The sequence below is a fragment of the Scardinius erythrophthalmus genome, assembly GCF_964197995.2.
Source record: "Scardinius erythrophthalmus genome assembly, contig: HAP1_SCAFFOLD_43, whole genome shotgun sequence".
Classification (NCBI taxonomy): domain Eukaryota; kingdom Metazoa; phylum Chordata; class Actinopteri; order Cypriniformes; family Leuciscidae; genus Scardinius; species Scardinius erythrophthalmus.
This window is the reverse complement of record NW_028296545.1, coordinates 115,753-187,841: the sequence shown is the minus strand read 5'-3', so window position 1 is coordinate 187,841 and position 72,089 is coordinate 115,753. Positions and strand designations below refer to the sequence as shown.

The 72,089-nt window shown below is 41.1% G+C and overlaps 3 protein-coding genes across 5 annotated transcripts; 2 read left to right on the top strand and 1 right to left on the bottom strand.

Moving 5' to 3' along the window:
* Window positions 1-36,868: 36,868 nt before the first annotated feature.
* Window positions 36,869-40,509, top strand: LOC308686207 (uncharacterized protein). Its single transcript, XM_081394574.1, has 4 exons — window positions 36,869-36,985; window positions 37,846-38,040; window positions 38,128-38,207; window positions 39,176-40,509. The coding sequence occupies exons 3-4, from the start codon at window positions 38,155-38,157 to the stop codon at window positions 40,134-40,136; spliced, it is 1,014 nt and encodes a 337-aa protein (XP_081250700.1). The 5' UTR covers window positions 36,869-36,985; window positions 37,846-38,040; window positions 38,128-38,154; the 3' UTR covers window positions 40,137-40,509.
* LOC308686206 (uncharacterized protein) lies at window positions 39,207-42,517 on the bottom strand. Its single transcript, XM_081394573.1, has 2 exons — window positions 41,854-42,517; window positions 39,207-41,449 (listed from the first exon to the last, which is right to left on the bottom strand). Exons 1-2 carry the CDS (start codon window positions 42,459-42,461, stop codon window positions 40,570-40,572), a joined length of 1,488 nt encoding a protein of 495 aa, XP_081250699.1. The 5' UTR covers window positions 42,462-42,517; the 3' UTR covers window positions 39,207-40,569.
* A 12,145-nt stretch (window positions 42,518-54,662) lies between these two features.
* On the top strand, window positions 54,663-70,333 carry LOC308686209 (uncharacterized protein). 3 transcript variants are annotated; one of them, XM_081394575.1, is made up of 5 exons: window positions 54,663-54,821; window positions 56,301-56,466; window positions 58,213-58,340; window positions 66,470-66,552; window positions 70,183-70,329. In XM_081394575.1, exons 1-5 carry the CDS (start codon window positions 54,816-54,818, stop codon window positions 70,196-70,198), a joined length of 399 nt encoding a protein of 132 aa, XP_081250701.1. In that variant the 5' UTR covers window positions 54,663-54,815; the 3' UTR covers window positions 70,199-70,329. The 3 variants fall into 3 exon arrangements, with proteins under 3 accessions (XP_081250701.1, XP_081250703.1, XP_081250702.1); XM_081394577.1 differs by having other exon boundaries at window positions 54,694-54,821; window positions 56,329-56,466; window positions 70,183-70,333; XM_081394576.1 differs by having other exon boundaries at window positions 54,731-54,821; window positions 56,329-56,466; window positions 58,185-58,340; window positions 70,183-70,333.
* The last annotated feature ends 1,756 nt before the right edge of the window (window positions 70,334-72,089 follow it).

The following is a 72,089-nucleotide window of genomic DNA, read 5'->3' as shown; positions in this document are numbered from 1 at the left end:
TATCAGCCCCCAAAGTTTCAAGTCTCCACGACTTACGGTTTGGTCTGCCCGATCAGTTTTATGTCTGAATGTTGCATCATGGGAAAATTAACAATTACAATAGGTGTTCAGCACTGAAGTGCTTGAACCCCTAATAAGTGGCTAAAAAAGGGCCACAAAAAGGCCTCTAAAAAAAAAACTATAGGGTCTAGGCGCTTGCCGTCTGCGCTGCTGCGTTCCAAAAACTTTATCCAGCCTTCTAACATGTGCCTCGGAGAGGAAAAAGAACGTTTGTTGCCCTTTTAGCTCATTTATCATGGAAATGTGGTGCATTTTTTTTTTTACCTTTTAAACTGTGACACCCCCACTGATGGCCCGATCTCCATAAAAGTTTGCACGCTTCTTTAGAATAATATGGCGCATGTGCTCAGCTAATTTGGTGAAGCTCTGCTCTTTTCCCCCCATTTTTCAGTCATTTAAATGTCATTTTGCATAGGGTAATACAGAGGCCTTCTCACCTTTATGACAGTTAAAGCGCCACCAATGGCCCGACGTCCATGAAAGTTTTCAAGCTTCTTCAGGATCACGTGACGCATGCGCATGCCCGATTTTGTGAGCTTGTATGCAAATCAGACAGCAAGATGGCCGCTTTCAGCCATTTCATGTGTTTTTTCCATAGAAATACATCATTTTGACACCCTTTTAACAGTTATAGCGCCACCAAGTGGCCAGTCGCTGCGCCCTTTTTCACGTGACCACAGAATGAGCTCGTACATGCGTGTGCTGAGTTTGGTGCAAAAATCTCGTTCCGTTCACGAGTTATAGCCAATTAAGCAAAATGGGCTCCTCCCACTTCGAACATTTTGGCGGCCCTTAGGGACCGTGAAGCGAAATTTACACTTTTTTTTGATAATTATTGACAATCAGACTCCAGAGAATCTTGCCGCACTGGTTTGGTTCCGGTCGGGCCAAAAACCTAGGACTAGTTCGCGAAAGTAGGTTTTTGGAAAAACCCCAAATACCCTAAAATTTTCCCAGGGTGACGAGCAAATCCGAGGCATGCATCTGGTCCGCCTCGAGCCAAGGATTCCAGCGATATAAGACATTTGAGCCTACGCCTCACGGTTGATGAGTTATGAGCCGTTTCGTACTTTTGCCCGCTGTAGCGCCCCCGTCAGGCCGATCGGGGCGGGCCTTGGTGACGCTGTAGGCGGTGTGAGTACTATCAGCCCCCAAAGTTTCAAGTCTCCACGACTTACGGTTTGGTCTGCCCGATCAGTTTTATGTCTGAATGTTGCATCATGGGAAAATTAACAATTACAATAGGTGTTCAGCACTGAAGTGCTTGAACCCCTAATAAGTGGCTAAAAAAGGGCCACAAAAAGGCCTCTAAAAAAAAAACTATAGGGTCTAGGCGCTTGCCGTCTGCGCTGCTGCGTTCCAAAAACTTTATCCAGCCTTCTAACATGTGCCTCGGAGAGGAAAAAGAACGTTTGTTGCCCTTTTAGCTCATTTATCATGGAAATGTGGTGCATTTTTTTTTTTACCTTTTAAACTGTGACACCCCCACTGATGGCCCGATCTCCATAAAAGTTTGCACGCTTCTTTAGAATAATATGGCGCATGTGCTCAGCTAATTTGGTGAAGCTCTGCTCTTTTCCCCCCATTTTTCAGTCATTTAAATGTCATTTTGCATAGGGTAATACAGAGGCCTTCTCACCTTTATGACAGTTAAAGCGCCACCAATGGCCCGACGTCCATGAAAGTTTTCAAGCTTCTTCAGGATCACGTGACGCATGCGCATGCCCGATTTTGTGAGCTTGTATGCAAATCAGACAGCAAGATGGCCGCTTTCAGCCATTTCATGTGTTTTTTCCATAGAAATACATCATTTTGACACCCTTTTAACAGTTATAGCGCCACCAAGTGGCCAGTCGCTGCGCCCTTTTTCACGTGACCACAGAATGAGCTCGTACATGCGTGTGCTGAGTTTGGTGCAAAAATCTCGTTCCGTTCACGAGTTATAGCCAATTAAGCAAAATGGGCTCCTCCCACTTCGAACATTTTGGCGGCCCTTAGGGACCGTGAAGCGAAATTTACACTTTTTTTTGATAATTATTGACAATCAGACTCCAGAGAATCTTGCCGCACTGGTTTGGTTCCGGTCGGGCCAAAAACCTAGGACTAGTTCGCGAAAGTAGGTTTTTGGAAAAACCCCAAATACCCTAAAATTTTCCCGGGTGCCGAGCAAATCCGAGGCATGCATCTGGTCCGCCTCGAGCCAAGGATTCCAGCGATATAAGACACTTGAGCCTACGCCTCACGGTTGATGAGTTATGAGCCGTTTCGTACTTTTGCCCGCTGTAGCGCCCCCGTCAGGCCGATCGGGGCGGGCCTTGGTGACGCTGTAGGCGGTGTGAGTACTATCAGCCCCCAAAGTTTCAAGTCTCCACGACTTACGGTTTGGTCTGCCCGATCAGTTTTATGTCTGAATGTTGCATCATGGGAAAATTAACAATTACAATAGGTGTTCAGCACTGAAGTGCTTGAACCCCTAATAAGTGGCTAAAAAAGGGCCACAAAAAGGCCTCTAAAAAAAAAACTATAGGGTCTAGGCGCTTGCCGTCTGCGCTGCTGCGTTCCAAAAACTTTATCCAGCCTTCTAACATGTGCCTCGGAGAGGAAAAAGAACGTTTGTTGCCCTTTTAGCTCATTTATCATGGAAATGTGGTGCATTTTTTTTTTTACCTTTTAAACTGTGACACCCCCACTGATGGCCCGATCTCCATAAAAGTTTGCACGCTTCTTTAGAATAATATGGCGCATGTGCTCAGCTAATTTGGTGAAGCTCTGCTCTTTTCCCCCCATTTTTCAGTCATTTAAATGTCATTTTGCATAGGGTAATACAGAGGCCTTCTCACCTTTATGACAGTTAAAGCGCCACCAATGGCCCGACGTCCATGAAAGTTTTCAAGCTTCTTCAGGATCACGTGACGCATGCGCATGCCCGATTTTGTGAGCTTGTATGCAAATCAGACAGCAAGATGGCCGCTTTCAGCCATTTCATGTGTTTTTTCCATAGAAATACATCATTTTGACACCCTTTTAACAGTTATAGCGCCACCAAGTGGCCAGTCGCTGCGCCCTTTTTCACGTGACCACAGAATGAGCTCGTACATGCGTGTGCTGAGTTTGGTGCAAAAATCTCGTTCCGTTCACGAGTTATAGCCAATTAAGCAAAATGGGCTCCTCCCACTTCGAACATTTTGGCGGCCCTTAGGGACCGTGAAGCGAAATTTACACTTTTTTTTGATAATTATTGACAATCAGACTCCAGAGAATCTTGCCGCACTGGTTTGGTTCCGGTCGGGCCAAAAACCTAGGACTAGTTCGCGAAAGTAGGTTTTTGGAAAAACCCCAAATACCCTAAAATTTTCCCAGGGTGCCGAGCAAATCCGAGGCATGCATCTGGTCCGCCTCGAGCCAAGGATTCCAGCGATATAAGACACTTGAGCCTACGCCTCACGGTTGATGAGTTATGAGCCGTTTCGTACTTTTGCCCGCTGTAGCGCCCCCGTCAGGCCGATCGGGGCGGGCCTTGGTGACGCTGTAGGCGGTGTGAGTACTATCAGCCCCCAAAGTTTCAAGTCTCCACGACTTACGGTTTGGTCTGCCCGATCAGTTTTATGTCTGAATGTTGCATCATGGGAAAATTAACAATTACAATAGGTGTTCAGCACTGAAGTGCTTGAACCCCTAATAAGTGGCTAAAAAAGGGCCACAAAAAGGCCTCTAAAAAAAAAACTATAGGGTCTAGGCGCTTGCCGTCTGCGCTGCTGCGTTCCAAAAACTTTATCCAGCCTTCTAACATGTGCCTCGGAGAGGAAAAAGAACGTTTGTTGCCCTTTTAGCTCATTTATCATGGAAATGTGGTGCATTTTTTTTTTTACCTTTTAAACTGTGACACCCCCACTGATGGCCCGATCTCCATAAAAGTTTGCACGCTTCTTTAGAATAATATGGCGCATGTGCTCAGCTAATTTGGTGAAGCTCTGCTCTTTTCCCCCCATTTTTCAGTCATTTAAATGTCATTTTGCATAGGGTAATACAGAGGCCTTCTCACCTTTATGACAGTTAAAGCGCCACCAATGGCCCGACGTCCATGAAAGTTTTCAAGCTTCTTCAGGATCACGTGACGCATGCGCATGCCCGATTTTGTGAGCTTGTATGCAAATCAGACAGCAAGATGGCCGCTTTCAGCCATTTCATGTGTTTTTTCCATAGAAATACATCATTTTGACACCCTTTTAACAGTTATAGCGCCACCAAGTGGCCAGTCGCTGCGCCCTTTTTCACGTGACCACAGAATGAGCTCGTACATGCGTGTGCTGAGTTTGGTGCAAAAATCTCGTTCCGTTCACGAGTTATAGCCAATTAAGCAAAATGGGCTCCTCCCACTTCGAACATTTTGGCGGCCCTTAGGGACCGTGAAGCGAAATTTACACTTTTTTTTGATAATTATTGACAATCAGACTCCAGAGAATCTTGCCGCACTGGTTTGGTTCCGGTCGGGCCAAAAACCTAGGACTAGTTCGCGAAAGTAGGTTTTTGGAAAAACCCCAAATACCCTAAAATTTTCCCAGGGTGACGAGCAAATCCGAGGCATGCATCTGGTCCGCCTCGAGCCAAGGATTCCAGCGATATAAGACACTTGAGCCTACGCCTCACGGTTGATGAGTTATGAGCCGTTTCGTACTTTTGCCCGCTGTAGCGCCCCCGTCAGGCCGATCGGGGCGGGCCTTGGTGACGCTGTAGGCGGTGTGAGTACTATCAGCCCCCAAAGTTTCAAGTCTCCACGACTTACGGTTTGGTCTGCCCGATCAGTTTTATGTCTGAATGTTGCATCATGGGAAAATTAACAATTACAATAGGTGTTCAGCACTGAAGTGCTTGAACCCCTAATAAGTGGCTAAAAAAGGGCCACAAAAAGGCCTCTAAAAAAAAAACTATAGGGTCTAGGCGCTTGCCGTCTGCGCTGCTGCGTTCCAAAAACTTTATCCAGCCTTCTAACATGTGCCTCGGAGAGGAAAAAGAACGTTTGTTGCCCTTTTAGCTCATTTATCATGGAAATGTGGTGCATTTTTTTTTTTACCTTTTAAACTGTGACACCCCCACTGATGGCCCGATCTCCATAAAAGTTTGCACGCTTCTTTAGAATAATATGGCGCATGTGCTCAGCTAATTTGGTGAAGCTCTGCTCTTTTCCCCCCATTTTTCAGTCATTTAAATGTCATTTTGCATAGGGTAATACAGAGGCCTTCTCACCTTTATGACAGTTAAAGCGCCACCAATGGCCCGACGTCCATGAAAGTTTTCAAGCTTCTTCAGGATCACGTGACGCATGCGCATGCCCGATTTTGTGAGCTTGTATGCAAATCAGACAGCAAGATGGCCGCTTTCAGCCATTTCATGTGTTTTTTCCATAGAAATACATCATTTTGACACCCTTTTAACAGTTATAGCGCCACCAAGTGGCCAGTCGCTGCGCCCTTTTTCACGTGACCACAGAATGAGCTCGTACATGCGTGTGCTGAGTTTGGTGCAAAAATCTCGTTCCGTTCACGAGTTATAGCCAATTAAGCAAAATGGGCTCCTCCCACTTCGAACATTTTGGCGGCCCTTAGGGACCGTGAAGCGAAATTTACACTTTTTTTTGATAATTATTGACAATCAGACTCCAGAGAATCTTGCCGCACTGGTTTGGTTCCGGTCGGGCCAAAAACCTAGGACTAGTTCGCGAAAGTAGGTTTTTGGAAAAACCCCAAATACCCTAAAATTTTCCCAGGGTGACGAGCAAATCCGAGGCATGCATCTGGTCCGCCTCGAGCCAAGGATTCCAGCGATATAAGACACTTGAGCCTACGCCTCACGGTTGATGAGTTATGAGCCGTTTCGTACTTTTGCCCGCTGTAGCGCCCCCGTCAGGCCGATCGGGGCGGGCCTTGGTGACGCTGTAGGCGGTGTGAGTACTATCAGCCCCCAAAGTTTCAAGTCTCCACGACTTACGGTTTGGTCTGCCCGATCAGTTTTATGTCTGAATGTTGCATCATGGGAAAATTAACAATTACAATAGGTGTTCAGCACTGAAGTGCTTGAACCCCTAATAAGTGGCTAAAAAAGGGCCACAAAAAGGCCTCTAAAAAAAAAACTATAGGGTCTAGGCGCTTGCCGTCTGCGCTGCTGCGTTCCAAAAACTTTATCCAGCCTTCTAACATGTGCCTCGGAGAGGAAAAAGAACGTTTGTTGCCCTTTTAGCTCATTTATCATGGAAATGTGGTGCATTTTTTTTTTTACCTTTTAAACTGTGACACCCCCACTGATGGCCCGATCTCCATAAAAGTTTGCACGCTTCTTTAGAATAATATGGCGCATGTGCTCAGCTAATTTGGTGAAGCTCTGCTCTTTTCCCCCCATTTTTCAGTCATTTAAATGTCATTTTGCATAGGGTAATACAGAGGCCTTCTCACCTTTATGACAGTTAAAGCGCCACCAATGGCCCGACGTCCATGAAAGTTTTCAAGCTTCTTCAGGATCACGTGACGCATGCGCATGCCCGATTTTGTGAGCTTGTATGCAAATCAGACAGCAAGATGGCCGCTTTCAGCCATTTCATGTGTTTTTTCCATAGAAATACATCATTTTGACACCCTTTTAACAGTTATAGCGCCACCAAGTGGCCAGTCGCTGCGCCCTTTTTCACGTGACCACAGAATGAGCTCGTACATGCGTGTGCTGAGTTTGGTGCAAAAATCTCGTTCCGTTCACGAGTTATAGCCAATTAAGCAAAATGGGCTCCTCCCACTTCGAACATTTTGGCGGCCCTTAGGGACCGTGAAGCGAAATTTACACTTTTTTTTGATAATTATTGACAATCAGACTCCAGAGAATCTTGCCGCACTGGTTTGGTTCCGGTCGGGCCAAAAACCTAGGACTAGTTCGCGAAAGTAGGTTTTTGGAAAAACCCCAAATACCCTAAAATTTTCCCAGGGTGCCGAGCAAATCCGAGGCATGCATCTGGTCCGCCTCGAGCCAAGGATTCCAGCGATATAAGACACTTGAGCCTACGCCTCACGGTTGATGAGTTATGAGCCGTTTCGTACTTTTGCCCGCTGTAGCGCCCCCGTCAGGCCGATCGGGGCGGGCCTTGGTGACGCTGTAGGCGGTGTGAGTACTATCAGCCCCCAAAGTTTCAAGTCTCCACGACTTACGGTTTGGTCTGCCCGATCAGTTTTATGTCTGAATGTTGCATCATGGGAAAATTAACAATTACAATAGGTGTTCAGCACTGAAGTGCTTGAACCCCTAATAAGTGGCTAAAAAAGGGCCACAAAAAGGCCTCTAAAAAAAAAACTATAGGGTCTAGGCGCTTGCCGTCTGCGCTGCTGCGTTCCAAAAACTTTATCCAGCCTTCTAACATGTGCCTCGGAGAGGAAAAAGAACGTTTGTTGCCCTTTTAGCTCATTTATCATGGAAATGTGGTGCATTTTTTTTTTTACCTTTTAAACTGTGACACCCCCACTGATGGCCCGATCTCCATAAAAGTTTGCACGCTTCTTTAGAATAATATGGCGCATGTGCTCAGCTAATTTGGTGAAGCTCTGCTCTTTTCCCCCCATTTTTCAGTCATTTAAATGTCATTTTGCATAGGGTAATACAGAGGCCTTCTCACCTTTATGACAGTTAAAGCGCCACCAATGGCCCGACGTCCATGAAAGTTTTCAAGCTTCTTCAGGATCACGTGACGCATGCGCATGCCCGATTTTGTGAGCTTGTATGCAAATCAGACAGCAAGATGGCCGCTTTCAGCCATTTCATGTGTTTTTTCCATAGAAATACATCATTTTGACACCCTTTTGACAGTTATAGCGCCACCAAGTGGCCAGTCGCTGCGCCCTTTTTCACGTGACCACAGAATGAGCTCGTACATGCGTGTGCTGAGTTTGGTGCAAAAATCTCGTTCCGTTCACGAGTTATAGCCAATTAAGCAAAATGGGCTCCTCCCACTTCGAACATTTTGGCGGCCCTTAGGGACCGTGAAGCGAAATTTACACTTTTTTTTGATAATTATTGACAATCAGACTCCAGAGAATCTTGCCGCACTGGTTTGGTTCCGGTCGGGCCAAAAACCTAGGACTAGTTCGCGGAAGTAGGTTTTTGGAAAAACCCCAAATACCCTAAAATTTTCCCAGGGTGACGAGCAAATCCGAGGCATGCATCTGGTCCGCCTCGAGCCAAGGATTCCAGCGATATAAGACACTTGAGCCTACGCCTCACGGTTGATGAGTTATGAGCCGTTTCGTACTTTTGCCCGCTGTAGCGCCCCCGTCAGGCCGATCGGGGCGGGCCTTGGTGACGCTGTAGGCGGTGTGAGTACTATCAGCCCCCAAAGTTTCAAGTCTCCACGACTTACGGTTTGGTCTGCCCGATCAGTTTTATGTCTGAATGTTGCATCATGGGAAAATTAACAATTACAATAGGTGTTCAGCACTGAAGTGCTTGAACCCCTAATAAGTGGCTAAAAAAGGGCCACAAAAAGGCCTCTAAAAAAAAAACTATAGGGTCTAGGCGCTTGCCGTCTGCGCTGCTGCGTTCCAAAAACTTTATCCAGCCTTCTAACATGTGCCTCGGAGAGGAAAAAGAACGTTTGTTGCCCTTTTAGCTCATTTATCATGGAAATGTGGTGCATTTTTTTTTTTACCTTTTAAACTGTGACACCCCCACTGATGGCCCGATCTCCATAAAAGTTTGCACGCTTCTTTAGAATAATATGGCGCATGTGCTCAGCTAATTTGGTGAAGCTCTGCTCTTTTCCCCCCATTTTTCAGTCATTTAAATGTCATTTTGCATAGGGTAATACAGAGGCCTTCTCACCTTTATGACAGTTAAAGCGCCACCAATGGCCCGACGTCCATGAAAGTTTTCAAGCTTCTTCAGGATCACGTGACGCATGCGCATGCCCGATTTTGTGAGCTTGTATGCAAATCAGACAGCAAGATGGCCGCTTTCAGCCATTTCATGTGTTTTTTCCATAGAAATACATCATTTTGACACCCTTTTGACAGTTATAGCGCCACCAAGTGGCCAGTCGCTGCGCCCTTTTTCACGTGACCACAGAATGAGCTCGTACATGCGTGTGCTGAGTTTGGTGCAAAAATCTCGTTCCGTTCACGAGTTATAGCCAATTAAGCAAAATGGGCTCCTCCCACTTCGAACATTTTGGCGGCCCTTAGGGACCGTGAAGCGAAATTTACACTTTTTTTTGATAATTATTGACAATCAGACTCCAGAGAATCTTGCCGCACTGGTTTGGTTCCGGTCGGGCCAAAAACCTAGGACTAGTTCGCGGAAGTAGGTTTTTGGAAAAACCCCAAATACCCTAAAATTTTCCCAGGGTGACGAGCAAATCCGAGGCATGCATCTGGTCCGCCTCGAGCCAAGGATTCCAGCGATATAAGACACTTGAGCCTACGCCTCACGGTTGATGAGTTATGAGCCGTTTCGTACTTTTGCCCGCTGTAGCGCCCCCGTCAGGCCGATCGGGGCGGGCCTTGGTGACGCTGTAGGCGGTGTGAGTACTATCAGCCCCCAAAGTTTCAAGTCTCCACGACTTACGGTTTGGTCTGCCCGATCAGTTTTATGTCTGAATGTTGCATCATGGGAAAATTAACAATTACAATAGGTGTTCAGCACTGAAGTGCTTGAACCCCTAATAAGTGGCTAAAAAAGGGCCACAAAAAGGCCTCTAAAAAAAAAACTATAGGGTCTAGGCGCTTGCCGTCTGCGCTGCTGCGTTCCAAAAACTTTATCCAGCCTTCTAACATGTGCCTCGGAGAGGAAAAAGAACGTTTGTTGCCCTTTTAGCTCATTTATCATGGAAATGTGGTGCATTTTTTTTTTTACCTTTTAAACTGTGACACCCCCACTGATGGCCCGATCTCCATAAAAGTTTGCACGCTTCTTTAGAATAATATGGCGCATGTGCTCAGCTAATTTGGTGAAGCTCTGCTCTTTTCCCCCCATTTTTCAGTCATTTAAATGTCATTTTGCATAGGGTAATACAGAGGCCTTCTCACCTTTATGACAGTTAAAGCGCCACCAATGGCCCGACGTCCATGAAAGTTTTCAAGCTTCTTCAGGATCACGTGACGCATGCGCATGCCCGATTTTGTGAGCTTGTATGCAAATCAGACAGCAAGATGGCCGCTTTCAGCCATTTCATGTGTTTTTTCCATAGAAATACATCATTTTGACACCCTTTTAGCAGTTATAGCGCCACCAAGTGGCCAGTCGCTGCGCCCTTTTTCACGTGACCACAGAATGAGCTCGTACATGCGTGTGCTGAGTTTGGTGCAAAAATCTCGTTCCGTTCACGAGTTATAGCCAATTAAGCAAAATGGGCTCCTCCCACTTCGAACATTTTGGCGGCCCTTAGGGACCGTGAAGCGAAATTTACACTTTTTTTTGATAATTATTGACAATCAGACTCCAGAGAATCTTGCCGCACTGGTTTGGTTCCGGTCGGGCCAAAAACCTAGGACTAGTTCGCGGAAGTAGGTTTTTGGAAAAACCCCAAATACCCTAAAATTTTCCCAGGGTGACGAGCAAATCCGAGGCATGCATCTGGTCCGCCTCGAGCCAAGGATTCCAGCGATATAAGACACTTGAGCCTACGCCTCACGGTTGATGAGTTATGAGCCGTTTCGTACTTTTGCCCGCTGTAGCGCCCCCGTCAGGCCGATCGGGGCGGGCCTTGGTGACGCTGTAGGCGGTGTGAGTACTATCAGCCCCCAAAGTTTCAAGTCTCCACGACTTACGGTTTGGTCTGCCCGATCAGTTTTATGTCTGAATGTTGCATCATGGGAAAATTAACAATTACAATAGGTGTTCAGCACTGAAGTGCTTGAACCCCTAATAAGTGGCTAAAAAAGGGCCACAAAAAGGCCTCTAAAAAAAAAACTATAGGGTCTAGGCGCTTGCCGTCTGCGCTGCTGCGTTCCAAAAACTTTATCCAGCCTTCTAACATGTGCCTCGGAGAGGAAAAAGAACGTTTGTTGCCCTTTTAGCTCATTTATCATGGAAATGTGGTGCATTTTTTTTTTTACCTTTTAAACTGTGACACCCCCACTGATGGCCCGATCTCCATAAAAGTTTGCACGCTTCTTTAGAATAATATGGCGCATGTGCTCAGCTAATTTGGTGAAGCTCTGCTCTTTTCCCCCCATTTTTCAGTCATTTAAATGTCATTTTGCATAGGGTAATACAGAGGCCTTCTCACCTTTATGACAGTTAAAGCGCCACCAATGGCCCGACGTCCATGAAAGTTTTCAAGCTTCTTCAGGATCACGTGACGCATGCGCATGCCCGATTTTGTGAGCTTGTATGCAAATCAGACAGCAAGATGGCCGCTTTCAGCCATTTCATGTGTTTTTTCCATAGAAATACATCATTTTGACACCCTTTTGACAGTTATAGCGCCACCAAGTGGCCAGTCGCTGCGCCCTTTTTCACGTGACCACAGAATGAGCTCGTACATGCGTGTGCTGAGTTTGGTGCAAAAATCTCGTTCCGTTCACGAGTTATAGCCAATTAAGCAAAATGGGCTCCTCCCACTTCGAACATTTTGGCGGCCCTTAGGGACCGTGAAGCGAAATTTACACTTTTTTTTGATAATTATTGACAATCAGACTCCAGAGAATCTTGCCGCACTGGTTTGGTTCCGGTCGGGCCAAAAACCTAGGACTAGTTCGCGGAAGTAGGTTTTTGGAAAAACCCCAAATACCCTAAAATTTTCCCAGGGTGACGAGCAAATCCGAGGCATGCATCTGGTCCGCCTCGAGCCAAGGATTCCAGCGATATAAGACACTTGAGCCTACGCCTCACGGTTGATGAGTTATGAGCCGTTTCGTACTTTTGCCCGCTGTAGCGCCCCCGTCAGGCCGATCGGGGCGGGCCTTGGTGACGCTGTAGGCGGTGTGAGTACTATCAGCCCCCAAAGTTTCAAGTCTCCACGACTTACGGTTTGGTCTGCCCGATCAGTTTTATGTCTGAATGTTGCATCATGGGAAAATTAACAATTACAATAGGTGTTCAGCACTGAAGTGCTTGAACCCCTAATAAGTGGCTAAAAAAGGGCCACAAAAAGGCCTCTAAAAAAAAAACTATAGGGTCTAGGCGCTTGCCGTCTGCGCTGCTGCGTTCCAAAAACTTTATCCAGCCTTCTAACATGTGCCTCGGAGAGGAAAAAGAACGTTTGTTGCCCTTTTAGCTCATTTATCATGGAAATGTGGTGCATTTTTTTTTTTACCTTTTAAACTGTGACACCCCCACTGATGGCCCGATCTCCATAAAAGTTTGCACGCTTCTTTAGAATAATATGGCGCATGTGCTCAGCTAATTTGGTGAAGCTCTGCTCTTTTCCCCCCATTTTTCAGTCATTTAAATGTCATTTTGCATAGGGTAATACAGAGGCCTTCTCACCTTTATGACAGTTAAAGCGCCACCAATGGCCCGACGTCCATGAAAGTTTTCAAGCTTCTTCAGGATCACGTGACGCATGCGCATGCCCGATTTTGTGAGCTTGTATGCAAATCAGACAGCAAGATGGCCGCTTTCAGCCATTTCATGTGTTTTTTCCATAGAAATACATCATTTTGACACCCTTTTAGCAGTTATAGCGCCACCAAGTGGCCAGTCGCTGCGCCCTTTTTCACGTGACCACAGAATGAGCTCGTACATGCGTGTGCTGAGTTTGGTGCAAAAATCTCGTTCCGTTCACGAGTTATAGCCAATTAAGCAAAATGGGCTCCTCCCACTTCGAACATTTTGGCGGCCCTTAGGGACCGTGAAGCGAAATTTACACTTTTTTTTGATAATTATTGACAATCAGACTCCAGAGAATCTTGCCGCACTGGTTTGGTTCCGGTCGGGCCAAAAACCTAGGACTAGTTCGCGAAAGTAGGTTTTTGGAAAAACCCCAAATACCCTAAAATTTTCCCAGGGTGACGAGCAAATCCGAGGCATGCATCTGGTCCGCCTCGAGCCAAGGATTCCAGCGATATAAGGCACTTGAGCCTACGCCTCACGGTTGATGAGTTATGAGCCGTTTCGTACTTTTGCCCGCTGTAGCGCCCCCGTCAGGCCGATCGGGGCGGGCCTTGGTGACGCTGTAGGCGGTGTGAGTACTATCAGCCCCCAAAGTTTCAAGTCTCCACGACTTACGGTTTGGTCTGCCCGATCAGTTTTATGTCTGAATGTTGCATCATGGGAAAATTAACAATTACAATAGGTGTTCAGCACTGAAGTGCTTGAACCCCTAATAAGTGGCTAAAAAAGGGCCACAAAAAGGCCTCTAAAAAAAAAACTATAGGGTCTAGGCGCTTGCCGTCTGCGCTGCTGCGTTCCAAAAACTTTATCCAGCCTTCTAACATGTGCCTCGGAGAGGAAAAAGAACGTTTGTTGCCCTTTTAGCTCATTTATCATGGAAATGTGGTGCATTTTTTTTTTTACCTTTTAAACTGTGACACCCCCACTGATGGCCCGATCTCCATAAAAGTTTGCACGCTTCTTTAGAATAATATGGCGCATGTGCTCAGCTAATTTGGTGAAGCTCTGCTCTTTTCCCCCCATTTTTCAGTCATTTAAATGTCATTTTGCATAGGGTAATACAGAGGCCTTCTCACCTTTATGACAGTTAAAGCGCCACCAATGGCCCGACGTCCATGAAAGTTTTCAAGCTTCTTCAGGATCACGTGACGCATGCGCATGCCCGATTTTGTGAGCTTGTATGCAAATCAGACAGCAAGATGGCCGCTTTCAGCCATTTCATGTGTTTTTTCCATAGAAATACATCATTTTGACACCCTTTTAGCAGTTATAGCGCCACCAAGTGGCCAGTCGCTGCGCCCTTTTTCACGTGACCACAGAATGAGCTCGTACATGCGTGTGCTGAGTTTGGTGCAAAAATCTCGTTCCGTTCACGAGTTATAGCCAATTAAGCAAAATGGGCTCCTCCCACTTCGAACATTTTGGCGGCCCTTAGGGACCGTGAAGCGAAATTTACACTTTTTTTTGATAATTATTGACAATCAGACTCCAGAGAATCTTGCCGCACTGGTTTGGTTCCGGTCGGGCCAAAAACCTAGGACTAGTTCGCGAAAGTAGGTTTTTGGAAAAACCCCAAATACCCTAAAATTTTCCCAGGGTGACGAGCAAATCCGAGGCATGCATCTGGTCCGCCTCGAGCCAAGGATTCCAGCGATATAAGGCACTTGAGCCTACGCCTCACGGTTGATGAGTTATGAGCCGTTTCGTACTTTTGCCCGCTGTAGCGCCCCCGTCAGGCCGATCGGGGCGGGCCTTGGTGACGCTGTAGGCGGTGTGAGTACTATCAGCCCCCAAAGTTTCAAGTCTCCACGACTTACGGTTTGGTCTGCCCGATCAGTTTTATGTCTGAATGTTGCATCATGGGAAAATTAACAATTACAATAGGTGTTCAGCACTGAAGTGCTTGAACCCCTAATAAGTGGCTAAAAAAGGGCCACAAAAAGGCCTCTAAAAAAAAAACTATAGGGTCTAGGCGCTTGCCGTCTGCGCTGCTGCGTTCCAAAAACTTTATCCAGCCTTCTAACATGTGCCTCGGAGAGGAAAAAGAACGTTTGTTGCCCTTTTAGCTCATTTATCATGGAAATGTGGTGCATTTTTTTTTTTACCTTTTAAACTGTGACACCCCCACTGATGGCCCGATCTCCATAAAAGTTTGCACGCTTCTTTAGAATAATATGGCGCATGTGCTCAGCTAATTTGGTGAAGCTCTGCTCTTTTCCCCCCATTTTTCAGTCATTTAAATGTCATTTTGCATAGGGTAATACAGAGGCCTTCTCACCTTTATGACAGTTAAAGCGCCACCAATGGCCCGACGTCCATGAAAGTTTTCAAGCTTCTTCAGGATCACGTGACGCATGCGCATGCCCGATTTTGTGAGCTTGTATGCAAATCAGACAGCAAGATGGCCGCTTTCAGCCATTTCATGTGTTTTTTCCATAGAAATACATCATTTTGACACCCTTTTAACAGTTATAGCGCCACCAAGTGGCCAGTCGCTGCGCCCTTTTTCACGTGACCACAGAATGAGCTCGTACATGCGTGTGCTGAGTTTGGTGCAAAAATCTCGTTCCGTTCACGAGTTATAGCCAATTAAGCAAAATGGGCTCCTCCCACTTCGAACATTTTGGCGGCCCTTAGGGACCGTGAAGCGAAATTTACACTTTTTTTTGATAATTATTGACAATCAGACTCCAGAGAATCTTGCCGCACTGGTTTGGTTCCGGTCGGGCCAAAAACCTAGGACTAGTTCGCGAAAGTAGGTTTTTGGAAAAACCCCAAATACCCTAAAATTTTCCCAGGGTGACGAGCAAATCCGAGGCATGCATCTGGTCCGCCTCGAGCCAAGGATTCCAGCGATATAAGACACTTGAGCCTACGCCTCACGGTTGATGAGTTATGAGCCGTTTCGTACTTTTGCCCGCTGTAGCGCCCCCGTCAGGCCGATCGGGGCGGGCCTTGGTGACGCTGTAGGCGGTGTGAGTACTATCAGCCCCCAAAGTTTCAAGTCTCCACGACTTACGGTTTGGTCTGCCCGATCAGTTTTATGTCTGAATGTTGCATCATGGGAAAATTAACAATTACAATAGGTGTTCAGCACTGAAGTGCTTGAACCCCTAATAAGTGGCTAAAAAAGGGCCACAAAAAGGCCTCTAAAAAAAAAACTATAGGGTCTAGGCGCTTGCCGTCTGCGCTGCTGCGTTCCAAAAACTTTATCCAGCCTTCTAACATGTGCCTCGGAGAGGAAAAAGAACGTTTGTTGCCCTTTTAGCTCATTTATCATGGAAATGTGGTGCATTTTTTTTTTTACCTTTTAAACTGTGACACCCCCACTGATGGCCCGATCTCCATAAAAGTTTGCACGCTTCTTTAGAATAATATGGCGCATGTGCTCAGCTAATTTGGTGAAGCTCTGCTCTTTTCCCCCCATTTTTCAGTCATTTAAATGTCATTTTGCATAGGGTAATACAGAGGCCTTCTCACCTTTATGACAGTTAAAGCGCCACCAATGGCCCGACGTCCATGAAAGTTTTCAAGCTTCTTCAGGATCACGTGACGCATGCGCATGCCCGATTTTGTGAGCTTGTATGCAAATCAGACAGCAAGATGGCCGCTTTCAGCCATTTCATGTGTTTTTTCCATAGAAATACATCATTTTGACACCCTTTTAACAGTTATAGCGCCACCAAGTGGCCAGTCGCTGCGCCCTTTTTCACGTGACCACAGAATGAGCTCGTACATGCGTGTGCTGAGTTTGGTGCAAAAATCTCGTTCCGTTCACGAGTTATAGCCAATTAAGCAAAATGGGCTCCTCCCACTTCGAACATTTTGGCGGCCCTTAGGGACCGTGAAGCGAAATTTACACTTTTTTTTGATAATTATTGACAATCAGACTCCAGAGAATCTTGCCGCACTGGTTTGGTTCCGGTCGGGCCAAAAACCTAGGACTAGTTCGCGAAAGTAGGTTTTTGGAAAAACCCCAAATACCCTAAAATTTTCCCAGGGTGACGAGCAAATCCGAGGCATGCATCTGGTCCGCCTCGAGCCAAGGATTCCAGCGATATAAGACACTTGAGCCTACGCCTCACGGTTGATGAGTTATGAGCCGTTTCGTACTTTTGCCCGCTGTAGCGCCCCCGTCAGGCCGATCGGGGCGGGCCTTGGTGACGCTGTAGGCGGTGTGAGTACTATCAGCCCCCAAAGTTTCAAGTCTCCACGACTTACGGTTTGGTCTGCCCGATCAGTTTTATGTCTGAATGTTGCATCATGGGAAAATTAACAATTACAATAGGTGTTCAGCACTGAAGTGCTTGAACCCCTAATAAGTGGCTAAAAAAGGGCCACAAAAAGGCCTCTAAAAAAAAAACTATAGGGTCTAGGCGCTTGCCGTCTGCGCTGCTGCGTTCCAAAAACTTTATCCAGCCTTCTAACATGTGCCTCGGAGAGGAAAAAGAACGTTTGTTGCCCTTTTAGCTCATTTATCATGGAAATGTGGTGCATTTTTTTTTTTACCTTTTAAACTGTGACACCCCCACTGATGGCCCGATCTCCATAAAAGTTTGCACGCTTCTTTAGAATAATATGGCGCATGTGCTCAGCTAATTTGGTGAAGCTCTGCTCTTTTCCCCCCATTTTTCAGTCATTTAAATGTCATTTTGCATAGGGTAATACAGAGGCCTTCTCACCTTTATGACAGTTAAAGCGCCACCAATGGCCCGACGTCCATGAAAGTTTTCAAGCTTCTTCAGGATCACGTGACGCATGCGCATGCCCGATTTTGTGAGCTTGTATGCAAATCAGACAGCAAGATGGCCGCTTTCAGCCATTTCATGTGTTTTTTCCATAGAAATACATCATTTTGACACCCTTTTAACAGTTATAGCGCCACCAAGTGGCCAGTCGCTGCGCCCTTTTTCACGTGACCACAGAATGAGCTCGTACATGCGTGTGCTGAGTTTGGTGCAAAAATCTCGTTCCGTTCACGAGTTATAGCCAATTAAGCAAAATGGGCTCCTCCCACTTCGAACATTTTGGCGGCCCTTAGGGACCGTGAAGCGAAATTTACACTTTTTTTTGATAATTATTGACAATCAGACTCCAGAGAATCTTGCCGCACTGGTTTGGTTCCGGTCGGGCCAAAAACCTAGGACTAGTTCGCGAAAGTAGGTTTTTGGAAAAACCCCAAATACCCTAAAATTTTCCCAGGGTGACGAGCAAATCCGAGGCATGCATCTGGTCCGCCTCGAGCCAAGGATTCCAGCGATATAAGGCACTTGAGCCTACGCCTCACGGTTGATGAGTTATGAGCCGTTTCGTACTTTTGCCCGCTGTAGCGCCCCCGTCAGGCCGATCGGGGCGGGCCTTGGTGACGCTGTAGGCGGTGTGAGTACTATCAGCCCCCAAAGTTTCAAGTCTCCACGACTTACGGTTTGGTCTGCCCGATCAGTTTTATGTCTGAATGTTGCATCATGGGAAAATTAACAATTACAATAGGTGTTCAGCACTGAAGTGCTTGAACCCCTAATAAGTGGCTAAAAAAGGGCCACAAAAAGGCCTCTAAAAAAAAAACTATAGGGTCTAGGCGCTTGCCGTCTGCGCTGCTGCGTTCCAAAAACTTTATCCAGCCTTCTAACATGTGCCTCGGAGAGGAAAAAGAACGTTTGTTGCCCTTTTAGCTCATTTATCATGGAAATGTGGTGCATTTTTTTTTTTACCTTTTAAACTGTGACACCCCCACTGATGGCCCGATCTCCATAAAAGTTTGCACGCTTCTTTAGAATAATATGGCGCATGTGCTCAGCTAATTTGGTGAAGCTCTGCTCTTTTCCCCCCATTTTTCAGTCATTTAAATGTCATTTTGCATAGGGTAATACAGAGGCCTTCTCACCTTTATGACAGTTAAAGCGCCACCAATGGCCCGACGTCCATGAAAGTTTTCAAGCTTCTTCAGGATCACGTGACGCATGCGCATGCCCGATTTTGTGAGCTTGTATGCAAATCAGACAGCAAGATGGCCGCTTTCAGCCATTTCATGTGTTTTTTCCATAGAAATACATCATTTTGACACCCTTTTAGCAGTTATAGCGCCACCAAGTGGCCAGTCGCTGCGCCCTTTTTCACGTGACCACAGAATGAGCTCGTACATGCGTGTGCTGAGTTTGGTGCAAAAATCTCGTTCCGTTCACGAGTTATAGCCAATTAAGCAAAATGGGCTCCTCCCACTTCGAACATTTTGGCGGCCCTTAGGGACCGTGAAGCGAAATTTACACTTTTTTTTGATAATTATTGACAATCAGACTCCAGAGAATCTTGCCGCACTGGTTTGGTTCCGGTCGGGCCAAAAACCTAGGACTAGTTCGCGAAAGTAGGTTTTTGGAAAAACCCCAAATACCCTAAAATTTTCCCAGGGTGACGAGCAAATCCGAGGCATGCATCTGGTCCGCCTCGAGCCAAGGATTCCAGCGATATAAGGCACTTGAGCCTACGCCTCACGGTTGATGAGTTATGAGCCGTTTCGTACTTTTGCCCGCTGTAGCGCCCCCGTCAGGCCGATCGGGGCGGGCCTTGGTGACGCTGTAGGCGGTGTGAGTACTATCAGCCCCCAAAGTTTCAAGTCTCCACGACTTACGGTTTGGTCTGCCCGATCAGTTTTATGTCTGAATGTTGCATCATGGGAAAATTAACAATTACAATAGGTGTTCAGCACTGAAGTGCTTGAACCCCTAATAAGTGGCTAAAAAAGGGCCACAAAAAGGCCTCTAAAAAAAAAACTATAGGGTCTAGGCGCTTGCCGTCTGCGCTGCTGCGTTCCAAAAACTTTATCCAGCCTTCTAACATGTGCCTCGGAGAGGAAAAAGAACGTTTGTTGCCCTTTTAGCTCATTTATCATGGAAATGTGGTGCATTTTTTTTTTTACCTTTTAAACTGTGACACCCCCACTGATGGCCCGATCTCCATAAAAGTTTGCACGCTTCTTTAGAATAATATGGCGCATGTGCTCAGCTAATTTGGTGAAGCTCTGCTCTTTTCCCCCCATTTTTCAGTCATTTAAATGTCATTTTGCATAGGGTAATACAGAGGCCTTCTCACCTTTATGACAGTTAAAGCGCCACCAATGGCCCGACGTCCATGAAAGTTTTCAAGCTTCTTCAGGATCACGTGACGCATGCGCATGCCCGATTTTGTGAGCTTGTATGCAAATCAGACAGCAAGATGGCCGCTTTCAGCCATTTCATGTGTTTTTTCCATAGAAATACATCATTTTGACACCCTTTTAACAGTTATAGCGCCACCAAGTGGCCAGTCGCTGCGCCCTTTTTCACGTGACCACAGAATGAGCTCGTACATGCGTGTGCTGAGTTTGGTGCAAAAATCTCGTTCCGTTCACGAGTTATAGCCAATTAAGCAAAATGGGCTCCTCCCACTTCGAACATTTTGGCGGCCCTTAGGGACCGTGAAGCGAAATTTACACTTTTTTTTGATAATTATTGACAATCAGACTCCAGAGAATCTTGCCGCACTGGTTTGGTTCCGGTCGGGCCAAAAACCTAGGACTAGTTCGCGAAAGTAGGTTTTTGGAAAAACCCCAAATACCCTAAAATTTTCCCAGGGTGACGAGCAAATCCGAGGCATGCATCTGGTCCGCCTCGAGCCAAGGATTCCAGCGATATAAGACACTTGAGCCTACGCCTCACGGTTGATGAGTTATGAGCCGTTTCGTACTTTTGCCCGCTGTAGCGCCCCCGTCAGGCCGATCGGGGCGGGCCTTGGTGACGCTGTAGGCGGTGTGAGTACTATCAGCCCCCAAAGTTTCAAGTCTCCACGACTTACGGTTTGGTCTGCCCGATCAGTTTTATGTCTGAATGTTGCATCATGGGAAAATTAACAATTACAATAGGTGTTCAGCACTGAAGTGCTTGAACCCCTAATAAGTGGCTAAAAAAGGGCCACAAAAAGGCCTCTAAAAAAAAAACTATAGGGTCTAGGCGCTTGCCGTCTGCGCTGCTGCGTTCCAAAAACTTTATCCAGCCTTCTAACATGTGCCTCGGAGAGGAAAAAGAACGTTTGTTGCCCTTTTAGCTCATTTATCATGGAAATGTGGTGCATTTTTTTTTTTACCTTTTAAACTGTGACACCCCCACTGATGGCCCGATCTCCATAAAAGTTTGCACGCTTCTTTAGAATAATATGGCGCATGTGCTCAGCTAATTTGGTGAAGCTCTGCTCTTTTCCCCCCATTTTTCAGTCATTTAAATGTCATTTTGCATAGGGTAATACAGAGGCCTTCTCACCTTTATGACAGTTAAAGCGCCACCAATGGCCCGACGTCCATGAAAGTTTTCAAGCTTCTTCAGGATCACGTGACGCATGCGCATGCCCGATTTTGTGAGCTTGTATGCAAATCAGACAGCAAGATGGCCGCTTTCAGCCATTTCATGTGTTTTTTCCATAGAAATACATCATTTTGACACCCTTTTAACAGTTATAGCGCCACCAAGTGGCCAGTCGCTGCGCCCTTTTTCACGTGACCACAGAATGAGCTCGTACATGCGTGTGCTGAGTTTGGTGCAAAAATCTCGTTCCGTTCACGAGTTATAGCCAATTAAGCAAAATGGGCTCCTCCCACTTCGAACATTTTGGCGGCCCTTAGGGACCGTGAAGCGAAATTTACACTTTTTTTTGATAATTATTGACAATCAGACTCCAGAGAATCTTGCCGCACTGGTTTGGTTCCGGTCGGGCCAAAAACCTAGGACTAGTTCGCGAAAGTAGGTTTTTGGAAAAACCCCAAATACCCTAAAATTTTCCCAGGGTGACGAGCAAATCCGAGGCATGCATCTGGTCCGCCTCGAGCCAAGGATTCCAGCGATATAAGACACTTGAGCCTACGCCTCACGGTTGATGAGTTATGAGCCGTTTCGTACTTTTGCCCGCTGTAGCGCCCCCGTCAGGCCGATCGGGGCGGGCCTTGGTGACGCTGTAGGCGGTGTGAGTACTATCAGCCCCCAAAGTTTCAAGTCTCCACGACTTACGGTTTGGTCTGCCCGATCAGTTTTATGTCTGAATGTTGCATCATGGGAAAATTAACAATTACAATAGGTGTTCAGCACTGAAGTGCTTGAACCCCTAATAAGTGGCTAAAAAAGGGCCACAAAAAGGCCTCTAAAAAAAAAACTATAGGGTCTAGGCGCTTGCCGTCTGCGCTGCTGCGTTCCAAAAACTTTATCCAGCCTTCTAACATGTGCCTCGGAGAGGAAAAAGAACGTTTGTTGCCCTTTTAGCTCATTTATCATGGAAATGTGGTGCATTTTTTTTTTTACCTTTTAAACTGTGACACCCCCACTGATGGCCCGATCTCCATAAAAGTTTGCACGCTTCTTTAGAATAATATGGCGCATGTGCTCAGCTAATTTGGTGAAGCTCTGCTCTTTTCCCCCCATTTTTCAGTCATTTAAATGTCATTTTGCATAGGGTAATACAGAGGCCTTCTCACCTTTATGACAGTTAAAGCGCCACCAATGGCCCGACGTCCATGAAAGTTTTCAAGCTTCTTCAGGATCACGTGACGCATGCGCATGCCCGATTTTGTGAGCTTGTATGCAAATCAGACAGCAAGATGGCCGCTTTCAGCCATTTCATGTGTTTTTTCCATAGAAATACATCATTTTGACACCCTTTTGACAGTTATAGCGCCACCAAGTGGCCAGTCGCTGCGCCCTTTTTCACGTGACCACAGAATGAGCTCGTACATGCGTGTGCTGAGTTTGGTGCAAAAATCTCGTTCCGTTCACGAGTTATAGCCAATTAAGCAAAATGGGCTCCTCCCACTTCGAACATTTTGGCGGCCCTTAGGGACCGTGAAGCGAAATTTACACTTTTTTTTGATAATTATTGACAATCAGACTCCAGAGAATCTTGCCGCACTGGTTTGGTTCCGGTCGGGCCAAAAACCTAGGACTAGTTCGCGAAAGTAGGTTTTTGGAAAAACCCCAAATACCCTAAAATTTTCCCAGGGTGACGAGCAAATCCGAGGCATGCATCTGGTCCGCCTCGAGCCAAGGATTCCAGCGATATAAGACACTTGAGCCTACGCCTCACGGTTGATGAGTTATGAGCCGTTTCGTACTTTTGCCCGCTGTAGCGCCCCCGTCAGGCCGATCGGGGCGGGCCTTGGTGACGCTGTAGGCGGTGTGAGTACTATCAGCCCCCAAAGTTTCAAGTCTCCACGACTTACGGTTTGGTCTGCCCGATCAGTTTTATGTCTGAATGTTGCATCATGGGAAAATTAACAATTACAATAGGTGTTCAGCACTGAAGTGCTTGAACCCCTAATAAGTGGCTAAAAAAGGGCCACAAAAAGGCCTCTAAAAAAAAAACTATAGGGTCTAGGCGCTTGCCGTCTGCGCTGCTGCGTTCCAAAAACTTTATCCAGCCTTCTAACATGTGCCTCGGAGAGGAAAAAGAACGTTTGTTGCCCTTTTAGCTCATTTATCATGGAAATGTGGTGCATTTTTTTTTTTACCTTTTAAACTGTGACACCCCCACTGATGGCCCGATCTCCATAAAAGTTTGCACGCTTCTTTAGAATAATATGGCGCATGTGCTCAGCTAATTTGGTGAAGCTCTGCTCTTTTCCCCCCATTTTTCAGTCATTTAAATGTCATTTTGCATAGGGTAATACAGAGGCCTTCTCACCTTTATGACAGTTAAAGCGCCACCAATGGCCCGACGTCCATGAAAGTTTTCAAGCTTCTTCAGGATCACGTGACGCATGCGCATGCCCGATTTTGTGAGCTTGTATGCAAATCAGACAGCAAGATGGCCGCTTTCAGCCATTTCATGTGTTTTTTCCATAGAAATACATCATTTTGACACCCTTTTAGCAGTTATAGCGCCACCAAGTGGCCAGTCGCTGCGCCCTTTTTCACGTGACCACAGAATGAGCTCGTACATGCGTGTGCTGAGTTTGGTGCAAAAATCTCGTTCCGTTCACGAGTTATAGCCAATTAAGCAAAATGGGCTCCTCCCACTTCGAACATTTTGGCGGCCCTTAGGGACCGTGAAGCGAAATTTACACTTTTTTTTGATAATTATTGACAATCAGACTCCAGAGAATCTTGCCGCACTGGTTTGGTTCCGGTCGGGCCAAAAACCTAGGACTAGTTCGCGAAAGTAGGTTTTTGGAAAAACCCCAAATACCCTAAAATTTTCCCAGGGTGACGAGCAAATCCGAGGCATGCATCTGGTCCGCCTCGAGCCAAGGATTCCAGCGATATAAGGCACTTGAGCCTACGCCTCACGGTTGATGAGTTATGAGCCGTTTCGTACTTTTGCCCGCTGTAGCGCCCCCGTCAGGCCGATCGGGGCGGGCCTTGGTGACGCTGTAGGCGGTGTGAGTACTATCAGCCCCCAAAGTTTCAAGTCTCCACGACTTACGGTTTGGTCTGCCCGATCAGTTTTATGTCTGAATGTTGCATCATGGGAAAATTAACAATTACAATAGGTGTTCAGCACTGAAGTGCTTGAACCCCTAATAAGTGGCTAAAAAAGGGCCACAAAAAGGCCTCTAAAAAAAAAACTATAGGGTCTAGGCGCTTGCCGTCTGCGCTGCTGCGTTCCAAAAACTTTATCCAGCCTTCTAACATGTGCCTCGGAGAGGAAAAAGAACGTTTGTTGCCCTTTTAGCTCATTTATCATGGAAATGTGGTGCATTTTTTTTTTTACCTTTTAAACTGTGACACCCCCACTGATGGCCCGATCTCCATAAAAGTTTGCACGCTTCTTTAGAATAATATGGCGCATGTGCTCAGCTAATTTGGTGAAGCTCTGCTCTTTTCCCCCCATTTTTCAGTCATTTAAATGTCATTTTGCATAGGGTAATACAGAGGCCTTCTCACCTTTATGACAGTTAAAGCGCCACCAATGGCCCGACGTCCATGAAAGTTTTCAAGCTTCTTCAGGATCACGTGACGCATGCGCATGCCCGATTTTGTGAGCTTGTATGCAAATCAGACAGCAAGATGGCCGCTTTCAGCCATTTCATGTGTTTTTTCCATAGAAATACATCATTTTGACACCCTTTTAACAGTTATAGCGCCACCAAGTGGCCAGTCGCTGCGCCCTTTTTCACGTGACCACAGAATGAGCTCGTACATGCGTGTGCTGAGTTTGGTGCAAAAATCTCGTTCCGTTCACGAGTTATAGCCAATTAAGCAAAATGGGCTCCTCCCACTTCGAACATTTTGGCGGCCCTTAGGGACCGTGAAGCGAAATTTACACTTTTTTTTGATAATTATTGACAATCAGACTCCAGAGAATCTTGCCGCACTGGTTTGGTTCCGGTCGGGCCAAAAACCTAGGACTAGTTCGCGAAAGTAGGTTTTTGGAAAAACCCCAAATACCCTAAAATTTTCCCAGGGTGACGAGCAAATCCGAGGCATGCATCTGGTCCGCCTCGAGCCAAGGATTCCAGCGATATAAGACATTTGAGCCTACGCCTCACGGTTGATGAGTTATGAGCCGTTTCGTACTTTTGCCCGCTGTAGCGCCCCCGTCAGGCCGATCGGGGCGGGCCTTGGTGACGCTGTAGGCGGTGTGAGTACTATCAGCCCCCAAAGTTTCAAGTCTCCACGACTTACGGTTTGGTCTGCCCGATCAGTTTTATGTCTGAATGTTGCATCATGGGAAAATTAACAATTACAATAGGTGTTCAGCACTGAAGTGCTTGAACCCCTAATAAGTGGCTAAAAAAGGGCCACAAAAAGGCCTCTAAAAAAAAAACTATAGGGTCTAGGCGCTTGCCGTCTGCGCTGCTGCGTTCCAAAAACTTTATCCAGCCTTCTAACATGTGCCTCGGAGAGGAAAAAGAACGTTTGTTGCCCTTTTAGCTCATTTATCATGGAAATGTGGTGCATTTTTTTTTTTACCTTTTAAACTGTGACACCCCCACTGATGGCCCGATCTCCATAAAAGTTTGCACGCTTCTTTAGAATAATATGGCGCATGTGCTCAGCTAATTTGGTGAAGCTCTGCTCTTTTCCCCCCATTTTTCAGTCATTTAAATGTCATTTTGCATAGGGTAATACAGAGGCCTTCTCACCTTTATGACAGTTAAAGCGCCACCAATGGCCCGACGTCCATGAAAGTTTTCAAGCTTCTTCAGGATCACGTGACGCATGCGCATGCCCGATTTTGTGAGCTTGTATGCAAATCAGACAGCAAGATGGCCGCTTTCAGCCATTTCATGTGTTTTTTCCATAGAAATACATCATTTTGACACCCTTTTAACAGTTATAGCGCCACCAAGTGGCCAGTCGCTGCGCCCTTTTTCACGTGACCACAGAATGAGCTCGTACATGCGTGTGCTGAGTTTGGTGCAAAAATCTCGTTCCGTTCACGAGTTATAGCCAATTAAGCAAAATGGGCTCCTCCCACTTCGAACATTTTGGCGGCCCTTAGGGACCGTGAAGCGAAATTTACACTTTTTTTTGATAATTATTGACAATCAGACTCCAGAGAATCTTGCCGCACTGGTTTGGTTCCGGTCGGGCCAAAAACCTAGGACTAGTTCGCGAAAGTAGGTTTTTGGAAAAACCCCAAATACCCTAAAATTTTCCCAGGGTGCCGAGCAAATCCGAGGCATGCATCTGGTCCGCCTCGAGCCAAGGATTCCAGCGATATAAGACACTTGAGCCTACGCCTCACGGTTGATGAGTTATGAGCCGTTTCGTACTTTTGCCCGCTGTAGCGCCCCCGTCAGGCCGATCGGGGCGGGCCTTGGTGACGCTGTAGGCGGTGTGAGTACTATCAGCCCCCAAAGTTTCAAGTCTCCACGACTTACGGTTTGGTCTGCCCGATCAGTTTTATGTCTGAATGTTGCATCATGGGAAAATTAACAATTACAATAGGTGTTCAGCACTGAAGTGCTTGAACCCCTAATAAGTGGCTAAAAAAGGGCCACAAAAAGGCCTCTAAAAAAAAAACTATAGGGTCTAGGCGCTTGCCGTCTGCGCTGCTGCGTTCCAAAAACTTTATCCAGCCTTCTAACATGTGCCTCGGAGAGGAAAAAGAACGTTTGTTGCCCTTTTAGCTCATTTATCATGGAAATGTGGTGCATTTTTTTTTTTACCTTTTAAACTGTGACACCCCCACTGATGGCCCGATCTCCATAAAAGTTTGCACGCTTCTTTAGAATAATATGGCGCATGTGCTCAGCTAATTTGGTGAAGCTCTGCTCTTTTCCCCCCATTTTTCAGTCATTTAAATGTCATTTTGCATAGGGTAATACAGAGGCCTTCTCACCTTTATGACAGTTAAAGCGCCACCAATGGCCCGACGTCCATGAAAGTTTTCAAGCTTCTTCAGGATCACGTGACGCATGCGCATGCCCGATTTTGTGAGCTTGTATGCAAATCAGACAGCAAGATGGCCGCTTTCAGCCATTTCATGTGTTTTTTCCATAGAAATACATCATTTTGACACCCTTTTAACAGTTATAGCGCCACCAAGTGGCCAGTCGCTGCGCCCTTTTTCACGTGACCACAGAATGAGCTCGTACATGCGTGTGCTGAGTTTGGTGCAAAAATCTCATTCCGTTCACGAGTTATAGCCAATTAAGCAAAATGGGCTCCTCCCACTTCGAACATTTTGGCGGCCCTTAGGGACCGTGAAGCGAAATTTACACTTTTTTTTGATAATTATTGACAATCAGACTCCAGAGAATCTTGCCGCACTGGTTTGGTTCCGGTCGGGCCAAAAACCTAGGACTAGTTCGCGAAAGTAGGTTTTTGGAAAAACCCCAAATACCCTAAAATTTTCCCAGGGTGACGAGCAAATCCGAGGCATGCATCTGGTCCGCCTCGAGCCAAGGATTCCAGCAATATAAGACACTTGAGCCTACGCCTCACGGTTGATGAGTTATGAGCCGTTTCGTACTTTTGCCCGCTGTAGCGCCCCCGTCAGGCCGATCGGGGCGGGCCTTGGTGACGCTGTAGGCGGTGTGAGTACTATCAGCCCCCAAAGTTTCAAGTCTCCACGACTTACGGTTTGGTCTGCCCGATCAGTTTTATGTCTGAATGTTGCATCATGGGAAAATTAACAATTACAATAGGTGTTCAGCACTGAAGTGCTTGAACCCCTAAAAATCAGCACAAATACAATAGGGTTTCAGCACTTCGTGCTTGAACCCCTAAAAATCAGTACAATTACAATAGGGTTTCAGCACTTCGTGCTTGAACCCCTAATAATAAAAATCAGTACAATTACAATAGGGTTTCAGCACTTCGTGCTTGAACCCCTAATAATAAAAATCAGCACAATTACAATAGGGTTTCAGCATTTCATGCTTGAACCCCTAATAAAAATCAGTACAATTACAATAGGGTTTCAGCACTTCGTGCTTGAACCCCTAATAATAATAAAAATCAGTACAATTACAATAGGGTTTCAGCACTTCGTGCTTGAACCCCTAATAATAATAATAAAAATCAGCACAATTACAATAGGGTTTCAGCACTTCGTGCTTGAACCCCTAAAAATCCTTACAATTACAATAGGGTTTCAGCACTTCGTGCTTGAACCCCTAATAAAAATCAGCACAATTTCAATAGGGTTTCAGCATTTCATGCTTGAACCCCTAATAATAATAATAAAAATCAGCACAATTACAATAGGGTTTCAGCACTTCGTGCTTGAACCCCTAATTAAAGCTGCAAGCAGCATTTATCGGGGTTCAAGCAGTTAAAGCCTTTTAGGCATTTAAGCACAAAAGCATCAAAAGTTATTAAGATTTATCATGATTTATCATAGTTTACCATGATTCACCCTGTTCTAGCATAGTTTACCATGATTTACCATGTTCTAGCATGATTTACCATGATATAGCACATTCTAACATGATTTACCATAGTTTATCATGATTTATCATGGCTTACCATGATTTACCCTGCTCTAGCATAGTTTACCATGATTTACCATGTTCTAGCATGATGTACCATGATATACCATGTTCTAGAATGATGTACCAGGATTCTAGTATGATTTACCTTGATACAACACATTCTAGTATTATTTATTATGATTTACCATGTTTTTAGCATGATTTACCATGATTTACCACATTGCTAGCAATTATGTGAAGTATCAGTACAAATGAAGTGATAAACTCTTACAAAATATGATTGTGCTACAACAGTAATTGTTATATAAGTTATTTTTTAGTGTCTTATTGTTATATAAGTTATTTTTAGCGTCTAATGAATGCAAAAGCATATGTGAGTAGACTTCATTAATAAGTAGAATGGACAGCAGAGGGCAGTAGAAGACCACATATTGGCTCACTTTCACTTTAAACTTCTTGATTTTCACCATATTTCTGCACTAAAGCAAACCAGTTTTTACATTTTAACTCCATAATGCATGTTTACACACACACACACACACACACACACACACACACACACACACACACACACACAAATGTTGTTGTTTTTTCAATGCTATTGGGATATGTCATTATGAAAATATATTTGAATGGTCTATAAACATTTCACAAAGTCTTTGTAAGCTATTAATCAGATGATTCAGAATTTATTCAGAAACCTAAGACTACATACACACACATTATGATGTAGATACAGACATTTGAAATATATGATGTGATCAAACTGTCAATACTAATACTTTAACAGATGGATTTTGACTAAATGTAATTGTAAATGTTAAAATAGTGATTTTATAAAGTCTAAATATAAATTATAGAACAATATGACAACATGACTATTTTAAACAGCAGGGGGCAGTAAAAAAACACTTATTGGCTTAATATGCCATTATATTCATATCATTTTCACCTTTTTAACTGTTATAGAGGCAAATTTTGTCCGATCTGTCTGAAAATTTTCATGCATGTTCAGAGTGATATTTCACATGTTCTGACTTGTTTTTAAGAAGGTTTGAACATTCATTAAAGAGATATAGGCTTCCGGGGACACTTGGTAAAGGCTACATTTTGAAGTGAACCTATTATAGCTATCCAAATGAAGTAGTTCAACTTTTTCTGACAATTATTGTTCTAGTGAGTCCAGAGAATTGTATTGCACTAGTTTTTAACATTATGATATGAAAATTATTTGATCAGAGATGGAAAAGACCATTTATAGCCAATACAGGCAGTTTACCATAGGAAATATATAGTTTTAAAGCCTTTTAACAGTTATAGCGCCAACTATTGTCCGATCTCCATAAACTTTTGCATGCTTGTTAATGATGGTATGTCACATATGCTCACCAATTTTTGTGAAGTTCTGAGTTTTTGTTTAGGATTTATAGGCTTTTGATTGCATTTTACCACACCCCTTTTCTAAATGACCCTGTTACAGCCACCCAAATGCAAAAGTTCAACTTTTTTTCGATAATTATTGATCTAGAGAGTCCAGAGAATTGTCCTAGAGTGGTTTGGTTCCGATCGGGCGAAAAACCAGGGACTAGTTCGCAAAAGTAGGTTTTAGACAAAATCCGACATAGCAGAAAATTTTTCGTGCCCACATCCAAATCGGAGATGGCCATTTTGTCCGCCTTGAGCCAAGGATTCCAACGATATAAGACACTTGATCCTGGGACAAACTGTCTAAGAGTTATGAGCGATTTTGAACTTTTGGTTGCTGTAGGGCCACCTATGGGCCAATCGGGGTCATCCTCTGATAGGTTGTCCCCAAATTGAGGCCTACCATCTGGCCAGGTTTCAAGTCTCTAGGCCTTACGGTTTGTCCTGCACGATGCGTTTTTACGAATCCTTACAATTACAATAGGGTTTCAGCATTTCATGCTTGAACCCCTAATAAGAATGAAGGCTTTTTGCCAGTTATAGCGCCACCTGTGGTCTGATCTCCATCAAACTCTGCATGCTTCCTCAGCATGTCCTGACACATATGCTCATCAATTTTGGTGAAGTTCTGAGTTTTCATTTGGGATTTATAGGCTTTTTAGTGTATTTTGCCACACCCCTTTTCTAAATGACCCTGTTACAGCCACCCAAATGCAAAAGTTCAACTTTTTTTCGATAATTATTGATCTAGAGAGTCCAGAGAATTGTCCTAGAGTGGTTTGGTTCCGATCGGGCGAAAAACCAGGGACTAGTTCGCAAAAGTAGGTTTTAGACAAAATCCGACATAGCAGAAAATTTTTCGTGCCCACATCCAAATCGGAGATGGCCATTTTGCCCGCCTTGAGCCAAGGATTCCAACGATATAAGACACTTGATCCTGGGACAAACTGTCTAAGAGTTATGAGCGATTTTGAACTTTTGGTTGCTGTAGGGCCACCTATGGGCCAATCGGGGTCATCCTCTGATAGGTTGTCCCCAAATTGAGGCCTACCATCTGGCCAGGTTTCAAGTCTCTAGGCCTTACGGTTTGTCCTGCACGATGCGTTTTTACGAATCCTTACAATTACAATAGGGTTTCAGCATTTCATGCTTGAACCCCTAATAAGAATGAAGGCTTTTTGCCAGTTATAGCGCCACCTGTGGTCTGATCTCCATCAAACTCTGCATGCTTCCTCAGCATGTCCTGACACATATGCTCATCAATTTTGGTGAAGTTCTGAGTTTTCATTTGGGATTTATAGGCTTTTTAGTGTATTTTGCCACACCCCTTTTCTAAATGACCCTGTTACAGCCACCCAAATGCAAAAGTTCAACTTTTTTTCGATAATTACTGATCTAGAGAGTCCAGAGAATTGTCCTAGACTGGTTTGGTTCCGATCGGGCGAAAAACCAGGGACTAGTTCGCAAAAGTAGGTTTTGGACAAAATCCGACATAGCAGAAAATTTTTCCTGCCCACATCCAAATCGGAGATGGCCATTTTGTCCGCCTTGAGCCAAGGATTTCAACGATATAAGCCTGGGACAAACGGTCTAAGAGTTATGAGCGATTTTGAACTTTTGTTTGCTGTAGCGCCACCTATGGGCCAATCGGGGTCATACTCTGATAGGTTGTCCCCAAATTGAGGCCTACCATCTGGCCAGGTTTCAAGTCTCTAGGCCTTACGGTTTGTCCTGCATGATGCGTTTTACGAATCCTTACAATTACAATAGGGTTTCAGCATTTCATGCTTGAACCCCTAATAAGAATGAAGGCTTTTTGCCAGTTATAGCGCCACCTGTGGTCTGATCTCCATCAAACTCTGCATGCTTCCTCAGCATGTCCTGACACATATGCTCATCAATTTTGGTGAAGTTCTGAGTTTTCATTTGGGATTTATAGGCTTTTTAGTGTATTTTGCCACACCCCTTTTCTAAATGACCCTGTTACAGCCACCCAAATGCAAAAGTTCAACTTTTTTTCGATAATTATTGATCTAGAGAGTCCAGAGAATTGTCCTAGACTGGTTTGGTTCCGATCGGGCGAAAAACCAGGGACTAGTTCGCAAAAGTAGGTTTTGGACAAAATCCGACTTAGCAGAAAATTTTTCCTGTCCACATCCGGAGATGGCCATTTTGTCCGCCTTGAGCCAAGGATTCCAACGATGTAAGACACTTGATCCTGGGACAAACGGTCTAAGAGTTATGAACGATTTTGAACTTTTGGTTGCTGTAGCGCCACCTATGGGCCAATCGGGGTCATACTCTGATAGGTTGTCCCCAAATTGAGGCCTACCATCTGGCCAGGTTTCAAGTCTCTAGGCCTTACGGTTTGTCCTGCACGATGCGTTTTACGAATCCTTACAATTACAATAGGGTTTCAGCATTTCATGCTTGAACCCCTAATAATAAAAATCAGTACAATTACAATAGGGTTTCAGCATTTCATGCTTGAACCCCTAAAAATCAGGACAATTACAATAGGGTTTCAGCACTTCGTGCTTGAACCCCTAATAATAAAAATCAGGACAATTACAATAGGGTTTCAGCACTTCGTGCTTGAACCCCTAATAAAAATCAGTACAATTACAATAGGGTTTCAGCACTTCGTGCTTGAACCCCTAATTAAAGCTGCAAGCAGCATTTATCGGGGTTCAAGCATTTAAGGCCTTTAAGCACATAAGCATTTAAGACATTAAGATTTATTTAGAAAACTTTTAACCACTGAAATAATAGATGAAAAAAGTCCATTTACAGCCAAGGCAATTTACCATAGGAAATGTATGATTTTCAAAGCTTTTTAACAGTTATAGCGCCACCTATGGTCCGATCTACATGAAATTTTGCATGCTTGTTTAGAATGTTATGGAACATATGCTCACCAATTTTTGTGAAGTTCTGAGATTTCGTTTAGGATTTATAGGCTTTTGAGTGCATTTTGCCACGCCCATTTTCTTTATGACCCAATATACTGCCCTGCAAAGCCAAAAGACCTTAACTCGCTAGAGTGTGAAACTGAGAAAAATGACTTTAAAGTTTCTGTTTTGTCCAGACAAAAGTATTATAGGTAGGACTCCCAAAATTTGACAACTAGTTGCTATAATGAAGAAATGTTTGTATGCAAAAAATCTTGAGCTCAATATTGACCTTTGACCCTTGTTTGGCAGTTACTGTATTCTGCCTTTGTATCATGTGCCAAAAATAAGGAGTCGTGCAAAGGCAAAAGGCAGTAACTGACATATAATCAATATTTGCTTGCTGTCCCCCATACTTACATCCATTATAAGAAGACTTAACCAAGGTCTAGTCATCATGGTATGTGTTTTAAATTATATAGAAGACCTCTGGTTGTTCCTATTTAGTGCTATAATGATCAGGATAGTGCGGCAACACTAAAAAAGTTAAACAGTATGACAGATAAGTTACTTTGCAGTACAGTATGAATACAAGAAATATTTTCACAATAAAAATAATTTAATTATAATTCAATAAAGATGTTTTTAAAATAAATTACAGAGGAGCAGTAATTTATCAATTTGCAACAAGAATATTTCATATTCATTAGGCATGTTTAGGCCTTTATTTTGAAATAGCAATAAACATGAAAAACCATGAAAGATTGTTAGAAAACTCAGTTTGTTTTCATACCAAGAGTTAAAAAAATAACACCAATTCAATTTTATTTAAAAAAAAAAGTCTGATTTTTTTTTTATATATAAACAAAAATATTATGGATGGGGGGTGGCAGTTAAAGGGTTAAGAGACACAAAACTGCTCAAGATGCACAGTCAACGAACTCGACTTGGATTACTGCTTTTTAATTCAGAGATAATATAGACAGAGTCAACCGAAAAAAAGTTGGAATTACTTTTACCATTTAGGTTAGTCTACTTTGTACGTTAGCGATAACTAGCTTAGTGCTATTTGAATTTGTGTAAGATCTGACATGAACACCTGCAAGAAGGAAATATGGCTCAAATGGATTGTTGTGGATACAGCAGATGACGTGCATTGCTATGGATTATGGATTATATCGGATTGCATGGAAAGGTAGGATGCCAGTGTATTTAATTGGTTTTCGGCGTCTGATGTGAGGCGAGTGTCAGCGTCAACATTAGCGCTAATTTACGTGACACAGATTAAATTTAGCTAGCTCCGGGTTGTCACTGACATTGACAGATCTGAACCATCGCCCTGAACGAAAATAACAACATTTATGACAACCTATTAGCTTGCATACCATCTATGTATGGCTTGTTCACCTTGCTTTGTTTCTGTAATAATACAAACAAGCACTCGGCAGTCCACACTTTATTTCAAAGATGTGTCGTCTGTATGTTACGTGGTTTGGTGACAGTTAAAGAGCGGCAAACTTTGAAAGTATGACAACGCCAGAGTACAGTAACATCACAGCGGCACCGTAACATCTCTCTTGATGCCGGGCTAAACAAAGTCAGAACACCTTAACTCAACTTCAGCGTGCTGGAACAAGGCAAAGAGCCGTAACAGCTGTTACGGCGTTCTGCTGTGGTTTCTCGTATGGTTTTGGAAGTTACGGTTGTCATAGCCCTTTATTTTCTCGCTAAAACAATCAAATTGACTCACGATATTTATTCACATGATAAAGGAGGTATCAAATACCACAAAAATGACACTAACTCATTTTTGACCAAACATGATGTTACGGTGTTTTGCCTTTGTAGGGCAGTATACCCATGCGAAAAATGCAAAAGTTCAACTTTTTTTTGATAATTATTGATCTCGAGAGTCCATAGAATTGTCCTAGACTCGTTTGGTTCCGATCGGGCAAAAAACCTAGGACTAGTTTGCAAAAGTAGGTTTTTATTATAATTACGAATATTTAATAAACGGTTTGATTGACAGCAATGCTTCTTGAGGCAAAGTTGTTCAGCATGAGCAGATCTATCAAATGATATGCATTTTGGTATGATAAGTGTAACACCACGTGATTACAGAGCCATAAAACTCGTTAGCGCCAACTAGTGGCCGATTTCTTTCAAAACTCTTACAGACCTCTAGGGCCATGAGTCGAACATGCCCATCGAGTTTCGTTCCGATCGGCCTCTGTTAACCTTGTCTAATAGGTGCTCAAAATTCATTGGTCGATGGCGGCCATGTTTTTCGAGATACGCCAATGTCCTCATAGACATACATGGCACCTTGGACCAAGACACTGCATACCAATTTTCAAGTAAATCGGACTAACGGTCACGTGGTCAGAGCCCTTTTTATGTTTTTTTTCATGTTATAGCGCCACCTAGTGTTCAATCGGCGCGATTTAAAAATGGGGGCTTAGTTTTACCTAGAATCACAAAACTTGGTACATATATTGTTCTCATCGAGCCGGACAACTTTCTAATTGACAGTTATTAGCTATGACCAACAGGGTGTCAGATATTTTTGTCTGAATATGGATTTTTTGCTAAATCAGCCTCTGGGTTTTTAGTTACTCCTCCTAAAAGGTTTATTTTATTCCCACCAAACTTTTTCAACATGATAAAAATATATTAATGATGCTAAATTGTAAACGGATATTGAATATCTCAAACGGTTTTGCTATGGCGAGGGATTAAATTAATGTCAAAAAGGAAGCAGGAAACATCTCATAACTTCTAAAAATGTAATTATACACCATTTATTTTTATGTAAAATTATACAAATATTAGAACTAAACCCATTTTATTCTGTTTTTGCAATTCAAGGAGTATGAAAAAGTTAAAAACAGGCTATTTAGTGCTATTTGGTTCAACAAAAAAGCAAACATAGGGCTATACTGCCCTCTTGTGTCCAAAGGGATATTAAAATAGTATATAAAACGTTTTACTAGGTAGGCCTATTGGCCCTCATTTATCAAAAGTGCTTACACCAAATTTCCAGCGTACACCTGGCGTACACCCAAAACCACGGTGACTTTGAGATTTTTCAATATGGACGTTGGCGTACGGCACGCTCAAATCCTATGCCAGCTCAGGAGGTGGTGTACGCACGTTTTGAGTGCGGGAATGCGCAGAAAAACAATTCCTAACACCACAAAACGCACTGACAAACTAAAAGATATAATATGACCCACTGTAAAAAAACAACAACATAGTAATTATAAACTTCAGTGTTTATTTTTGTGCAACATGGACTTCAATGTTTAATTTGTGTGAATTTACCAAAGCATTTGAATTGTAGACATATGTATTCCTTAAGTTGCGAGCCTGTGCGCTTTACCTGACGTTTTCGCCTGGCTCCGAAGCGCGAGTCTCCGCAGACTGCGCGCGCACCTCCCCAAACGGACGAGGCGTTTATACTCGACGCGCTCGCCGTTGTACTATTCTTTGAAACGATGGTTAGGCCAGGGTTAGGCCCGGCAGGTGTGCACGGACTGGGTTTAGTAATGAAAGGCTTTCAATGACCAAAAAAATTATTCAGACTGACAAAATAAAAATGCCATTCTTCTTATTTTAAATAATAATACAAATAATAACGAAATTATTCTTCTAAATAACAATAAGCGTCATTAATAATAAAAATCTAGAAATCAATTTTGTTTCTTTCCACTTTCCTGGTTTCGCTTTCTCTTTCTCAAAGAAGTTTCTCTTCTTTGCCGTCTTCCGTGTGTCCATGGCGTAAAATGAGGGCGTGGGGGAAGCGGAGACTTGAATATTTAGGGGCGTGTTATTCTAATGACGATCGATTTCAGCCGCGGCATTAATCAAGGGCAGGTATAGGCTACGTGCACGTAACCAAGGAGTTCTACTTCCGCCGCCTTGAGTGTGCGGTCGACCATTTCCGGTTCGCAGCGAGACGGCAGGTTTTGATTGCGAAAGATGGCATATTTCACTCGTTGTTTACAAGGCCTCCCGAAAATTGATGTGAACGATGTCCACAGGATTGTTGACCACTCTTCACCTGCACCCGGTTGCAAGCGTGTAAAAGGATTTCGATTGTACATATCAAGTTACATCCACAACTTTGAAGGTGAGTAGCGATAACAGTTACCTCAGCTGTTAGCGGCTAGATCAGCTGTTAGCGTTAGACATTGACTAGCTAGCAGCCAAGTATTTTAACTCGCATTAAATCATGTCAATATTACAACATACTTTATTAGTGTTATTAAATACCTTGTAATGTTAATATGATTATCAACTGGTTGTGTGTATTTTTCATTTGGTTTTGTATTTCCTCTCACTCAGTGTCCAAGAAAGATCCAGTGACAGGAGTAGTGTGTGTGAGGGCGTTATGTCATCCGTCAATGGACAGATCTAAACCACCTCACAGTTTAAGTGTAGGATAAGTGTAGTGTTAAGATGGTTACCCATGTTCCTGGGTTAATCGTGTTCTTTTGTTTCTTTTCTCTAGGTTAACCATGTTCATTTGGTTGACCATGTCCCCCATTCACGTCAAAAACGACCAGTGTACGCTTAGTTACTACTATGTTTTCACTAACAGCAATCAGTGTTGTAGTAGCAATGTAGTGGTGTAGGGGTAGTATAGTTTGTTTTTCCAGGTATGCTGAACATCCCATGTGAAAGGTGAAACACATAAGATAGGTATAGAAGTGTATGTAAATCTGCTAAGTCTAATGAGCTATACTGTAATCTTGGTACTTTTTAAGTGGGGATTCTGATTGTACCTGCAAATTAAACTGCTCCACTGACCACATTAAAAGAAAAAGATTAATCCCTTTACTAACAGTGTTTACAAGTAAAAAGTTAAGTTTTTACTAGCTAACAGTGTACAAAAATAAATAGTAGCTTACTTGAGTATTCCATATAAATATATGACAAATCAGTTATACTACTCCTGTTTAAATATATTTTTTAAACATCTTGTTACAGGTGGGGCTGAAGGACTCAATCCCTGTTGAGCTGGCCCATCACAGCTGTACATGTGTAGCTGGATCAGTGCTCTGTAACCATTGTGTGGCTCTACTTTTCCAGTCTGCACATTATTCTCAGCTAGACATTCCAGTTGTTCCACCAGTGCTGAGCTGTACGGAGAGTGAACAACAGTGGCACAAGCCAAGAACCCTGGCAAGTCTTGGAATAATGTAACAATAATTTCAATACTACATCTACACATCACATACGCTCATCGCTGCTTATGGCCTATATTCACAGGGTGTTAAACCAGGTCCCGTCGAGAAGATGGCTGTGCTGTCTGCCAAACCAAAGCAGAGGACCATGGCCGAGGGAGTAAGGTGAGAATTTGGCTAGTAGTTAGTAATCTATTAATTAATTTGTTAGGCCTACTTTTCTCAATCAAATCAAGAAAGCTGTAGTTTTGTTACTTGTCGTCATTAAAGGAGAAGTTCACTTTTAAAATGAAAATTCTGTCATCATATACTCACCATCATGTTGTTTCAAACATGTATGAATTTCTTTCTTCTGCTGAACAGAAAGGAAGATCTTTAGAAGATTATCAGTAACCAGACAGTTTTTGGTACCATTGACTTCCATAGTATTTATTTTTCCTACTATAGAAGTCAATGGGACCCAAAAACTGTCTGGTTACTGACATTCTTCTAAATATATTCCTTTGTGTTCAGCAGAAGAAAGAAATTCATACATGTTTGAAACAACATGAGGGTGAGTATATGATGACAGAATTTTCATTTTAAAAGTGATCTTCTCCTTTAAGTGATTAGTGGTGGAACGGTACACAGTAGTCATGGTTCGATTCATACCTCGGTTCAGACATCACGGTTTGGTACGAGTTCGGTACAATGGAGGAAAAGCAAAAAAAAAAAGAAGTTTTATTAATAAAGTAAAGGCATAGAACCAGTTTATCTGTAGTCCACTGACAAAAGTTTTATATAATGAGTTTATTAATTAAATTAATAAAAAGACAAAAAGACCTTGAGATATGTTTAATTGTACCTGAATGAATTGAAAATGAATTTGCTACATTTGACTAATATATTTGTTTTCCTAAAAATTTAAAATTACATTTTAATTAACAGTAACTTAAACATTTTGCATTTTGAATGATGTCAAAATGATGGAGTACATTTTTATTATTTATTTATTTTTATACCGTGTATTCTCTGTGTAATTTTAAGCACCGAAGCGTGACTTCTGTACCGTTTCAGTAAACTACGAATACATGTACCGTTCCACCCCTAGAAGTGATATATCTTACTGGTGTTTCTCAATTTGTTTCAAATAGGTCCACACTGTACAAAGCCATCAGTGGAGAGTTGCTGGACCTGTCCATTCTCAGAGTGTCAGAGATCTACAAAGAGTTCACCCCTGTTTCTGCACCAACCATTTGTACAATGGGTATCACCTGTGAGGTGCCACTAGTGGACTCTGCACTCGGTTTGGTACAAGCAGGCAGTCCCCTGTCATACCAACAACCCAAGGCAAGAAGTCGCCCTTTTCCTCACCATGACGCTCCACCACGCCCAGATTTGCCATTGGCTGGCTGCAGACTGGAGACATCATGCAGTATGTTCGTTTTCACTGAGCATCAACAGCTGCACTTCAAGTCACTTGAGGTTACCTGGGAGATGGCTAACAAAATAGAGGATGCAACTAGAAGTCAAAGTTCATCAGCAGACTGGCATAGACTGAGAAAACCTAGACTCACTTCCTCACATTTTGGGGAAATATGCCATGCTAAACCATGCACCTTAGATAAGATGGCAGACCGGCTGCTCAAAGGGGTCCGTCAGACAGCAGCAATGAAGAGGGGTCTCGAAATGGAAGCTGATGCCATCAAAGAGTACTGCAAGCTCAAGAGGGTGAACTACTACCCTTGTGGCTTCATAATACACCCTGACACTCCATGGCTAGGTACATCCCCAGATGGGGTTGTCTTTGACCCAACAGAAAGTACTGAATTCGGCCTTGTGGAAATAAAATGTCCAAACATTAAGAGCTATGTGGATTATCCACATCTGAAAATGAAAGACGGCAACTTGGAATTGAAGCAGGGTCATGGTTACTACTGGCAGGTGCAGGGTCAGCTACTCCTAACAGGGATGGAGTGGTGCGATTTTGTGGTGTTTGCGGAGGAAGACACCCTGATTCAAAGAATATACCGGGACAATGGTGTGATGCAAAAAATAAGAGAGAGAGCAGACTTCTTTTTTTTCTACACATACCTACATGCATATCTGCAGTAATAAAATGAATTATCAGTAAACAATAACTGTCTTTGTTCTTGTTGATATCTCATTATAGTGTGAGGCCTTCAAGTGGGTTGTTTTAAGTTAATTTAAATTTGTCAAGTTACTAATCAGAAAATATGTGCTAAACAGTGTTGTAACACAGGATTGACCACTTGCCTTAAAGTGTACACAGCAAAGGTGAACCCACACCAATGTATTGCTAGAAGTTAAACTAATATTCAATGAGTCAGGCCCACTTTGGGGGAAATTAAACAACACAAAGAGAGACCAAGTTAATATAGATTTCAAATAAATAATTTATTAATTAAAAAAAGTCAGTAAATGTAAGCTAAAACTAAATTGTGGTGTGAATCAGTATATTGTTTGTAAAAAAAAAAAAAAAAAAAGGAAAATGAGGAAGAGCAGCAGCCAGCCATGAAGCAAACATTCAGATTTCTACCTGGCTCTTATGTTCTCTCCAGTCTTTGACCAGAGGTCCATTTTGGTAGTTGCACAAGATACAAGCTACAGTGAAAAGTTGGTTAATGCTCCCTGAAATAGACAAAGGGATTACCGTGTCAAAAAGTTTGTTCTCCTTAACCCGCCTGATCAGCCTTTCAACATGAACTCGCAGCCGCGCGATTGACTGTGTCTCCAGGACGTCCTGTGCTGCCATTTGTTCCTTGTTGGAGCGGAAGGCAGGCCTGTGAAGTCTTCCTGGCACAAGGTTGTCCACCCTAAAGCCCTTGTCCACCATCACAGCCATGTCAGGGGACAGGAGAGGTATGATGCCAGACATTCTGAAGAGCTCACGGTCACTGATAGAGCCCCCATAGAGAGCAGAAACAAATGTCAGAGGACCATGTGGTGCCATGCCAATCATGGCCTTGAAGGTACAGTGTGATTTGTAGTGCGAGTACACCTCACTCTGTAGCACAAGTGAGGATGGAGTTTGACACCGCAGTTCTGTGCAGTCAACAATGACCTGAGTGTCTGCATATTCCTTGAACTCAGGAGGTAGGCTGGCTGTGATTTCTTCAGGTGTCATCCAGATACACACAGCTCCCAGTACACAGTAAAGAAAGTTGGCCCAGGTTGTGATGATCCTGCCGGCTGTTGTCCGATGGATGTTAAATCGGTGGCCAAGCTCTCTCTGTGTGCATCCGGTTGATAGATAATTTAGAAAAAGAAATAACTCATCTATGGGCAGCAACTTAGTTGATCTGCTCGATGTTGTCTTCTCTGCCACACTTGTCACACGGATCATCCTTGATGTTGCTGGTTCGATGAGCCTCCAGAATGCCATCAGGTGGTCATAAGAATGGAATCTTTTAAACAAAAAACACAAAAATAACATTGCTGTTAGTCATGGTAGTCTAATTTAGTTACACATGATCAATTATCTTAATTTTTATTCACTACATTTATTTTATATGAAGAAAAGACAATGAAAGGTTGTGTTGAGTAATGTAGGTAGCACACGTTTTGGCCTGATCTCATTATGTTAGTCATAAATTACATTACTTTTACTTTTGATATTTGATGTACACTTGAAGGAAAATACTCTTCCTCTTGTAAGGTGGACTTTTAGTGGAGCAACATTTTACATGTGTAGTAGCCCATCTTTACTTTCACTAAAGTGCATGACTTGTGTGATTTTTTTTTTCCATCACTGTTAATATGGTACAAGATATCAGCTTCCTGCAATTCAAAACACTTAATTATGACTCACCTGGTATAAAATCGGATGTCCTCGTCCGATCCTGCAAAGCGCTTCAGTCCTAAACAACTCCGCAGCTGGAGAGCCTGAATTTGTAGTTCGAGCTCCTTTACTTTCTGGCGAAGTGTATCGTTTTCCTCAGCTAACTGATCTGCGACCATTGCTGTGGTAGGAGTAATACAGTAATCATGATCTGGTGCCAGGGTAGCCAGCTCCATCTCTTCTTCTGAGTCGATGTAATGGACAGGAGGAGGGCTATCCGCTCTGGGTCTCCGCTCCCACACGCTCGCCCTCGGTACCGGTATTTGAAAATTATTCCAGGAAAAAAGAGCAGGAATGGCCCCTTTCTTCAACCTTCTCAATTTTCCCGGGTTGTTTACAAAATCGACCTTTTGGAAATGCCTGCTGCAAACACGACTCGTCTTGCTTGGGGTGAAGTCGTCCCGCCGTACTCTTACCATCCATTCGGCTCTCACCAACACATCCACTGGAAAGCTATGAAAGCTTACAGTACTGTTGTACCTGGACGAATTCGCACACAGGGGTACACAACAATGGAGTGCGGTCTTTTTCACGCGTTGAAACGCCAACCGCCTCTCTTTTACCCGAAATCCGCTCATGTTGAAACTTTGTCTAACTTATGTCTACTCAAAACTAGCGACTCCGGAAAATCTCCACGACGAAAACAACAACACCACCTACCGGAAGTAGTCGACCGCACACTCAAAACACGGAAGTTAACCGGAAGTTCTATTGTGCACGTAGCCTATTGCGTACACCAGAATTTCAAAGGTACGCACAGCTTCATAAATCAGGCGATGAGAAGAGTGTAAGCATAATCTTACGCCAATATATACGCCCATTTCTACGCAAGATTGATAAATGAGGGCCATTGTTTTTAAATATAAATTTATTAGGTATATGACTGTAACGGATATTTTCCCATCGGTTAATCGACGTGTGACACGAGCGGGTGCTTTTAAATCGCTAATATAAAAGTGAAAGTAAAAAACGGCAACCTTGTTAACATTGATCAGTAATACATTTATTATTAACTGCTGATTGCAACTTAAAATGAATGTAATGAAATTAGAATAATCTCTCGTTTTAGTGATTCCCAAGTTACTTTTTGTTGACGTTCTAATCAGGCTATACTCTGGTCGGGCAAGTAAAATTCTCTTTCAGGTAGGCCTATTGTATTTATATATAAATATATTAGGGATGTGACTGTGATAAAATTTTCCCACCGGTTAATCGACGTGTGACACCGCTGAGGGCTTTTAAATCGCTAACTATAGTATAGTAAAATACAGACGTCCGCACAGACATTGATAATGGTGCAGAGTAGAGCGAGCATTTTCAATGTATTCCTATGGATGTAGGAATTAACTAAAACATTTTATTTATATTTTTGTGTCCACTGTTTAACCACAACCGCGTCACACACACACACACACATTCCAGAATTGCAATCTTGACATCGCAGCCTGTTCATTATAGCCCTAATACAATATAATAATAATAGTCAACCTAACATAAACGAATTACACTGCTCTGTTTAAATAGTCAGTAGTACAATTCGTACATTCACAGTAAGCACCGCACCACTGTGATGTTTCCAAGCACATTTTTGCGCGTGTGAAGAGGATGATTTTTTCCATCGATATTGGAACACGAGTGAAATACAAAGCCTATAATAGTTTAGCATCCAAATACATCGCAAATATTGAAACATTTTGATTCTAATGAGAGGGTTACGTGAGACCAACACTGCTTACTTTCATTTTTATTTTTACATTAAATTTAAAGGATTTGTTGTGGAATATTTTGAGTGTATCATAAAATAAGAATAAGGTAAGACAAGTAATATTTTCTGTCATATATATATATCTGCGCGACGTGCGTGTCTGTGTGACATCTGTGTGACGTCGTCATTATCATCTGGAAGACGTAATTCTAAGGGCGTTTGCTCATCTGGAATACGTCGCATAGACGTCCTTGTCAGATGTTCAAATGACATCCATTGGACATATCAGAGACGTTTATGATTAGAATCTTATGTCTGTTAGACATCTGATTTATGTAGCATAGATGTCGTTTTTAATTAGACATTTCAGACGTTCCCTCACATTTATTGATAAAAACTACAGCTATATGAATTGTGTCTACACATGATATAACTAAACCCAAGTATTTTACACTCAGAACGAAAGCACACAACAGTTATCTATGATTTGAATGTTTTTATTAGTGTATGAAAACAACCTTTAAAATTCTCAAACAAACAATCATGGATAAAAAAAAGATTTATTAGTGTAAAACAACCTTTAATTTCTTATATATTATAATTTAAAATTCTCGAACAAACACGGGTTGCAACAGAAGAACAATGGCTTTAAGAGGGCATTCTCCCTGGAGCCAAGCGGAGATAATCTTTAACGTGCTTTTCAGCCTCTGCTTCTGTCGGCGACGGAATAACAGGATTCTTCATCGCTGCTCCTGTGTGTTAAAAAAGGTAAACCAAAATTAATTTAACAAATAAAACTTATTTTTTTAAATTTACAGTTCATTTAATCCGCAAAATAGATTTTATTTCACTGGATTTGGGCTATATAAAAAGCAATGCATAAAATATGTTTGCAACACACTGCCGTTCAAAAGAAAATATTTTTTATGTTTTTAAAAGTCTCTTCTGCTCAAGGCTGCATTTATTTGGTTAAAAATAAAAAAAATAAAAACTAGTAATATTGTGAAATATTATGACAATATAAAATAACTGTTTTCTGTTTGAATAGGCTATATTTAAAATGTAATTTATTCCTGTGATGACAAAGTTGAATTTTCAGCATAATTTAGTCTTCAGTGCCACATAATCCTTCAGAAATCCCTCTATGCTCAAGAATTATTATCATTATTATTATTATTGAAAGCAGTTGTGTACAATTTTTTTCAGGATTTTTTTGATGAATATAAAGTTAAAAAGAACAGCAATTATCTGAAAAGGAAAGCTTTTAACATAGACCACCGTTCAAAAGTTTGGCGACAGTATAGGTTTTTGTGTGTGTGTGTGTGTGTGTGTGTGTGTGTGTGTGTGTGTGTGTGTGTGTGTGTGTGTGTGTGTGTGTGTGTGTGTGTGTGTGAAAAGAAACTAAAAAAAATAAATAATTTTATTCAGCAAGTATGCTGAATTGATCAAAAGCATTGATCAAAAGTGACAGTAAAGACATTCGTAATAATACAAAAGCTTTCTATTTCAGGCAAATGCTGTTCTTTCAAACTTTCTATTCATCAAACAATCCTGAACATTTTTACATAACTGTTTTCAACAGACAATAATCAGCAAATGAGCATATTAGAATAATTTCTGAAGGATGTCAGTCAGGACGCTTCTTATGTCAGTCCGGATTTATTTAATACGTGGGCCGTTATAACCAGGGGTGGCGCCAGGGAAGTTGAGATGAAGCAAAGATGAAGTTGACGATCGCCATCTCCGTGAATGCACATATATGGAGAGTGTTGCCAATTTCTTTTCGTTTTAAATTGTTTCGTTTAAAGACATTTCAAGCTTTCTTTAGATATATTTCTTAATATTCTCTGTGAGGCACACACTGAGTTTCGGTTAATTTATGATGAGATGCGCTCTAGTTAACGTGCAGTGCAAGTGACCGGGGCGCGCGGGCGCCTCCACGATTATAGCCTATGTCTGCTATATTTGCTTCTTAAATACATTCAATTCGTTGATGAAAAATGCATTAAAATTAAGATACAATTTATACAAAACGAAATTCACTTTAAAGAAAGTCTTTCTACAAAACAAAACTTAATGAAGTGGTCAAAATCATGTCTGACCCACTCCAAGTCTCCCGATATACTGCACATCCTATCTTTGTGCTGTTCACTTTTCATAATCAACATAGATAAAAAAAAAAAAAAAACAAAAAAAAAAAACATAATATTTTAACAAATATGAAACTAAATGAGCTTATTTAATGGCTACAACACATAGCCTATAGTAGGCCTACAGAATCTCTGTACAAATTTCTGCACATTCATTTACTGCTTCTGAATTTTACACACAAGTTAAAAGGCATTTGTTTGTGCATAGTATATCTGTAACATTTATCAAGTTCACGGATAATTGTGCTTGGATTTATTAATTATTATCTTAATTAATAATGCAACAAGGACAAATCATGTAAACTGCCTTGTTTGTTTATTCAGAATGAAATGGATCGCAAATGGATCCGAATGAAGAAACGTAAAAAAAAAAAAAAAACGTGAACAATGATGAACACAGAAAATTATCTGTGATCTATGAAGAATGAACTTTGGATGAACTTTGGATGGCCTAGGAGGAGTAGGCCTAGTAGGCTACAACTCTAATTCAACAAGGTTTTAGAATATAGAATATTTTTAAAACAAAATAAATATTTTTAAAGTTTATTATCCCGGGCCCGGTGTGATGCGTGCGAGTGGAGGAGACGCTGAGCATGACACGTGACGTGTTGAATTTTGTAACACAAGTGCTGGATCAAGGGATCAAGTTCGGCTCGGGCAGAGAATCTAAGCTCTGATTTATCTGATCCTGTTAATTAGCTTTGATCCATGTACTGCTTTTCAGAATGTCACCAAGTAGCCTACAAATATTTATGTAATTTTTCAGCGCGAAAACTCTAGCTAGCTGGGAACAAAGAAAAGGGTCCAGAGCAGCAAATGCAGTGAATGAAGTTCATGTTCTCATGGTTTATTTTTATGAATAAAAATGTTTCAAAACATTTTTTCACAAATCGCACCCTGCCAATTGTTCTGTGAAGAACATAAATATCGTACTTGCGTCTACTCCAAAATATGGGGATAGTCAGATTCAGGAAATCGACTCTTTTGGACTACTGCGCATGTGCTCCCAAAGATCCTCAGCACACCACAAGTGGAAGACGCAGCGGGAAAATTAGGTACGTAGCTAATCTGATTAATCGTCATTAATATGTGGTCAGTCAAATATATATTTGATTTTATATCAAATAAATTTAATAGATAAAGTTCTAACTTAATTAAAGTTGCGACGAATAGGCCTATGTGTTTCTGTGGATAACGTTTTGCGTTTGCGGTAACGTTTGCGTTTGTTGTAGTGGTCTAACGTTACTCTTTTAAGTTCTAACAAACTGTTCTTTAAATTTAAAAGAGTAATAACTGACGACAGACTTGCTGTAAAATATTACTAATAAATTACGGTACTATTCTTTGTCACTTATGACCAATTGTTGTTTTACCTCATGAATGCTCGAATGTCGAAACAAATGTTTCCATATCTAAAACGCTCATCAGTCTGTAAAACAACATTTTACACCGTTTAAACAGCATATGGCTGCTATATATATATATATATATATATATATATATATATATATATATATACACACACACACACACTCTCACACACACACACACACACACACACACACACACTTTTTTTTTTAAATTGAGATTTATACATCATCTGAAAGCTGAATACATAATCTTTCCATTGATGTATGGTTTGTTAGGATAGGACAATATTTGGCCAAAATACAACTATTGAAAATCTGTAATCTGAGGGTACAGAAAAATCGAAATATTAAGAAAATTGCCTTTAAAGTTGTCCATAATTGGTGCTAGTGCTGCATCACAAAAATAAATGTTTTATATATTTAAGGTGGGAAATTTACAAAATATCTTCATGGAACATGATCTTTACTTAATATCCTAATGATTTTTGGCATAAAAGAAAAATCTATAATTTTGAGCTTTGACAATGTTTTGTTGGCTATTGCCATAAATATACCAGTGCGACTTAAGACTGGTTTTGTGGTCCAGGGTCACATATATATATAGCAGCCATATGCTGTTTAAACGGTGTAAAATGTTGTTTTACAGACTGATGAGCGTTTTATGTATAATATTTGTATTTGTAAGACATTTTAGACGTACCTATTAAGAGTGATCCTATATTGGTTTTCATTATCCCTCGCTTTTGTCCCCTTCCGCACCAGTTAAGTTGTTTGGCTACAGGACCAAAGACCTTGGAACAGATTCTCCATACTGTTTTTTTCATTGTGTGTCCTCCACTGATGGATAATCTGTTCACCTTAAAAAATAAAAGGTAATATCAAACCATTACAAACAAAACACATATACTGGACACAATTTTCTTCATTACAATTGTTAAACCTAAAAATGTCAATGATTCTTACCATCTTTTGCATCATCCTTTTTTCAGATAGTTGCCTTTCCAGATTGTCTAGATCTTCCATGGATGTGAGAGGAAAGACATCATCCTCACTGTCCACCACTAGCACTGGAACATTGGAACGGCCTGCAAGGGACTGGACCACTGAAGTCAGGTGATTTATCTTCATGTCTAGTTCTTGTAATGTCTCCAGAATCACCCTCTCAACAGCTGCAATATAGTTGGCAATATGGTTTATCTGGGAGAGTATCTTTATTAAACTTAAAAATGTATAATTTTACAAATTTAGAACTTCAATTTAACGTACGTGTACATTGATCAGAGATGCAACTCCATCGCCTCACACCAGAAGCACCTGCAAGCACAAAAATCTCTTAACAGGGTTCCTACACATTTTCCATACTTTTCCAGACTCAAATTTTCAAACCTCTGTAGATTTTCAGATCATATTTAAAGTGCCCCTATTTTTCGAATATTCCCTTTGATGCAATGTGTAATGCAGCTTTCTGCAAAGTAATGAAGATGAAAGAGCATGCAATAAATAAAGTTATTGTTTCTCAAAAGAAATAATCGACTCTAATCGACTCAGCCTAAACAAGTCTAAAATGCTTCTGAGGGATGATGTAAAATGAGGTTTACAAAACGTACAAGGGGTAATTAGTCTTACTTTTCCAATTCCAATCATACCAGTCTACCTCTTTATGTAACTGACTTTAATAAATTAGGACCTATCTTGAAGAAAATAACTAGATGACTAACTTTTAATCTAAGCAGTTAATGTAGCCAGCCACAGAGATATGAACTAAAATGTAATCTCAAAAAGTTACACTTCTGGCCATAATTGAGATCAGTCTTTTTTTCTATAAAAACAAATAACTTACTCTGTGTTCTTGCCTGGTAGGTACTTGAGGGTCTCGGTTCAGAGATTGTGTCCTCTAATGGATTATACAGAAAATTTTACATTTCCTAGTGTTAGGCTGTTATTCATTGGCAGTGTATGTGTTTCCTGCATGTGCTAGCGAATGTTCTGTTACCTTGAATGTTAGGTGAGTGATCACTCCAAGCATCTTGGGGCTCGTCTGCCTGGGACAAGCTCACTGGAGCTAAGAAAGGTGAAGTTGGTAAGTTGCATTTGCTAACATGACAGTGCATGGAACTGGTACACCAGGCTCTTAAGTAATACCTCAATAATGACTGAAATTGACTTTAAAAAAAAAAAATAATATACTCTGCATTCTTCCCTGATGTGTAGATGGTCTTGGGTGTTGATTGGGTCTCAGGACAGAGAATGTGTTCTCTAATTAGTTATACAGAAAAAAAATGTTGTATTACTTTGTGTTAGGCTGCGACTCGTTTGCAATGAATGTGTTTTTGATTTCCTCCATATACCAATTAATGCTCTTTTACCTTGAATGGCAGGTGGGTGTTCATGCCAAGCATCCCGTTGGTGGTCTGCGTGAGAGAAGCTCTTTCTTAGATTAACTCACTTGACATTACAAAAGGTACTCGTTCTACTGCTAATATGTGTGAGACAAGACTCATAACTTACGTGGTGTTCTTCCTTGTGTGGAATCTGAAGGTCTTAGGACAGAAAATGCATTCTCTAATGGATTGTACAGAAAATATTGAATTAGCATGTGAGAGGTTGTCTTTTGTGTGCAGTGATTGTAGGGATGACAGTGCATGAAACTGGTACACAAGGCTCTTAAGTAATACCTCAATAATGACTGAAATTGACTTTAAAAAATGTACTCTGCATTCTTATGCTTTCGTTTTATGATATACCAGTAAAAATTCTCCTCAAGATAGCAATTAGTCTTCCCGCGATAATCACGATAAAGCCTTTGATGTATTTCTGTTTGAGACCCATTCGCAGCTCATGTGCAGCGTGAAAACAACCGATCATCTCTTCAGTCCTAGTTTATTTATAGCATTAAAAAAACATGAATGATCATGGAGTGTTGTTTTAACCCCAGAAAGACGTCAGTACACTATGTTTTTCAAGTTCAAATCTGCCAACGTTAATCTACTAACTCTTCTGACTGCTTTGTCGGACAAAAATGGCGGATTATGGTTGGTTAGATTGCTGTCAATCAAACTCCCTGCGAAGAGTCAATTGTAAACAATATTCTTTGTTTTATTAATGCTTTTTTTACCTTGAATGTTAGGTGAGTGATCACTCCAAGCATCTTGGGGCTCGTCTGCCTGGGACAAGCTCACTGGAGCTAAGAAAGGTGAAGTTGGTAAGTTGCATTTGCTAACATGACAGTGCATGGAACTGGTACACAAGGCTCTTAAGTAATACCTCAATAATGACTGAAATTGACTTTAAAAAAAAAAAAAATATATATATATATTTACTCTGCATTCTTCCCTGATGTGTAGATGGTCTTGGGTGTTGATTGGGTCTCAGGACAGAGAATGTGTTCTCTAATTAGTTATACAGAAAAAAAATGTTGTATTACTTTGTTTTAGGCTGCGACTCGTTTGCAATGAATGTGTTTTTGATTTCCTCCATATACCAATTAATGCTCCTTTACCTTGAATGGCAGGTGGGTGTTCATGCCAAGGCTCGTCTGCCTGGGAGAAGCTCACTGGTACATCTCGAGCTGAGAAAGGTGAAGTTGGTAAATTTTGTATGTTATTAAAATATTACATGCCAAAATAACAGTTTTAAAAATGTAAACTCACAATTGCTGAAGGATTTTCCTGTTCTACTTTGTGTGAGCAGGGGTCTTACAACAGGACCTGGGGGAAAAAAATAGCACTCAGCAGTTACATACACCTACGTCTAGCAACCATTTAACTGGTTTCATTGTATTCTTACCTTTTGGCTTGATGTTTGCAAGAGGGGCTTTGGGTGCAAGTGGGGCTTTGGGTGCAAGTGGGGCTTTGGGTGCAGGCAGAACTTTTTCTCTATTAATAATTTTCTTTTTTTTGTGGGGGGTATCATGAGGCTCATCATCTGATGTGTATATTTTCTTTCTAAGAGCAAAATCATGGTATTAGATTATTTTACAAAGCAGGATTAGATAAGTAATAACACTGCCCTGTTTGTCAACTAAAAGAAAAAATTGACCCCCCAAAAAATAATTACAGTGTAATGTCCTTCCCCAAACGTTGCTCCAAGCCATTACATTATTACATTTAAGTGTATCTATTCTTAAAGTAAAATATGCTTTGACAACTTACTTGTGAATTCTTTTTCCAGGCATCTCCGTTTCTGAGATGTCAGAAGTGTAGCATGCCTTTTTCCATTTTTTTGCTATGTTGTCAAAAGATGCTGAAAGAAACGAAGTACGTAAATTTAATTCATGCAAGCATTAAGCCATGGGATGTCATGTATTTTACCATCTTTTTTGATAATGTTCATTTACAGTGTAGTTTAACCTGCTTACCTGATTCGTGCAGAATTCTGACCTGATGTTTGGTCCACCCTTTGTCTGGCTGTGGTGCCTCCATCATCCTGACACTCTTCAGCAACCGGTCCAAGTCTCTGAATGGAGGCCACCAGGAGTGGCCATCTGAGTACCAGGACTTTGCTATAGTTCCAGTTGTCCCTTCTCCCACAAACTCCACTATCAGGTACATGTTTTTTTGTTTTTGTTTTTTGTACTGCAACAACCTAGCCCCATGACGTTGAAAGACACTTCTTCAATTTCAGTTGTTCATATGCATGAACATTTTCAATTCAACATTTTTCATGATTCAAATGTACAAGATATCTGTGACAAAACAAAAGCACATGTGTAAAAATAAAATAAAAAAAATAATTATTGTGTGTGTAAAAGAGGCACTGAAACAAAACAACGGTCATAAGGAACTAAGAAAGCTTTCCCCTCAATGTTCTCAAACTTGCAGAAATTGGTTGTTCTTGGGAGGTCATCAACTAGATGAATACCAAGTGCCGAAGATGGAAGGGGATAGTCAAAAAAAAGTTCATGATTGTTGAAGGTACTGTAGGCTACATAAATTTCATCCCTCACTGAAATTATATTTTGCAGCTTTGCAACTTTACCCCCAATGTAAACAAAACTGTTAGCCTGGTCCAGTTTCAGAGTGTAAGAGCATGTTTTTAATTCTCTGTACTGTGAAGCTCCCTGAAAAGATTCGGGTAGAGGGCCAGCTGTATGCAGTTTTCTGAGCATCTTTGGGTTGTTTGTCTTTTTTTCTTTGCTGCAGCTTTGCATCTCGGAGAACCTTCTTACAATTTGGCTTAACGGACATGTAGGTTTTCGCAGGAGTCTCTTCAGCTTGTGCAGGTAATCCTCGAACTTGAAAGCGCTGAAGTTGTCGAGTACGCCATGGTGTTTTGCATCTTCTGCAAGATGTACAAGAGAGTGGACGTTGTAGGACAGGAATTTGGGGCCATATAACTGTCCAAAGTGTGTGACAAAAAGTCGCAGGATATCATTGGCATATTCAATGTGATCTCCAATTAGGCTGTTATTGCTCAGGATGAAAATTCCCACAAAAAACAACAGGAAGTTTTTGTACACCTCTGTGCCAAGGAGATCTTTTAGCATAACAGGGCCTGTGTACAATAAAAACTGTCTGAACTCAGTCGCCTTCCATCGATCTATTTCCCTCAGTGCCCTTGGTTTGCGTGCAAATTCCATGGGAACATTTTTCTGGGCACCAACCAACCTTTCTGTCAGTACAGTGACTTGGAATCCTGACAGCCTGCAAGTGAGAGGACCCAGCCGAAGCCACAAGTGGAGAAGCCGTCTCATGACTCCAAGGCACACAAGGTGCATATAATCTAGGGGGAATCCAGAGACCATGTCCAGGGAGGTTTCTTCCAGAGGTGAGGTTCCATGATGGTGATCTGAATCAGATCTATTTCGGAAACTCTCATTATCTCTAAGAGGCATGTCATTTCTAGGGAAGGTCATCCTGTTCTCCATGTACACGCCATCTTGAATGCACTTTTCGCACCCATGGTAGCCTGTGTGTCCTTTCACGTTTTTCAGAAAAGCCCGTGCAGGTGCGTCACAAACCATTGAGGTAAGCTGTAGTGTTAAACTGACTCCCTCAAATTCAAAACCATTGCCTAATTCTTTTATTTCACAGATGAAGTCTTTGAGATACTCCTCCAGTGAACTAGGTTTACTAGTACCACAAAATAAACCTATTGTCACAGGTTCCTCCTGCACCAGGTTTTGCACAGTTCCAAGAATAGGCCAGAATTGAGTTGTTGAACTCTTGTAGAGAGGCAAACCATCAATGTTCACCTGGAGCTCCAAATTGCTCATGTTCCTCAAAATGTCCATGTTCTTATAGAGTACCCCTGAAATGGATTGAAGAAGGCCAAAATGATAGTACTGGCCACCAGCTATGCTCTGTATTTCAGTTCTGTTGGAACGCACTGTTCCTAACAGTGTCCTGGCATCTTTTGGCAGATTCAAATCACGCTCGCGGAGGATATTGAGTAATGAATTTAGTGCCACATGTGTTATTTTATGTTCTGTTGCCCAGGTGGCCAAGTCATCATTCAGGGAACTTGGAGGCAGTTCAGACTCTGTGTCTGTGTCAGATTCACTGCTATATAGAGCACTTGCCATGGTGACGTATTCAGGCTCATCAATATGGGAAAGACAATCCATAAAATCATCATCGCCATCATCCACGGTGCTGCTTTCGTCACTGTGCATGCTACCATACTCCTTCCTCCATGATGCTGATGATACTGCTTGCATTGACTGCAGTTGTTTGTCAACTTTAGCTTTGGCTTTTCTTCGCAATGTCCAGTACGATTGTTTTTTTGCAAGCCATGGTGCTGAGACATTAACACAAAAAAGTGCATTGTAATAACCTGTCTAAGCCAAATGCAGTGGTTCTCAACTCCAGTCCTAAAATACCCTTTTTTTAGTAAGAATAAAATTGTATGTATCAAGTATTGACCCTAAATGTGTGCGTAGAAATAATATACAAAAGCTTATTAAACGTCTGTGGTCACTTTTTTGTTTATTAATCTGTTTTAATTAGTTACTTTGTGACTAAAATTTAAGTGTCAACATCTCTCTTTAGAAGTAGAGATAAACTCTACAGGAATCGAGCCCTCAAAGAACAGTTGATGAATGTTGGTTGAGGTTTAAGAAAACTGAACTCTGAACAATGTTCAGCCAAAATGTCAAAAGTCAATATATACATTTATTTGATCAAAATACAGTAAAAACAAAATTGTATTTGTTTTTATTTTTTTATTTAAAATAATTGTATGCAAATATCTAAAAATGTTTTTATTCCAGGGATGATGGTGATAATCATTTGATAATAAGAAATGTTACTTGGGCATCAAATCATATTAGAATGATTTTCAAATAATCATGTGACACTGAAGACTGGAGTAATGATGCTGAACATTCAGCTTTGCGTCCCAGGAATAAATACATTTTAAAGTATTTATTTTAATTTGTTATACAATTTTGCCATTTTACTGCATTTTTTATTAAATAAATTGAGTCTTTATAAGACAAACATATTTGTTTTGTTATAGCAAGATATTTTCTTCTTGCTGTCTAAATACATGTATTTAATATTCTTCAATCGAATCTTCAGATGAGAGTATTGTATAGCGCTGCCTTTGTCTCTCGCGAGAAGTGAATTTTCTGTTTCAGGGCATACGATTGGCTGTTCGCTGCTGATGTCACTCTTTCGTGTGTGCGCGCGGCGCGCGCGCGCCTCCAGATCAGGACAGGAGAGGAGTTCGGGAGAGCGTTGATGGTCGAGTGTCATCGTCATCGTCATGAAGGTAATAATCGTGTTTAACACGACATTAACATGCATGTTAACAAATATTGTGTCTTGCATAATGACCATCATATGTGTTTAGTGCTTGTGTAACTTAATTCGTGCACGCTTGTGTTATCGGCCCTCGTGCACACATCGTCCCTACATTGGGCCGCTAATGGCGCTTTTCCACTGCATGGTACGGTATGGCTCACTTAACACAGTTAATTCGGAGGAGTGAAGGAAAACGAGTAAGCGATTTCGGACAGCCGTTGAGTGTGCTAAATAGGAGTGATTGTAACGTTAGACTCGATAACGTCCACTAAGGTTTCGGAAACCAGTGTTAAGTAGAACAGCGCTTCACATTTGTACGTTAACTTTTCTCATCGTCTAACCAGGGGCGTTAATTTTGCTCCTGTTGAGCCATTGTTCTGAAGAATTCAGCTCCGACCACAATTAAACACCTGCACCACCTAAACAAGCTTTTATTAAGTGTGTTGAGGCAAGTTGGAGCTAAACTCTACGGGACAGCGGCCTTCTAGGACCGAGTTTGGACGCCCCGGTCTCAACCAATAAGAACAGCTTTTTTTCCCGCTCCGTGTGTCGTCACTCACAGCTGTTTTGTGAGGAAGGGAAAAAAACGCACCCTAATCTTTTCCGGTATTTGTTTTTAGTGTTTGTATTTGTGATTTATTGTGTCTCTGTGTTATATTAATGTATAATAATTCTTTATAATAAACTTCAATATATCAAAAGGCTGCTTAATTCATACTTACCAACAATTTGACGAACTGACGACGAACTGATGACAAACTACAAACAAACTTAAAGCCGGCTAATAATGAAGGAATGAATAAAACAACAGAAGTAAAAACACGTATAACAAATGAACAGATATAAAATATATACAGTTAATTGCTAATAACAGATTATTATTGTGGGAAAATTGATCAAAATGTTGATGGTACAATAGGCTGAAGAAATATAACGGTCATCTGATGCAAATTACAATGGTCATCGTATATATATAGCCTAAGGTCACGTGACATTCATTCATTTTATTTTTATTTATTTATTTATTCTGAGCTACACACAGAAAATCCAATGTGCTCATGATTAGAGTGTTTATTAATTTTGCTACATTTTAATGTATTGCTTAGTAGAGAATTAAATTGTTTTATTTTTGTCCTTGCTTATAGATGAGGTTGATAGAAGTTAGCCACTTTCGTTCCAACAGAGGATGAAATGTCAAAAATAACAATGCATATCGAATCTGCACCCAAGTATCGTGATATTTTCGAATCGGGATATGTAGTTATTATATTATATCTAGCAGTTATTAATTGTTACTAGTGTAACATTTTATTCAACAACCAATCCTGAAAAACATAATTTAATGATATATAATATGATTAATTTAATTTAATTTATGGAAGAATTAAGCCATTTAAAGTCATGTACTAGTGACTTTACCTTTTGTTTTAATACTGTTTATTTACAGTGTATTTTATTCTGCTTACCTGGTTCAGAACTGCAGAACTCCTGTCCTGATTGGCTGTGTCACCTCCATCGGCGACTGGTCTTTGTATGGAGCCACCGTGAGAGGCCAACATTTTGCTATAGATCTTGTCTCTTCTCCCACAAACTCCACTATCTGGTACTATCAGGTACTTTATTTTAATTTTATTTTTTTGCATTCATTGAATGCTACCGCGACAAAGCACGTACGCGACAAATGACGTCAGAAAAGCGTCAGTACATTATAATCGGTTATGGTCTATTATGCCTCGTTGCCTGTCTGACAAATACACAAATTAAATGTTAAACTATTGCATACTACTTGTATACTATTGTAACTACACTCCAGTCAGCTCACAGAAATGTGAATGAGATAAAAATTACTACACAGGCTCTCACATTGGGGCTTGTGGATTACCAGGTAAAAATAGAAAATGTTAACAAAATGAGTATATATGTGTTATTTATGGAACATATATATGGTTTAATTATAATATATTATAATAAGCATTTGCTATTGACAATTCTCTTTAAATTCAACATATATAATTATATACAACTATTATATTAAATGTTTGGAATTGAACTGTGTTATGCTTGTTCAGAGATTATTTGTATAGTTATCTTAAATACATAGAACACTATTATAACTCCTCTATCTCTCCCTAGTTTTACTTACTCGCTTAACCTTGTACCTCATGCTGGCCCTTACAATACCGGCAAGTAAACCAGCATCTAAGCTGCACTGTTCATGTCCAGATTTATAGTTGTTCTCTCTTCGATCTATGGTTTTTCTATCGTCTAAGAAAAAGGACATGGAAATTGATACGGCCATATAACGTTAGTGCTTCTGAGATGGTTAAAGCGCGTTTTTCCCCCCTGGCGAATTAGCAAATTAGCAAATGGTATGCAAACATACAATCAAACATAATACAGTGAAAGATAATCTTTCAAGTTTATTTGCGGCACAATGATCAGGCATAATAATCGTAATCACAAAGAAAATAATATTAAGGTTTATATAAACTAACAAAATAATAAACGAATAAATAAAACATAAACAAAAGATTTAAAAAATCTCAGAGAGGCACGCATAAACAAAATTAGTTTCTAACATTTTTTGAAAAACAGAATGGGCAATATTTCTCATGAAAAATTGGATAAGTGTTCATACCATAGACAGTAAAAATAGGTTCATACCATAGACTGTAAAAATAGGTTCATACACAGCGCAGATCATAATGAGCGAGCGAGTGAGTTTGAGGAAGCTTGATGATGACGTTGATCCGCGACCATGGTGTGCTGTAGTCCGTTGATAGCCTACCGTTAGCATTTTATATCCGACGGCTTTATTTAGGCTTCAAAATGTATACATTTTGGATCAACTTGTAAAGATTATCTTGATAGACAAAACGTGTAAGGGTCACAACTCTTTGTTGAACACAGATCTTATTTTTTGCGATTTTCCAAAAGTCTATGGGGAAAATGCATTGCTTTTTGATCGAGGGAACCCATGCGCCGCTAACTTCCGGGTTGGCCTACAAAGTGACGTCATTACTTCGGCACTCTATAGATGAGGTTGATAGAAGTTAGCCACTTTTGTTCCAACAGAGGATGAAATGTGTCAAATCACAATGCATATCGCATCTGCACCCAAGTATCATGATAGTATTGAATCGGGAGTTGTAGTTATTATATTATATCTAGTAGTTATTACTTGTTACTAGCATAACATTTTATTCAACAACCAATCCTGAAAAACAATTTAATGATATATAATATGACAATTTAATTTATGGAAGAATTAAGCCATGGAAGGTCATGTACTAGTGATTTTACTTTTTGTTTTAATACTGTTTATTTACAGTGTATTTTATTCTGCTTACCTGACTCAGAACTGCAGAACTCCAGTCCTGATTGGCTGTGGCACCTCCATCGGCGACTGATCTTTGTATGGAACCGCCGTGAGAGGCCATCATTTTGCTATAGATCTAGTCTCTTCTCCCACAAACTCCACTATCAGGTACTTTATTTTAATTTGATTTTTTTTGTTGCAGTAATGATGTATTTAATCTACAGATTTTCACAATCAACAACACCTCTTGCAGTTCAAAATGCTTCTGCTACGTCATACACTTCGTCAGTTACGCTTTCAAATTTAATACGCAAGGCAGTCTGTCAGAAGATAGTTTTACTTTATAAAGAATTAAAAATGGGTATTTTTATTACAAAATCCCATCGATTCACTTCAGAAGGCCTTTATTAACCCCTGGAGCCGTGTGGAGCACTTTTATAACGGATGGATGTGCTTCTGTTTGTTTCAGTTGGCCCCCCATTGACTACCATTATAAAGCTTGGAAGAACCAGAATAAATTAAAATAACTCTGATTATATTCTGTAACGGTCACTTTTTAAGGGCGTAAAGCTTGTTTATGCCCTTAAGAAAAGGAAAATCTGTCAAATAATTTTTTTGTTTTAAAGAAATGTTCATTTAAAAGCAGCGCTCACTACGCTTGTGGACTTGCGCATATTCTGAATAATTAGTAACATACAAAGCCGCTCTTATACACAACAAAATAATAAAGAGTTATGACTTGAAATGTTTGCTGTATACCACAATCAAAAACAGCTTATACAAAAAAAAGTGAATGAACATCTGCAGAGAGCACAGTCAAAATGTAACTTGATTTTGATTAATATGCGAGAGGGAGAGAGAGAGCAAGACAGCGCTCGTGTTGTTTGAAGACGGTGAAGGTGAGTGCGCGCGCGGCCGGGGCTGACAGGACTTAAAAACACATGCAAATGATAAACTTTCACTCTATGATGGTTAAAGCCGAACTCGGCAACTCTAGCGAACTCTAGTCACTTCTTCGCTGATTTTCCCTTTTGTTGTCGCATGTTTTCCCCACGAGCTCCCCCTACAGCTGTGGGGGGGCGTATATTTCACAACACAGTCGTAAAAAACTCACTTGCGGCGGCCTCCTCCCCCTCTCTACCGCTGCTCATGTGCGTTTGTTTTGATCGGAGCAAGCCAACTGTATCGCGTGGAGCTATGTCTACCGAGGTGGGTAATCTGGTAATATGCATGAGACTGTCTGAATACTGGCAGAGTAATTCACAGTTTTGTTGTAAAAAGACACATTATGCAGAAGTATAATTTGCTGTTATGTGTGTTTGTCAGAACCTACAGTAGCTGTGTGACGCGCGTTCGCTGCGGGCGTATCGTGACAAGCTGGACGCGCTCAGACAGAAGACCGTTAAAATCAATTCCCTATTTTCGTTTTCGGAACTTGTTGGTTGGTCCGATCGATTGTGCAAGCGATTTTCGACCGTAAAGTGACAGCCCTACTTCAGATGCGCCCTAAAAAAAGTTAAACATGACAGTAGGAGGTTAACACATTATATTATGTTTTATTTATAATTAATTCGAATGTGTTTAACAAAAACATTTAATGTAAGAAATGTCTTTGGCTCATGGCAGCATAAAACAAAACAAAACAAAAAAAACATAAAAAAACGAAACGATGTGACAGCAACGGGCAGAACACAAGTTACCGCTAAAATCCATCGAGCATATGAACTTGTTGCCCGAAACACATCAACAAGAAAGAATGAAGGCTACCCTGTAAAACAACTGCAATCATGTGATAGAAAATTACTCTATTCATCACTATCATCATCCCCGCGATCCTCAATTACAAGTTCATTGGCGAATTCCTCCTCCACGTCGCTCTCCTCCACTTCTCCCTCTCCAGCCTCCGCTAACTCTGCCTGCCTTGCTTGCACTAACAGCTCCCGCCCAGATGCGCAGGGCTCTCCCTCTTTGAAACAATGGATAAAGGTGATCCTTGCTTCCATCAGAAGCTACTGTCAGGCCTAGGGATGTTAACCGATGACCGTTTGACCGATGGTTGACCGTATCAGCGTTAACCGGTCAAAGTTGTCGGTAGTCGGTTAAAAAAAAAAAAAGTGATCTCTAAATTAGGCTATTATAGACAGTGGACTTTACAGTTAGCCATCTCATTCCAAGATCTTTTTGTGTGAAGTGAACAAATCCCTCACACTCAATGTTTCATAACTCGCCTGTTTGTAGGCTACTTAATAAACCAATAAAAACATTTGGCGCGAGGTCACAGAGTTTGGGTTCGCGGCGCGCGCTCACAAGGTTAAAACACTCGAGGTTAGAGCCAGGGCAGACGACAGGATGAAGCGTGCAAAGAAGTGTGTGGGACCATTTCACCAAAAAGAATGACACAGATGTAAGTTGCAACTTGTGCGATACAGTGCTTAAATAGCCTACAGTAGTAACACATAATCTATGATGTAACGTTAGGCTATCACCTTAAAACGCGACACCCGCAAGCCTCCTCGGGTGAGAAAGGTAGCCAAAGCGGGAGGCAGAGCGGCAGAGAGATGCGACAGAGTTGCGAAATTGCAGGCACGATATTGTACAATATTGGGAAAATATTAGATATTGCGAAAAAATTTGCCTACATTTCGATATTTTTTCCCCCAACGATATAGCTAGCCTATTGCGAGCCATGATCCATCCAGGCTAAAGTCAATAATTACCATTCCATGTCATGATATTAATAATTTCACTAATACGCAAGCTTCATTACAAGTGACAAAAAGGTCACTTATTATTTTATTCCAAAATTAGAACATGTTTCTGTCAGAATTCGGTGAACGTTCTACGCAATCCACCGTGGCGGCGCTCTTAACAGATGTTTGTTTGTTCATTCCTCAAAATAAGTAAAAAAAAAAAATCTTATTCTCTCTCTCTCTCTGTTTTCAGTGACACGTTCATGTAAACGGCACCTAAAAGCTGTCACAAAGAACCAGCAAAAAATGATTATGAATATGTAAAATATTGCGATGAGACATTTATCTATTAATAAACTGTGTCGGCTGCAAAGTTGAAATCTGACTCGCGATCTTCGCAGTTAGTGAGTAGCCTAGTTTATTTTGTTTTGAATGGTTCTGTTTAAAAGTAGAGATTTCTGTAGCCTAGATAATAGATATATTTCTATTTTTTTTTAGGTGTGTGAGACGAGTAAGCTACCTTATACGTTGAGTTTCGGTTCATGGATGATAGCTTAAAGTTAGCTCCAGTTCGCCTCCATGTCGTGATATCTATCTGATATTTACTTTTTTTATTAAATCGAGAAAATTGGATAATAAAACGCTGATTAAAATTAAGATACAATTAATACAAAACGAAATTCGTTTTAAAGAAAGGCTTTGTGCTTTCTGTTTGAAGTCTCTGTGAAAGTTTTAAAGCAGTCTTTTAGTGCCGCTTTCATAACGGTCGCATCCGTAATGGAGAACTGTCACGTTGCCTAACATTGTTTTTTTCCTCATAAATGCGAACACGAAAAATAAAAGACAAAACAAAAAGACATGTTGAAAGACATTTCAACTTTTGAAAAAAGACAAGCATCCACAACTTTATAACACTCCAGTCAACATCCTCCTTTTTGTAGACGAAATAGTCCCAAATAGCTGATTTTGACTTTATTTTAAGTACGAAAAATCACTCTCTTAATATACCATGGGTGCTACTACCCTTCACATCGCATGTTCTGGCGAAGTGACTATTGCTCATGCGCACAGACCTATATTTTAAACTAATCGGTTAACCGGTTTCAACCGGCGAATGAGGCTCGGTGGTCGGTCAAGAAAATGTTTAGTTTTCACCATCCCTAGTCAGGCCACATGGATAACATCCCGAAGTTAATGAAATATATTATCTCCTCTTTCTCCCTCACACACACGCGCGTGAATAGTGATGAGTCGTTCATGAACGGTTGCGTCTGTCACGTGAAATCTAATCAAAACATAGAACAGACGATCTGATGGGTTTTAGAAGATCAAATACAACCCGATACAAAAAAAAACAGACCAGGCCTCTATTTGAGACCGGCCTTTATTTACCCAAACCTGTCCTCACATCAAGCGTTTAAAAGAGACAGGCGTCTATTTGGGACTCGGCTATTATTTGAAGTTTTACGGTATCACAGCGGACATTCAAATGGATTCTCACTCACTTTCTCAATCCCTCACAATAATTGACTCTAGCTTCAATATCAATGAACAATATCAATGAGATCAAACATGTTTAAGTTGCTAAGAGTGGTTGCTAGGGGTGTTGTGTACTAGTGATACATAGTAGGGCTGTGTTGAAAAAATCGATTCACCGATTCTGAATCGATTTTCATATTAATTTCTAAAGATCGATCCGTAACTCAGAGGATCGATTTTCCCCGTGAACTTTAACTTGCCGCGTCATTGAATTCACGCATGCGCGCGAGGTGGAAGGACATTAAAACAACGTCAGTAACGTTAAGCAAGCGGTTGCTTTGAAAACTCCAGAAACGCTCAAAGCTGCGATCTGGCACCATTTCGGGTTCAGAAGCAATGCAGAGAACGAGCTTGACAAAAGCAAAGGTTTTCTAAAGGTTTTGTAAGTTCAAATTTTATTTACATTCTGTGTAGAGATGCGCGGTTGGCGGTTACAGCCGCGGACTCCGTGGATAAACCGTGGATCGGGCGGATGACGTGACGAAAAATTATATTTTAATTAAATTCGGATGGGTGGCGGGCGGTTAACCAATCAAATAAAAAATATATGCATACATTAAGTGGATGGCGGGCGGGTGCGGTTTTGAAAATTGGTCAAAAACGTTGGTGCGGACGGATGAGTTTTGTTTTGTGATGCGGTTGAAATAATAGGCTAGCCCATCTGCGCATCTCTACTGTGTAATGTTGTCTGTTTACTGTGAAGCCAGTAACCAACAATCTGTTTACATTTGCTCTGGCTTAGAACAAATGTGTTCTAAATGTTGATAATTAAAATAAAAAAATAAAGGTGCATTTGCATCTGAACTGTAGCAGCTTTTTGGAAAATTCTTAATGTCATTTTTAATAATACATCAGGTTCGCGTCTAAATAATCGGTCTACTGCTGCTGATATACCTCTGCGTCCTCGGTCGTCTACACTAGTGCAAGTTTGTGAAAGCAGTTGCATCAACACTCTGGAAGGGGGATTGTTCTTTACAACCACCAATACTCCATTAATTTGCAGTTGAATGTCTATAATAATAGTATCAATATGTTGCATAACTACAGTCCTGTAATTCAGGTAACAGCAGGAAAAAATGCTTTTTTCAAAAACCATTATCTAAATCTCGAAGATCGGATCGGATCGGATCGAATCGGATCGAATCGAATAATGATAATCGATTCAAGATCTTGAGAATCGGAATCGAATCGATTCTTGAAATTTGAATCGAAACCCAGCCCTAATACATAGAACCGTTGGGCAGGCTTGGGAGGGTTACTTTAAAAATGTATTCCGTTACAGTTACAAATTACTTCATTAAAAAAGTATTCAGTAACGTAATCCAAGTACTATAATATGAAAGTAATGTAACTGATTACTTTTGGATTATTTCAAGGTCACGTATATAAATAAAGTCAAGAAGAAATATTTAAAAAAAAAAAATAAATAAAAACTTTTATTTACTAACACAGGCCTGAATATATATTTATGTAAAGGGCTATACAGACATCTAGTGGCTAATGTATGGTATTACATATTATTTTGTTTTATTTGTAACTCATTTTTAACTAAAAAATAAAAACACAACATTTAAAATTTTTACACAATCTACATATTAGTTTATTTAAAATAGGCCTTCATGTTGACTACAGCCGTGATCTTTCTTAATTTGCCTGACTGAACTTGAGGCGTTGGCAGTGGGAGTTCCCCTACTATACCTAGACAGCGAACATCCCGTCACGCGAGAAAAGATTAAGAAAGGACATTTTGAGTACTAAAAAAGCTATTCTCCTAATTTCTAAAAAAAATAGCAGCGCAATTTACATGAATTAAAAGCGATTTTACCCGCAGGCAGCGTCGTTTCTACTAGCAGCAGTGATTCAATCTGCGTCTGAGGAGATTGTAGAAGGCTGTTATTTACGCATGCACCAGCGCGTGGCACACGTGAGTCATTACTGGCAACAGAACCAGGAACTACTGTATAATCAAGCAGCGCTTAATATAGTGTTATTATGCCAAAATACTTATTTATTTAGTTTTAAACGAAACCATTGTAATCCTGAAAGTATTCCCCCTTTTTTCAAAATGTAACTATAATCTGATTACTACGTTTTTTGACGTAACTGTAACGAATTACAGTTACTGGATTTTTGTATCCTGATTACATAACGGCGTTACATGTATTCCGTTACTCCCCAACCCTGCCGTTGGGTGAAGTGGTCATGGTCGTGTGTTATTGTGACTAAAACAGCTATTGATCAATCAGAATCAAGGATTGGAACTAACTTTTATAAATTGCAGGCCAAACCTTGGGTGAGGACCTTCCTACACTTTCAACATGTATAAACAAGTTGTAAAGCAGAAGCCAGTTTAACCCAATAATATTAACAAAAGTAAGAAAAAACTGGTATGATTCATAGGTAGGCTCTGTTTTATAATTTTGAGTGCTTGCTGGATGAACAAGTAAGCAAAGTCAAGCATGTACTCTATTTGTTACCATCACCTATAATTATAGCGACGGTGAATAAGGTGTCAAAGATGGCGACATACATACAACTAAAAAAATGTATCACAATAGCTGGGTTTCAGTCACGTGATTATTATGACGCGCGAAGGCGGGGCGATATCAGATGGAGGGCAGGAAGTAAACACGGAGAATACGTCTATGGAGGAAACAGTTGCGGAGTGTCCGTATTGTACATTTATCCGATTTTTTTTGACCGTCTGTTTACACGTTCTTTCAACTCTGACCCATATCCGATTCATGTGTTTACACTTGCCATACTATCTGAAACATTGCGCATGCTTAAAGGGTTAAATTCTCTTGCACAGATGGACGAACGTTAATTATGCTTGATCCTAGCTCTGCGATATATGCGAAGTTCGCCAAACATCGTTATGATTATGAGGCGGAGGAGGACGAAAAGTGCCATCATTGCACATATGCTTCAGTTATTGTGTGTGAGAGAGATCTCAGGACTGGTGGGAGCATATTGTGTTTAAATATTGCCTTTAACCGCGGAGACGTTGCCTAATGCCTCAGAAAATCCGATCTGCCTGTTTACATGACAGTCGCATTGGCACATATCCACATATTTATTTTCCACATATGAATGAGGCCTGAAACGGATCTCAAAATATCCGAATGCATGCGTTTTTTTTTTCCTTTTTACAGTGTCATAGAACACATTGGACCTGTGTCACAAATGAGCAAAAAATCGGAATTGGGTCACATTTCACTAACAGTGTAAACGAGGCCTAAATAAATGAGCATTTAACGACAACCTAATGCTATTTAACACAGACACAAAAACACGTTGGCTAGCTAAAATACCTCCGACGAAGTGGTCGCTGCAGACACGGGCATTAACAGACTCTGCTCCTCCCGACCGCAGACCTAACTTACGTTAAAAATCCACTTTTTACGGCGTTGTTCTGTGAGCTTTTTACATTTCTCACATGTATGAGTGACAATCTTCGGTACTCTATAAAAACCCTTTCCCTTTTGTCGATTAGAACGAATGGAGCAGCCGTAAAATACACAATACATTGGCATTTTATCAGACGGCAGATCCTCAGTTATTTCACTTCCTGCCCTCCATTTGAATTTTGCGCTCTCGCGATGCAGCAGCGTGACGTCACGTGAAACCAACCTATTGACGCGATGAGTCCAATCAAAGCGTGACTTCATCTGTCAAATTTGAACTAGCAGCAGCTTTTATGACTGGAGAAGCTAGGATTATTTGAGTCAGGCATAGATCACAAAACTGACAGGAGCAGAGAAAGTGCTTCTAATAACCAAGCATGTAGTTTATCATGGTTAGCCGTCAGATACTTTGACAGATGCGTATGGACTTGAGACGCGTTTCTCCAGTGTATAACTTGCATTTGATGGTTGTGTGTTGATGGGAATGCAGTAATTCTGACTAAAACATTGCCTCCCTCTCTAGTTTTGCTAAAATATTTATATGAAATGTAGGTTTAATATTGTACATGTATTTATGAGCCGTAACTGTAAACGGGTTATACATGTAATTACCACAATTGTTACATGTAATTCAATGGCTATGCTCATTTACTTCTTTCAGACGAGTGAATATGTGCAACACCGTGTCCTAACCAGACTATTTCTGCGACGTCACCGCTGGAACAGAAAGTATGATGATGTCAGGTATAGTACTGTAAATGTGCATTATTTAATGTTAAAAGAGTATGCAAGTTTGAAAATCATTTTGTTTGTCTTTTATAGCCGTACTGAAAGCAACTCAACTGTAAACAAAAAAAGTAAACAAGAACGTTCAAACTGTTTGTTAACAGACAATTGTTTCAGTAACTATGTATTTTTAATAATGTTAAAAAAAGGTGTAATATTAATGGATTTGTGTAATTATCCATTTAGTTGAGTGCTTGGAGCTTGCTGAGTGCGCGCTCTTCTGATTAGCTGTGATTTTTCCCACTGTGACAAATTTTTGTCGCTAGAATCTTAGCGTATCTGGTTAGGACACAGTGCTGCTCCTACCAGTTAACATTTGATCTCAGCAGTACTGGTAAATGAGCAAAACAAAGTGTTTTTTTTTTTTTTAAAGGTGCTCAAAGTGATGTTGGGTGACGTCACTTCTTGTTGACGCTGAAAGTTGTCAAACAAAACGGAGGCTAGCTAGACCCTCCCTCCTCCTCATCCGCACACTAATCCCCCAAATCCTCTTTGTTGGTTATTGGCTTGTATAGATATAAACACTAGATGTCGCCTTGTATACGGCAGTTCATTGGAACGAATGCGTCAATAGAGCCGCCATCTTGGAACAGGGTAGCCCCTCCTCTTTAATGCATACGCGTCAATGTAGGCAAAGGTCTAACGGAAATAAAATCACCATAAATCGTCATGAATGCGATTTTCTAGTTTTTATGGTTCGTTCTAACGATAAGACATGTATTTATCATTGAGTCCAGAGGAAATTTAAAGTTTTGATATTAAGATAATTACTTCTTTTTCAAAATATAATGCATAGAGTAGGCAGGCCTAAGTTTATTAGTCACATTCTTCCACTTGAGTAAACTTAGAATAAACTATTGCTATATAATACATATATAAATGAGCAAAACTTGGCCACTAAATATTTAATATTCAATTATTTTAATGATCACAATTAAATTTTTAATTTTATTCAATTGAACAAGCGCAACATTCAGCATTCAATCAAATATTCTAAATGTTTTATTAATGTTTATTAAATGTTTTATTAAGAATAATGTTATTTCAACATAATATCTCGTTATTTCGACATATGTGTGCGTGCAAAAAAGCAAGAAGTGCATTTGTAAATCCGGTGACACGTGCATTGATTTTTATTAATAAACTTCTGACAGTGTCGACTCGGCTGCAGAGATGAAGTTGACGATCGCCACCTCTGGAGTAAACGCGCCTATAGAGAGAAATGCACATTATGAATTAAATAATCAGAGAGTAGCCTAGCTTTTTTCTTTCGTTTTTAAATTATTTCGTTTAAAGACTATTTAAGCTTTGTGTATTTGATGTATTTCTCATGTCTGTGTGAGGCATAGGCTGAGTTTCGTTAAGTTAGGATGAGATACGCTCCAGTAAACGTGCAATAATAGGGCTGTAACGATACACCAAACCCACGATACGGTTCGTATCACGATTTTTGACCCACGATTCGGTTCGGATGATTATTTGGGGGGGTGGGGGGGTGGGGGGGGGGATGATTTTTATTAAAACAATATTTTTTATTAAATAACATTTGTAAAACCTTTACAAACTGAACACCAAAGAACAAGATTAACTATGCAAATTATTAACAATATAAATAGCATAAAAAATAAATAAATAGCCAAAGCTATAACACTTCTGTTTTCTTTGTAACAAAATACTGTTGAAAAACAAACAGAACTAAACTCCATTGTGGTGATGATTCGAGCATGTTGAAAATTCTCCTTCAATCAAGTTCTCTTACACAAAGTAGGCTAAATTAAATGGCTACTGTTTCACACTGTGGTAACTGAGGCTTACTGCCTGTGCTGCAAACCACCAATCAAACCTTCCAAGTTGAGGTAAATTGTGTTTTTTCTTGCTTTTCCCCAGTCTTAAAGTGAAAAAGATAGTATTTAATTAAATACATTTATGGTGAGATACTACATTTTATTTAATTAATCGCATTTATTGTCGAGCTGTTTTCATTTTGACCACGAACCATGCGCTGTCACTTTAATTCAGCGCGTGCAGCACAAAAGAATTACTCGTTGCGGAAACGATCGCTGCACTGTGCTGTATACGCACGGCAACTGGAACGGATCGACGGACGGCAACCGCGTGCAGTGTGAAAGCTCTAACCTGTTAACTTGGGTAGGCTACGGAAAAAATATGCACCGCATACGCACTGCAAATGGAGTATGTGTGAAACGGCCGTACTCTGAGAGTTGGAAGGGGTGTGTCGCGATTTTGCCTTCTCACACCGCGAAACAGGATCGTGGATCCGAGTGTCGCGATTTCGATTTCATATCGCGTATCGTTACAGCCCTATGCAATAAGTAAGTGACCGCGCGGACGCCTCCATGATTATATCAACAGGCAATTTGTTGATGAATAAAATTTATTAAAATTAAGATACAATTTATACAAAAAGAAATTCACTTTAAAGAAAAGCTTTAAACAGTTGACATTTTCACAAATTTCAGTGTCCTTCCACACCTCCATCCCCAGTTTGCAAGGAAAAGAAACAAGCCCTTGAGCCCACTGTAGCCGTGTGCAAAACTCACATAAGATTTGCGGAATTCTATGTATAATAATCATGGATGTACTGTTTGAAGATTGACAGGGAGAGGATCAGCATACTATTAGGACTGTACTTACAGGTTAAGCACCACACTGTTTTTTTTTTTTTTTTTTTTTTTTTTTTTCATTAAAAGGTTTGAGTACAATCGGTAAAAAAAAAAAAATCAAAAGTTAGGAACAACACAGCACATCACAGCCAAAAGTGGGTATTGAGGATCAACTCCTGCATATTGTACATTTTAAACACAAGGGTTATTTCAAATAATATCTAAAGAGTACAGCACATTCACAGTTCATTAGCTGTGCGAGAATCACAGTTCATTTTCTTCCTCCAAGCAGAGAAATGTACACTTAACTTATAAAAAAACAACTTGACTACTACCATCCACAGAGTAAATGTAATACCATGCTGTCTGGTTTAAATTTTGTTCGTGTGAACATCCATACGCAGCACAAAAGTCCGGTATCATCCATGAATTCGAAGTACAGGCGGAGATAGCAGCGTTACCTAGCTACTTCCTATGGCAAGACCCCTGTTCTAAGATGGCGGCGGTTTTGACGCATGTTTAGAACCCCAAGGCGATATCTAGTGTTTATATCTATGATTGGCTGGAACATTTTGTTGGTTTCGCGGTGCAGGGGAGCCCAGTTTGTTTTTGTTGCTGTTTGTGGAACCTGGACTGTCTACAGAGACGGCGTTTCTTTACAGTTTTCAGGGGACAGGCAGCTAGCGGATGGTGAGAAGATGCTTGCTGTATGTGACAAATGTTTTGGCCTAAAAAATGTGACATCGCTTAGAGCACCTTAAATTTTGAAATTAAATACTGTGAGAATCATGTTCAATCTGATTTCAATTCCACAGCTGTTTAGTATCTATTAAGGAGGTTGTTGACAGTATTGTGTTCATGTTTCTACCAATGTTGTTTGTGAGAAATAAGTATTTTAACCCACAGTAACTTTCCTTATAGAATGCTCTAACATCTTTTTCATTTTCTTTTCTCTATCAAACAGCTCAGGAGATAGTTGATCCTCAGATGCACAGATCTACCTCTAGTCCACCTTCATTCCCACACCCACCTGGCCATCAATGTTTCATTAAATAATAAATATGCAATAAAATAATAAATATGCAGTCCATAGCCAGTGTCTGCCATGCACAATCTGTTCCTTGTTCATTGCAAATGTTTTAGATTGTTCTATTAAAGCTCATTATAATCTGAGAACGGTATTATGGCAGCTGCAACACTTCCTAGGGAAGGGATCTTTCGTGTAGGTGTTCTGGCAGAACTCGTCCAGCAGGAGTAAGTTGTGGGTCATATCGCTCCAAGATCCTCCAATCAGCACCAGCTCATCAGCACAAGCCAGACTTTGTGACTATATTCACCTTTATGCTCTCAGCAGTTACTACATTACATTGTGTCCTTATTTTTTTTAATATATTTAAAGTTGAATCAATTCCCTGGAAAGTAAATGTCATTAAATATGTGAGGTAATATGAATCAAATTAACATTTGCATATTGTTTACTCCTAAGGCTTCTTCCTCATTTATCTACAAGGGTTTTCTTTACCATTGCCAGCTTTGTCTTGCTCATTAGGAGTTTGTAAGCATCATTATTTGGAACAAAATATGAAAATGGATTGGTGTGTGTTTAACTATTTCTGTGCGTGGCATAGTCAAAGAACCACCTGACACAAAGCCATGGATCATGGAATAAATTAAATTGTTACTCAAATTATCAAGCTTGTTATGCTACACTTTACATTCTAAGCAGCAGCCAGGCATGGCAGTCTAATAAGGGTCTAATTTATGCTTTCTGCAAAATACATTAAGATTTGTATCCATTAAGGATAAAGTTGCCCTTAACAAATCATTGAAAGCATTATTTAAATAAATCCATGTGTGTAATGCTTGTATTTTTTTATTCTGTACTGAAAAAAAGCAGCTAAGTGTCCCTCGTAAATATAAGACAAAATGGTGAAACTGCATTAGCCGACGCAAAATCTCTGGTAAAAATCAGTTTTGTTTTCACATGTACTGGTAAGGGAAAAATGCAATGTTTTTAATGCTTGTCGAATTGTATGCTGATCAACGATGAACAATGAGCCATATATAAATATTTAAAAATATATAATTCCGTGTTTTGGATGCGAGAGGCACAATGCAAGCCAGAGACGGCCGGCCGCATCTGCTTGATCCGCGTGGCAGCATGCAATTTAAAATATTTAAGATTCATCGTATAGAGGTAAGGAAGACGGCTCATTAATATTAAAAAACGGTCGTTCGAATGCGATGTTTACCAGACGCTACGATCTTTCAAAGACGTCTCCGCGATGTACGTGTGCTATCTGGGTATATATATATATATATATGTGTGTGTGTGTGTATATATATAGATAGATAGATAGATTGGCCCTCATTTATCAATCTTGCGTAGAAATGGGCGTATATATTGGCGTAAGATTATGCTTACACTCTTCTCATCGCCTGATTTATGAAGCTGTGCGTACCTTTGAAATTCTGGTGTACGCAATACCTGCCCTTGATTAATGCCGCGGCTGAAATCGATCGTCATTAGAATAACACGCCCCTAAATATTCAAGTCTCCGCTTCCCCCACGCCCTCATTTTACGCCATGGACACACGGAAGACGGCAAAGAAGAGAAACTTCTTTGAGAAAGAGAAAGCGAAACCAGGAAAGTGGAAAGAAACAAAATTGATTTCTAGATTTTTATTATTAATGACGCTTATTGTTATTTAGAAGAATAATTTCGTTATTATTTGTATTATTATTTAAAATAAGAAGAATGGCATTTTTATTATTTTGTCAGTCTGAATAATTTTTTTGGTCATTGAAAGCCTTTCATTACTAAACCCAGTCCGTGCACACCTTCCGGGCCTAACCCTGGCCTAACCATC

Coding starts and splice junctions, on each gene's coding strand:
- LOC308686209 (XM_081394576.1), top strand. Junction 56,467..58,184: donor CCACTATCTGGTACTATCAG/GTACTTTATTTT, acceptor GTTTATTTACAG/TGTATTTTATTCTGCTTACC. Junction 58,341..66,469: donor CCCACAAACTCCACTATCAG/GTACTTTATTTT, acceptor TACTTCTTTCAG/ACGAGTGAATATGTGCAACA.
- LOC308686207 (XM_081394574.1), top strand. CDS start 38,155: ATGGCTGTGCTGTCTGCCAAACCAAAGCAGAGGACCATGGCCGAGGGA. Junction 38,208..39,175: donor ACCATGGCCGAGGGAGTAAG/GTGAGAATTTGG, acceptor TGTTTCAAATAG/GTCCACACTGTACAAAGCCA.
- LOC308686206 (XM_081394573.1), bottom strand. CDS start 42,461: ATGAGCGGATTTCGGGTAAAAGAGAGGCGGTTGGCGTTTCAACGCGTG. Junction 41,450..41,853: donor GACATCCGATTTTATACCAG/GTGAGTCATAAT, acceptor TTTGTTTAAAAG/ATTCCATTCTTATGACCACC.